At 42.9% G+C, this 72,089-nt stretch overlaps 2 protein-coding genes across 3 annotated transcripts in view; both read right to left on the bottom strand.

The window, feature by feature from the left end:
* The window catches only part of PRKG2 (protein kinase cGMP-dependent 2), a 33,474-nt gene extending 25,354 nt beyond the window's left edge, over positions 1-8,120 (bottom strand). The window contains exons 1-2 of one of the 2 annotated variants that reach the window (XM_055701318.1): positions 7,764-8,120; positions 4,176-4,700 (exon numbers count right to left, since the gene is read on the bottom strand). In XM_055701318.1, the coding sequence (XP_055557293.1) occupies positions 4,176-4,687 (512 nt within the window). In that variant the 5' untranslated portion in view covers positions 4,688-4,700; positions 7,764-8,120. The remainder of the gene's footprint in view (positions 1-4,175; positions 4,701-7,763) is intronic. The other variant, XM_055701309.1, reaches the window with a different exon arrangement.
* Positions 8,121-27,218: 19,098 nt separating this feature from the next.
* RASGEF1B (RasGEF domain family member 1B) lies at positions 27,219-57,617 on the bottom strand. The gene is made up of 14 exons (XM_055701334.1): positions 57,442-57,617; positions 44,561-44,743; positions 42,856-42,978; positions 41,730-41,867; positions 37,737-37,949; positions 37,564-37,638; positions 36,184-36,279; positions 35,498-35,600; positions 34,662-34,741; positions 33,276-33,371; positions 31,216-31,311; positions 29,852-29,975; positions 29,121-29,193; positions 27,219-27,909 (listed from the first exon to the last, which is right to left on the bottom strand). The coding sequence occupies exons 2-14, from the start codon at positions 44,735-44,737 to the stop codon at positions 27,885-27,887; spliced, it is 1,419 nt and encodes a 472-aa protein (XP_055557309.1). The 5' UTR covers positions 44,738-44,743; positions 57,442-57,617; the 3' UTR covers positions 27,219-27,884.
* Positions 57,618-72,089: the final 14,472 nt, after the last annotated feature.

Here is a 72,089-nt window from a genome sequence, read left to right on the forward strand (position 1 = left end):
ACTAGTAACACTCTGGACTCAATGCAAATTTAAGAATGTAGCATGGAGCTTCCCCTCCTTTTGAAACAGCTCTTCTCACAACTGCAGAACAACACTGTGCAATTGCCTTATGCAGAAGTGGGGCTGCACTAAGTCCTGTCTCTGTAAAGGGGAGGCAGCTACCTATACCAGTAACTCTGAGCACTGCTATGGACACTGTTAGGCTAAAGGATCGGTATTTTTTAATTACAGTAGACAGAATTCTGTAGACAGTGAAGGTGAGACATTGTCCTTACATGTATGCCAACTGTCTGAATTTGACCTGCTACAGTATTTACAGCCGAGGTAAAGAAGCGCAGTGTGTGCGCCTTCCAGCATTTGGTTGTCTCGTCAGCAAGGTGATGGTGGCTTAAACAAGTGTATGTGTATCATAGGCTTATCTAACGGAGGGGCATAGTAGTGCTATGTCTAAAACAGTTTTGTGGTGGTTTTTTTCACATCTGTTTGCTTCCAAACTGTTTCAAAATCAAACGATACTTTGGCCACTATTGCATCCAAAGATAATGTGCCCCCACCCCAGAAGTCTGAGCAAGACCTTTCACTATTACTTGATTTATTGGAGAAAGCATAAATTCTTCGCTCTGTGACTACAATATATGTTGGTCTATGAAATACATCTTCTATAAGGGTAATTTAAAAAAGCATTCTGTCCAGGTCTAAGAGTTGACACAGAGCAGAAGCTAACATTAAGCTGGCTGTGGCAGGAAAAAAATGTTAACTTGCAAATGACAAATACTTTGGTATTCTGGTTTTGACTGTGATAGAGTTAATTTTCTTCTCAGTATCTGGTGCAGCGCTGTGTTTTGGATTTGGTGTAGGAAGAATGTTGATAACATACTGATGTTTTTAGTTGTTGCTGGGTAATGTTTATACTAAGTCAAGGGCTTTTCAGTTTCTCAGGTCCAGCCAGTGAGAGGGCTGGAGGGGCACAAGAAATTGGGAGGGGACACAGCCAGGACAGCTGATCTGAACTAGCCAAAGGGGTATTCCAGGCCACAGAATGTCAGGCTCAGTATATAAAGCTGGGGGAAGAAAGAGGAAAGTGGGGCGATGTTTGGAGCGATAGTATTTGTCTTCCCAAGTAACTGTTCTGTGGGATGGAGCCCAGCTTTCCTGGAGATGGCTGAACACCTGCCTGCCCATGGGAAGTATTAAATGAATTCTTTGTTTCGCTTTGCTTGCGTGCACGGGTCTTGCTTTACTTACTAAACTGTCTTTATATCAACCCACAAGTTTTCTCACTTTTACTCTTCTGATTCTCTCCCCATCCCACTGTAGGAGGAAGTGAGCAAGTGGCTCTGTGGTACTTAGTTGCCAGTTGGGGTTAAACCATGACATTTGGGTATGAGTTCCAAGTTTTTTTAAAATTGATCACATCACAGGAACTGAGGGTTCATTAGTGTCTTGCATATGTATTAACTCATCACCCATACTTGCTGTACATAATCCAAGATGTCTAGTCTTTCAAAGCCTAAGATATTTGAACAAAGTCACTTTGATCACTGCAAAGCGGATGACATGTACCCATCAATAAGGCAGATTTGTTTCAGAACCACAGCCAAAGGTTTCAAAGACATGAACTCCTGGAGATGGTCTAAACTGTATATAAACCCAAAACTAGTCTGAACTGTCTTTTACCTAACTACTTAGGGCAAAAAGAACATTAATAGAAAGCATCACTAAAAAAAATCCCAACAACAAGAAAACCCCCACCTGCTGAAACGCCAATAACACAAGACCATATTTCACTATTTAATCGTCTTCCTGACTACTGGACCACACTTGGACCTATATGTAAAACACAGAAAGATTACCACTTCATTTCTCACCAAGAGCTAAAGCTAGAAAATGGTCACTTGCAGAAAATGAAGTTTAAAAACACTAGGTAAAATATGAAGTTGAAGTTTAACAGTCCAAGAAAATATATTTGTAATGTCTGGAATGATCTACTGAATACTTAAGATACCCTAGAAATTACTTTTTCTAATGCCTCATGTTGAATTTAGCATCCACCAGTATTCCCAAGTCCTTTCCTGCAGGGCTGCTGCAAGGTATGTTTTTATTCAGTCATAATCCTGACTCCCATGAAAGATGCTGACATGAGTTTTTTAGTCAGTTACAAGTCACATATTTATGTTAAATTAATATTTTAGTATTAAAAGTTGAAGATTTGGTTGTATGTCCAAAATGTTTTTACTTAGTTCCACACTGAAGCTTGAGAAGCAACTCCTTTTTTTGTATAGAACACATGGCAACTCTCTAATTCTAATTGCTCTGGCCAGGTTTGTACACTTCCTAGTGCTAGATAATCAAACAAATAAGGAGTTCCACTTCACTCTCAAATTACTTACTTTAAGGACAATAATTAGCAGACAAATCCAAGTTTAATGACCATCGTGGAAGACAAGAATTTAAATGAAAATTCAAGAGTGTGCAAGTACTAAAAAGAAGAAAGCAAAGCAGAATCACAGAAAAGCTGGAACGGGGAGAAGGGAGGAATGGTGTGCTCTTACTGCCAATGCAGTGCATGCTTAAGCGGTCAGTTGTTTCCGGAGGAGTATGCATCAGAATAAATTTAGGAATGGTGTGTTCTAAGTTGTTATAAATCTATGGGAGCCCTAGCAGTAACGATGACCATCTCTGAACCAGACTATAAGAGATGAAAGGAGGGGAGAGGAAGAGAACTGCTCCTTTACCCTGTTATGTTACACTAAATCTTTTAGAAAGACAAGAAAATAGAGACGGCATACAACAAAAAAGGAAATGTTTTTAGAAGTGCCGAGCCACTGAATCAAGAAGGAAAATTTCTAGGTCTGCTTCTATCACATGATCAGCATTACATTCAGATTATTTAAGCTACAATATGTGTTTTTCTTCTGAAAGGCAAAGTCTGTGCTGCACTTGGCTAATCAACTGGCTCTTCCCTTTGGTTCACTCCTCAATGCTGTTACAATTCTGCCTCTGAAAGCACTCCAGAAAAACAATCTGGTGGACTGCAGCACAAGGATCATGCCAAGAAGACAGGTAATTACAACAGAACACTTCTAAACCAAAGAATTATTTAAACTGCTCAGGTACTTGTGATAAAAAATACAGTTCCCTTACTCTGGGAAAACACTGCTAGACAAAGTTTTCAGCTCCTTATGGTGACTCAGGCAGCCTTTCTAGTTCACAAGACAGCCTCTAATGTGCAGTGCTGGACATGACGGATGAGAAATCAAGTCTGCCAGCTCTCAGGTCTACTACAGTACAGCCTCAAACGAGCCATTAATTCTTAACAGAATAATAAACCTCCTCACAAGTCTAAGACACTGAAGCTGCTGGTTGAAGTGCAGATAGATTCTGGCTACCACCGTGTTAAAACAAATACTCAGGTTATGTCTACACTGCAAGGCAACAGAGGGTCTAAGGTATGTTTAAGGATACCAGTCTCATACCCCTGTCCACAAGGTCAGCTGCGACCATGGGTATTTTTGGCTCTTGTAGAGGCCAGAAGTATAATTGGATTCAAAGAGGAACAAGTAAAATTAGGTTCCTACACCATGACCATCAGAAGCTGGAGGGCAGAAGGAAGCTGCTAAGAGAATAATTGTACCATACAAAACATTTCCTCATATTTTGCACCAGACTGAGTCGAAACTGGGCTGAAAAACTTTGTATACACTCACAGTTGGTGTCCATGCTGCATTTGGGAGAGCTAAGTTGGAGCCACCTGCTCCTTCCCAAGCCATCCATGCTATCAGAATAAGAATCCAAACCCACGTGAAGGCATCCAGCCTTCTGTTCATCAGTGCTCCAGAGTATAGCTTAAGCTGCAAGCACTAGTCAAACCTAGACCTGAGAAGAGGCTTACGTCCTGCTTAGCTGGCAGTAAAGATAAATCCCAAAGAGACTAACTAATTTCCTCAACTAAAATGCAGAGGCTACCCACCGCTCTCCATCTTCAAGTCTGCGGGACACAGATGATTCTTGGTTAAAGTTACACACAAACTCAACCAGCATCTAACACACACAGTGACAAAGTCTGTTTAAAAAAGATGAATACTTGAATCTTGATTTATCACAAGGAGAGGGTATCAGTGTGATAAAAGTGGACCCTGTAACACAAGCATATAACCCCCCTGAAATGAGCTCACCTGGAATCCTTTCGGACTCTTGCTTTTTCAAACGAAAACGTAGCTTGCCTGTTCAAATCATATAGCTGTGTTGTCGGCTCTGCAGATACACCTTCCTTGGCTCCTCTCCTCCTATCAGCAGAGGCTTGAATCCTTGAAGCCACTTTAAATGGAGAAGGCTGAAGAGAGTGCTCTCCTTGAGTGCTAACAACATCCTGCAGCTTGTTCAACTGTATACACTTGCTCTGAAGTTCCTTGGTGAGTTCTGCTATCACCTTAGTCTGCATAGCCAAGTGCTCCTGAAGCTCAGCAACATGACTTTGACGCTCTTGCAACTCTTGATCTTTTCTCTTCAGCTCCTTTTCCAGTTCAAGCACCCTGCTGTAAAGAACATCAGCCTGCCCACTGATCACATTGATGCCTAGACCTGGGTCCTTCAAAAACTTATTGTTGCCAGCACAGCCAATAGAGAGGTTTGCTACATGTCTATCTGTCCGCCTCAAACGCTTGGGTTTCACTGATCCATTCCCCATTTTGTCCAGAAACCTAGGTGAGAAAATAAATTTGTGGTTTTATTTCATTCCCCAACAAGAAGAAAAAAAAACCTGAATGCAAATTAATGAATTTAGTATTTAACTGGCAGCTGACTTTGAGATAGACAACTATAGTAAACACAGTTGATTGTTTTCATCCTTTCCAGTACTGAAAGTCAGAGGAGTAAAAGGCAATGAGAAGATGTAGGTAGGCTGGTGGAAACAAAGCAAAAGACTTGATGGCAACCAGTTCTTTTTTGTGAGTTGAAGAGATGTGTAAGCTCCTATCAGCCTTATGAAGACAAACAAACAGCAGACAGAAGACAAGCTTACGCTTTACTACTGAAGCAAGAGAACTTTTAGAAGAAAAAAAAGTTTGGGTCACTTCCCCAGTGAAGAATAATTATTGAGCACACAAACTGATTTGGCCAGTGGGGTGGGCGCATATATGCCTGGCATAAAGGATATGTGATTGTCAAGCATATGTGTTAATAATATTTTTTTTTAAATGACTTTAAGGGTTATGACCATAAAAGGACAGTCATACTGATCAGAACAGGAGTCTGGCTAGCTTGTAGACTATCTCCGGCCATGGCCATAAGCAGATGCCCGGGAAAGGGTATCAACAGGATGAGCATACAGGCTGCTTGACTGACATTTCAGATTTCCTGAGCCTGATATACTTCATTTAATCCTCAAGGGATCTCTAACCCTAGTACTTGTCCCATTTCCCTACTTAACCCCTGTAACCTTCCTATCTGCAGACCCTGGCAGGACCCTAGCAAGAGTTGCACAGGTCTGCTTCTTGCATGAAGAACTACCTCCTTTTATTTGTTTCTTCAAGTACAACCAGGGATATCAAAGTCAGGAAAAGTAGTTTCACAAAGACTTACCTCTATTAACCTTTTCCATAGTATTTTGTAAGTTTCTGTCCTACCTCTGTACCTGAACGTATGCCTGAATTCTTTCCCAGAATGACAGGTCCTAGCTTATTCAGTCCTTCCTTATACAGACATCACTCCAGCAAGTTTGACCAATCTTGCTGTCTTTTTGCTGATGACAAATTCAGGGCAGCACAAAGTTAGACCTAATTTACTCCTACCAAGAACAGGCAGTTGGCACTGTTCCTGTAGCTCTCTTAATCATTTCAAACTGGCTCACATTTGTTAGCATTAACAGCAGCTACTGCTGTCAAGGAACAATTACCTTTCACAGGAAACTCCCCCCTTCCATGGTCTACTCGTGAAACGTGACCAGAAAAAAAAAGTTTCAACTTCTGTCAGAATACCTATGCTTCAAGCACTTGCTGCAATTAGCAGCCTTCAGCAGATTTGCAGTGACCCTACCTCCTTCCCTGGACACTATCTTTGGTAAATTTTATTGTATAATTTCAAGATGAGCAAGGAAGTATGTGCTGCTTAGGTCAGGCTGTATTAACTGCATAAGCTGAGGAGGGAAATACTCATGCATTGCTTTTGGGAGTCTAGTGTTCAACAATCACTAACTCCAGAATTAGTCTTGGGGAGTAATGCCTGCCTATAAATCCCATCAGTGGGCCACAACAGTGCCAGGTTACAGTTTGGTTTATTCAAGCCTAAGGAGAGCTCCACCAGGAGAGGAGGAATGAGCTGTACTGTCCCATCGAGCTTTTCCCAAAACCCCTGCTCAGGCTCTTGATGAACTCCGTTCAACTGCATCTTGCTGTTGCAAAAGACCACAGCACAGGAAATACCTGCCTTAGAACAGCAAATTGTTTCCTTGCACTCTGATTTTTGCCTCATCAAAAAGCTATTTTAATAATTTTTATAAAAGTTCTGTTGCACTAACTAGGCAATCATGCTGCTAGTGCCAACAGTAGGCTACAAAGTAGCTGTGAGTCTGCCTCATAAATGAAGTCCAACTTTTTCAGGTTGAACCCCAAGTGATGTGGCTTAAGTGAATCTCTTTTACCATTTTATTGGACCCAGATAAGAATGTGCCCCTGACAAGGTACACTGATCAGGCAACAAGAAATAAATTGGGAAGCTTCAGCAATTTGCTATTACTAGCTAGTATAACCATAGTTTTAACAGATGCACAATTTGGTTCTGGTTTGCAGCCTTCAGTGGGTTGGAATTGAAATACTTGACAAGGTAGCTCACACTGCAAATCTAGTTTTCCTTTCTTCCCTTTCTTTTGCTTATTGTGACTTTGTATATTTTTCTTTTGCTCCCATTTCCTGGATACACTTTGACAGCTGGCGCTTCAGCTTGATAACTAACAGGGTAGTATGTCAGAAATAAATTTGTATGGCACAGGAGAATGTAAACAAATTTCTGTGCCCCAGGGCACTGAAAACCCTACTATTTAGATGGCTTCCAGAAACAGGTTTACTGCATAAAGAGATGATGATCAAAGTTCATAATATAGCAACTGCACTGGAGAGAAAACATTAGGAACTTCTGTCTTCCCATTGTATATGTGCAATTAATCGTCAACATACAATGGAACCAGCAGTCAGATCTGACAGATCCCTATTTCCACACGGTGCCCTTCGTTGGCTCCTAACATAGGAAACTCATGGCCAAGCATACAGCAGGAATCAAGGATTAAGACTGACAGGTACTCTAGCATTACAGTAGTTAATTCCAACAGAAAACTTAAAACCTTATGCCCCCAGGGTCTGACCAATCCTTAGCCATAAGTAATGAGAAAAGGCAAAACCAGAGCATGCTCTGTGTTTGCTACCGGGCACCGCACACGCTCCTTCGAGGGGTCTGCCAGAGGCAGAGCGAGGCCAGCAGCCGGGTAGCCCCAAGCCCCACCGCAGACGAAGAGGATGCCCCCGCCCTCCCGCCGGGGTCCAGCACCAGCCGCCGAGCGCCGCCCGGACACCGGGAGCCCCCCGGGGCGGCGGGGTGCCGGTACCGCCGGGCCAGCACCGCCGCCGCGCCCCGCTGGAGCCCGGCGCCACCCCGGGGAGGCCGCGGCCGCCCCCCGGCTCCCCGCCCGCTGCGGCGCGGTCCCGGCCTCCCCAAGTCCCCGCCCGCACCCGCCGGTGCCTTCTCCGCGGTGGCGGCCCCGGGGCCGCCCTCACCTGCGCGCCGGGCTGGGCCGGGGCCCCGAGCCGGGCCGGGCGGGCTGACGCTCCCGCGCTCGCTGCGGAGCCGGGGCGGGCGCCAACGCCGCTGCCCGCCGCGGGCGGCCGGGAGGTGCGGCGGGGGCGGGGGCGGCAGTGCCCGCCCGTCCCCTCCCTCGGCGGTGCGGGGCTGCGGGGGCGCCGGGCTGCGCTCCGCCTGGGGAGAGGCAGCGGCTGGCTGCGTGCGCGGAGCCGCCGGTGCGGGGTCGGGCTCGGCAGGGAGGCGGATACCCCGTCCCAGGCGGCCAGGGACGAGGCGAGCTCCTCAGCCCGTTCTGCTTCCCACGGAGGTGACTGCGGGGCCCAGCTGACAGCGAGCTTGCTCTCCCCTGCCCTTTGAAGTGGCCCCGGCGGGACCGCCTGCACAGGGAGCCTGCATCCCTGCTCTCTGGAGCTGACCCCCGGCACCACCGCCCAGCCCTCCTGCGAGGTCCCTCGCGTGTCCCGGGGTCTGTCCTCACCCAGACTGGAGAGCCCGGCTCGCCCCAGAATGCAGCACTGCCTCCGTTCAGCGGTGACTCTTGGCAGAGTACAGGCTTCACAAGGGCTGCTCTCTCCTGGCACATCTCCTTATGGTGATCCAAAACAGGTGTCTTCAAATCAAGGATTGTTAGGCCCAAGCGGCCTGCCATGAGTGAAAAGATTTTACAACAGCTGAAGATGGCATGCACACCTCTCCGACTGATGCTGTCATGCAGACTCAGTCTGACCCCAACCTGTAGCTAATGGCTTTCCAATTTTCTCCTCTACACTTGCCCTCTCCTTTTAAGACTGTCTCTACGTTCACCCCAAATTCTTTCTTGTCCCACTCACAAACTTAAAATTGCTAATCAAAAGTGCCAGTGCTGGAGGAGAAATACCAAAGGTAGTCTCTAAAGCAGGGGTCCTCAAACTTTTTAAAAAGGCAGCCGGCGCACAGATGAAGCGGCAGCCAGTCATCTGTGGCTGCTTGGTTCCCCCCCCCAACCCCCGGCGGGGGTTGGGGGGGTCTGTAAATACCGGGGGCCAGATTGAGGACCCTGGGGGGCCGTACCCAGCCTGTGGGCTGTAGTTTGAGGACCTCTGCTCTAAAGTCTGTGCTGGTATCCCTCCTACGTGCAATTCCTGGCAGCCCCACTAGTGAAAAATCTCTACAAATGATTATCTATGAAACACTCCAGGCAACTCCATCAGATGCACCGTCAGGCTGCCTAACTATAAATCCTCTCTCGGCTTCACCAGACCTCAGGGTTCAGCAGAGCTTCCACAATCGCTGCCTACAGCTGGGATGAAGCAGCTCTCTTAAACTTTAACAGGACCAGCCTGAGAAGGGCTGCACATTCTTTTACTTCCAGTGGAGTTCTCAGTGACAGTAAGTCAAAATTATAAATAAATAATGGCTACATGTATTTCACTGACTACTCAAGACCTCGAAACACAAATACTACAGTGAACAGAGGAGCATGTGATGAGAAAACACATCCCAGCAACTGCTTACTCTCTGAGAGTGAGCTGCTCTGGGAAGCAGCAATTCAGTCGGGTTCCCTTGAAGCATAAGGCTGGCTGTCAGCTCCCTCTTATCCTGTTGCAAAAGTCCATAAGAAATGCAGCTGGGAGTCGGGAGACTGCTCCCTGCTTACAGTACACCAGGGCTGTACGGGGTCTTGCTCTGTTGGCAAAGTGAAAAAGGCAATGGGTACCCTCAGTTTGCATACCAGGAGCCTTTTTTTTTTAGCAGAAATTATTCTCTCACCAGCAGCCCAACAGTCAGCAAGTACACAGCTACAGTGGATGCATCATCTCATTTAAACTTCTGGATAATAAACGTTGCAACTGAGCTATTGTTGATGCAGGTTTAAGGGCAAGTTCCATTTCCACTGAAGTCAAAGGGCAAATTTTCATTTAACTTGTTACTGATTTTTTGGTACTGTTCATGGCATGTAAGTTACATTGTTAGAAATTTTTTTAAAAAAATATTTAAAAAACTCACTGGAGATACCACTACAGATTCCAACAGCAGTTTGGAACTTAAAAGATGTGAACAGTTCACATATGAAGGATGTTACCAACTGAGATTATTCTAAGGAAGATGAAGAATGACTGAAATAGTTAAACTGAGATTTTGTGGGAAAAACAACCAACCAACAATATAATAGCACTCAGTCCTCTGCTTTCATCTCAAATGCACAAAGAAACAGCCCTGCATCAAGATTTTTAGGAGTGGCAAAAATTGAGCCCTTAATAAATTGAGACCTGTGTCATGTATCAACTGCAGTGACAGCTTCAGAGTAACCCTGAACACACCCTTGCACAGCTGCAGCTGGGGTGCTGGACACAGGCACACTGATTTCACAGTGCTGCATTGTTCCAACACTGTGGCAAAACCCACCTGAGGCAAAATGTACTGAAGTCATGGCTGTGAAAGAAATGGTCTTGGGGCTGTGTTGGGCCAGGAGGTATGTCTACTGTTTGCACAGCACATAAGCTTTTGGAGGAATCCAACCAGGAACACACTTGTGCACAGCTACTACTGCTTCATTATCAGCAGACTCAGCCAAGATGAAGGCCCTCCTATGCTTGTTGCTCACAGGCACAGCATAAACAGTTCCTATTTTAAAAGTTTGCAATTACAATAGCCAAGGTGACCAAGGAGAGTGGAAGAACAGTTCCACACGAGAAAGAAGTTGCCCAAGCTCACACAGAAGTGACTAACAGATGTCTGAAAGGTATAAGCTGCTGGGGCCCTCAGGACACTAATGAGCCTTAATGGCCCTGATTAACCCCCACTATGTGCCCTACACCTATACCTATTCACACTCATCCTGGAGGTTTTAGTTCTCAAGTACAGTGGTGTAGTAGCCTCCAGCTTAGCTACAGCTATAACCAGCTGTTAAGGTACCTGATCCAGACCTCAGCCTGGCTTGATCTTGGTCCTTACTGAGTAGAAACCTCCCAGTAGCCTGGCAATGTTGAACTTGATCTTAGCCATAACCTGTGGACTGGCTTGACCTTGGACATGTCTCATCATTCTGATGTTGCCTTATGATCTTATCGCTCTCTACAACTGAAAGGAGGTTGTAGCAAGGTGGGTGTCAAACTCTTCTCCTAAGTAACAAGCACTAGGACAAGAGGAAATGGCCTCAACTTGCGCCAGGGCAGGTTTAGATTGGACTTTAGGAAAAACTTCTTCACTGAAAGGGTTGTCAAACATTGTAACAGGCTGCCCAGGGAAGCGGTAGAGTTACCATCCATTTAGATGATGACTAAATGGCAGGTATTTAGAAGACATGTAGCCATGGCACTTAGGGACATGGTTATAGTGGTGGACATGGCAGTGCTAGGTTAACAGTTGGATTCAATCTTAAAGGTCTTCTCCAACCAAAATGATTCTATGATCTCTAAATCTGCAGTCTCACTCAGATTTTGCCTAACAGAGGGATTACTTTCCCTTCTGTACAGGAATGTCAAGCAACCTTACTAATTTAGATGTACTACAGCATTATACATTGTCTTCAGTTTTGATGTGCTCACTAAGCCACCATCTGTGCAACCTGAAGTTAGTAAAAGAGCTCATCCTGGATCCAAATAAATGTCTTATGTCTGATTTAAGAGGCTGTGATTTCTTAAAAGGCAAGGCAGAAGGTAGGCAGAGGGCTGCACCCCACCCAAAGGGGCTACTGGCTAACTGACTGGCAGTGATGCACAGGAATCAGCTGGGAGACTTGGTGAAGGAAGCTGAGAAGACAAAGAGAATGGCCACCAAGGGAAGACAGGGGCAGAAGGGATAGTGATCTAGCAGCCTCATGGAGGACCTAAAAAAAGGACTCTGAGAGCATGTACATAGCAAAGCCCTCCACTATTCCTGGTTGCCCTGGGCATTTCAGAGCTCCTCTACACTGCCTGAACACCCTCAAAGTTTCTGCAGAGGAATGTGCCAGCAGACAGCCTGGAGAAGCAGAAGGTGCAGGAGCGATGTACCTGCAGACGCAAGCAGCATTCTTATGCCCCCTCACCATAAAAGGGACAAGGAGCTGAAACCACTCTGAAGCAACTCAGTTCTTGCTTTCTGGTCTTTCCTGGACAGTATGTACTGAAAGAAAAAGCTGTACAACTGTATTACACAAGCCCTGTAGTCTGCAATTCCCACTGGCCTATCTGCAAATGGCAGGGGCAGCAATAAACCTACAAAGCACAACTGGAGTGTCCTGTTTTTAATCCTTTCCATTTGTATTGCTGGCCCTTAAGAAAAAAGGGATGAGACATTTATTGCCATGAAGTATCAAGGAGCAGAAACTTGAAAAGATGGGGCTTTAGATTGTGCCTTGCTGCTGCAGAGTTCACATTTTGAAGAACAAAATTGATGGTAAATGTCTGGGGTTTGTTATTGTAGACAAGATTCAAACAGGTAGGGATTACAAAATAACAATGCTTCTGCTTCTTTCATGCTTTGGTAAATGTTCCTGCATTCTAAGAATTTTGTTCTTAATTTTGTGGCTAGCCTGTTGAATCACTAGTCTAGACGATGTGCTCCTACCTAAAACATTCCCATTTGTCTATGGTAATCCTAGAAAGAGTGTTTTGTTTGGGGTTGGTGTCATGTCCAGTGTCGTGTCCCCCCGCATTCCCTAAGGGGTGGGGTGGGGGTGTGGGGGTGTGTGTGTGTGTGGGGGGGTGTGTGTGCGTGTGTGGGTGTGCGCGCGCGCGCGTGTGTGTGCGCGTGCGTGCGTGTGTGCATGTGTGTGGTATTTTTGTGGTTTTGGCTCATCTAGTACCTCAGGGCACTAACCATCTTTGGAGCAGACCCATAATTAACAAACAAAAAAACACTGAAACCTAAAGCACATAAACCATCTAAGCTCTATCACTGTAAAGAAAAAAAAAGATTGTAACAGTTAAACTTGTCTGTACTGCATCATCACTGATTTCAGGGCCTGTCTGGCTTGGTCTGCCTCATTTCTTTAACGATAAAAACTTTGTCAAATGAAACAGTGAAATGAAGCTTACACTTTCCTGTGTCATACCACAATAGAGTCCATTTTCCTTCTTTGCTTTTTGTCTAAGTTTGTTTTAGAAACAGAACTACTTGTCAGAGACCTGAGATCAGAATCACAGACAGCACAACTGTTCTCTCTCTTCTGGCTAGAAATAAAGGCAACCAAAAATCACCACCCCCGCTTTGAAATAATAAAAGGTCTGGTACCTGACATGTGAATAGGGACTGCAGCCACACTATTTATCAGCAGCTTCAGGATATACTTTAATCTCTCTTATCCCTCTCTATGCTTTTGAAAACAACAAATAGCCCAACTAGGCAATGGCAAGATTTGCAGTACAAAAATATCTAAGTTTTCATTTAGAAGCCCCAGTGCTGACTTTCAGCAAGGTTCCTACAAGCTGACACCACTTGGCACCAGTGATTTATCACCACAGATATACTTCAAGATGCAGCCCCTCACATACCTGGGAGCCCTCAGGCTGTGAGCCTCCCCAGGGTGTTGTACTGCAGCTGCTCCACCAGAATTCATAGGCTGAAACAGAGGGACACACAAAGAGCGGCAGGAAAGTAAGTGGAAGGGAGACACAACCTAATGCATGGGTGCTCTCTCCACTTCAACCATGTCAACCAAACATCCTTCAACCAAATCTGGCCAAGTAGGGCAAAAAAATACATTAATTCTGTGACAGGGATTGCTCTAAGTTGGAAGACATAGGCAGGGCTGGAGACCTGAAAAGGTAATTGATGCTAGTTATTAATCTATCTTATAATAGCCTCCCACAAGCCCTAGAGCATTTACAGCCTCACTTCTGCTCAGAGCTTTTTAAGTATGTCCAAAGTTTTACCTGTGTACAAAGATTCAAGAGACGCCTCCCCCCCCGGGACCCTGCAGCCTGTGCAACCAGGACACACCAGCACTGGTGGAGACAAAGGGAAGAGCAGAAAAACAGAGTCCTTTGGCCATCGCAATCCAGCAGATCAACAACAGTCCAGGTGTAGCACCCACAGCCTGCCTGCCATGCCCCCCCCACCAGAAGCCAGAAGTTTTGGCTCATAAGGAATATAACTACTACATCTGAAAAAAAGAATTTAGAGAGATTGCAGAATTTTCTCAGACTACAAGATCACAAATCTAAGCATGTTGTGCAGGCACACATTTTTCTGTCTCTAATTATGCATATAGTTCCTTCTATGGCTTCTCTATATGACTGTGTACTCACCATGTGTCCTGGTTTCAGCTGGGACAGAGTTAATTTTCTTCTTAGTAGCTAGTGCAGTGCTGTGTTTTGGATTTGGCGTGAGAATAATGTTAACAGTCATTTTCAGCTGTTCCTAAGTAATGCTTATATTAAGTCAAGGATTTTCAGTTTCTCAGGCCCTGCCAGCAAGAGGGCTGAAGGGGCACAAGAAATTGGGAGGGGGCACAGCCAGGACAGCTGGCCTGAACTAGCCAAAGGCGTATTCCAGGCCATAGAACGTCATGCTCAGTATATAAACCGGTGGGAGTTGGCCGGGGCCTGCTGATCTCTGCCTGGGGACTGGCTGGGCATTGGTCAGCAGGTGGTGAGCAATTATATTGTGCATCACTTTTCTCCCTTCCCTTTGGAGTTTATTCATCTCCCCTTCTCCCTCCTTTTCATTATAAATATTATTGTTATTATTACTATTATAGTTTTTCACCCTATTTGCTTTTATTTTAATTATTAAAATGTTCTTATCTCAACCCTCAAATTTTATATTCCTTCCTGATTCTCCTCCCTGTCCCTCTGGGGTTTGGAGAGTGAGTGAGTGGCTGCGTGGTACTTAGTTACTGGCTGGGATTAAACCACAACACCATGTCGGCTTTCTTCACTGCTGCCCAGCTCATTTCCTTTGAACTAGCAGAACTGACTCTTGCGTACAACCATGCATGGTTTTTCTTCCTCTGTGGCGTGGCAGCCTTCCGTTAGCCTAAAAGAAAAGAAAAACCAGTAAAAAGTGAAATGAATATAAGCTAAAAGTGCCTTGTTTGACCCACAGGGATACAGCCAACTATCTGTGTCCTACAGGAGGTCACGTAAGCAGAGACAGCACAAACAGAAAAAACACATTGTAACTGGAAATTTCTAAGTTACAAAGTGTGAGGGAATTGTCTGCTTCTTTAATTCATCACACCTGACAGCATTTCTTAAAACACTATAGATGGAAGAGTATTTAAAATTGTAATTAAAATACTTTTAACCTTTTCAGGCAGTTTATTTAGAAGATTTGTTAAACACATACGTGTGCACGCACAAAAGCTCTGAGGTGGAGGTTAACTCCAGAACTAGGGGAGCACAGTACCAAGACATCTGCACCAGCTGCAGCCCAGCCTGGGCACCACACTGCTGAAATGGCACAGGCTACATTTGCTGTGTGGACTTGGCAAGGCTGTGTCAGTCCAGGTCCTTAGTGGCTTCCCATCCCACCACAGAACTTGAGTGTCTCCAGGGCACCCCTCACCTCTGCACTCTGCCGAAGTAACCAGACGAGACAGGCACCCACCTCTGAGCAGCCAGGTTAAATAACCACAGCAGTGCTCCCCTAACACATCCCACAACCACATCCTACAGCAACTGAAACTGGAGGGACCTCCCTTTTTCCTCCCACTCTCCAAAGAGATCAATCTCAGTTCAGCATCGCCAGTGGTAGGAATATAGTCCTGGACTGTGAAACGAAAGCTCGACAAGAGGGGCCTGAGGTTCATCCCGCCTCATGTGTGCCCAGGCCCGGCAATAAGCCCTTGCATGTTCCTTTGCACTTCCCCTCTCTGCCGCTTAGGTCTCCTTTCCTTTTGCCAGCTGTTCTCCGGGCTACATTTCACTTTTCTGTTCAGTGCGGACATCTGGTGGTCGAGCCGGTGATGGCAGCTGAACAAGCTTTTCTTACACCTTGGCCTAAGTGAAAACAAACCTCTGCTTTACAGCAAGGATCTGTTTTCGGTTTTGTTCCCCTTCTATCTTGCCACTCAGTTTATCCCCTCTTCTAGCTTCAGGGACCTGCTGCTCCCGGGTATTTAGAGGAAAGGGCAGGCCGTTCACCCAATAGACTGCACGTTGCCTCTGCAAATGTTCCCAGAGCCAGAGAGGAGGCTGTTTCAGCTTGGGACTTGATCTGCAGAGCAAGCAACATACCCGCAAGCATCATAAATGCTCCATATTGCAAAGAACAATTTCAGTCAGTCCAGCCTAGCACAGACAACTGCATTTTACTCCCCCCTCTGAAAGCCCGGATGAGCTGGCAGCAGGCAGCATTTCCAGACAATATGTGTGACCCTCCTGGAGGACCACCTCAGGCTGCCTGCAGTCCCCTACCTCTTCTTCTTGGATACATTTTATGTTTTTCAGTACAGCCTTCATTTCTTTCTAAATGAGAAAGGAGGGAGGATGATACTTGTCCCTCCTGCATGTCTATCGCATCCTTGGCCACTGGCACCTCTAGGCTCTGCAACAACCTGTTGCTCAGGATTCCCATTGCACCAGGCAAACTGGGTCACAACCAGTGAATGACCTGACAAGGAGGAGGAACAAGGAGGTTCCTCTGCTCTACAGGCAACACACAGGCATATACTTTGCCTATTAAAAAGGAGGCAGGTGAGGGGAACGCAGATAACACAGTCAGAAAGAAAACCCAAAGAGAGATGAATATAATATTCCTAATTCTAGGGAAACACTCAGGAAGATTGCATCAACAGAGAGCACCTCTTGAGTGCTCCAAGCAAAACCCATTAAATCACCAATCAAGACGTCAATTACTCGCTGCTTCTGCAGGAAGGCTACTCCCAAGCAGGCTTTTTCTGTGACACTTACATGAGAGACCTCCTTAAATATTTTTAGAGCTGCTTTATCAGAGGACAACTGCCTTAGCACTGTGACAACAAATCTGGGTATGTCTCATCTGCAGGTGGTATCATTGTCCGATATCTTACTTAAAGAAGGAGTTTGAGTACCCCATGGAAAGCTACCATAAAAAAATGCCATGCATGACTGCATATGAAACCATCTCAGCAAAATGCCCTGTTCCCTGCTACAGAAATAATTAGTTTCAGTTCCAACCTTTGTAATCACGCCAGACTCTTGTGGGAATTCTCAAGAGAAGCAAGCTGGAGAGCTTGCTGGTGAGAGCTATTAACTTACTTTGCTTCCTATAACAGAAGCGGATATCTGGAAAACTCTTGAGATACAACTCTCCTTTAGAAACAGCATAACAGTGAATGTTTCATCATGCAGAGATGCTCCCCACACCTGAGGGACAAATCAGCTTTCCCGACTTGCTTACTCTACCATCCCCATGTCACACATGACCCATAGTGCAGCTGCGCAGCAAAACCCTGAGCAATGGGTAAACAGTAAATTTGCAATGGTAGAACTGGCTTAAACAACAGCAAATTGTGTCACTCATATGGATGCATAAGAAAACAAACTGTAGTCTGAAAAAAATACAGAAGTAGATTTTCACCAGAGCTGGCTGCTTTTCTTGGTTTTGCTTTGGTTTACAGCCACACTCTGTGTAGCAAATGCAGGATAATTCAACAGTGGTCTCAGCTTCACCTTGTTTGAAAAGCAGCACAGGCCACCAAGTATTTCATAGCTGCATTTTGCAAAGAGCTCTACATCCTGCACTTGACCCAGATCTGTGCTCTGAAATGGGTCTTAACTGGTTGTAAAATTTTTTTTTTTTTTTTTTTACTTTGCCCCTCTCCCCATGTTCCTGATATACAGCATCAATGCTAAAATGTCTGAATATCAAAAAAACCCAGTGAGGCTGGATTAACACCTAATATTTTTTCCACAATCTTTTGCATTTCAGCTCTAACCTTTTCCTAAACACGATTTCTCTTTTTCATTCAAACTTACTGTGCCAATGTCACAACAGCTCATCCTTTGAGACTGAACATTAAACCCAAACTGATTTCAGTTACTGCTACCTAGATGAACTGTCACAGTGAACAAAAATCCACCCCAGGAAACAGTAACAGCTACTGGAGAGGGAAGAAGCTGTGGTATCAGCTGTGCATAGCCCTTTGCTGAAACAATCAATCCTCTCCCAATATGCTTCCACATCAGCCTCTGGTGCTCCACTGCTGAAGTCCATTGGAGAGTTTTGCCCTTAACTTCGGAAAGCAAGGAAACTCAGGTTCTGCCTACATTTCTGTGTAGGCTCTGCTGTACAGAGGGAAAGGCAAAGACCACTTTCAGTATACTTCAGGGAGGAAAAGATTGACTGCAGATGTCTCACACCTGTGCACACCACCTTTGCTGCTCCAGCAGCTCACTGTAGATCTGTTGTTTGAGTGTACCTGTTGCAATTACTTTTAATTTAGAGATCTTTGGGGACATCTCTGTACCTGATGCTTACTTATAAACATCTTTAAGGTGGTTTGGTTTGGGTTTAAGACCCCATGCAAATCAAGGTATGAATTCTGAAACGGCAGCCACAACATAGCTCCTTCCACACAAGCCTCTTCAGAATCCCCTTTCCTGGAACATAGTTGTATTTTGTTAATTAATGCTGCAGACAGAAATAAGCAGGCCCTTCCACACAATGATGGTTTTGATCATTTGGGTGAGGTATGAAGATGATAGATAATTTGATAGATATCTATAGATAATAGATAATGATAGAAAGAGTTCTATTTCAGAATCAAGCTAGAAAACCAGAGGAAAGTACACTTTTCACGAACTGCTCCCAAGCATTGTTGTGGTCTCTCTCCTTTTGACCACACACATTTACAGGACAGAACACTTCTACAGAAACTGAATTTTCTTACAGCTGCAGTCTGACTTCGCTGGACTTTCACATAGTAATGACACACCCATCTCCTGTTATTTACAGCAGTATGTTACTCTGGGCTCAAGAAAATTTGGCTTTTATTATTGAATCACGTTTTACCAAATTCAGCTTTAGATGAGCTACTTGTTCTCCAGTGCTCTTCGTAACTCCAATCTAGTCTGCAGTTAGAACTAATAGAGTAGACAATATAAGGCAAAAATGTGACACTGTCTATTTAATAAGGAAAACAAAAGCTACACTGACTCTGGAAGGCACAAAGGCTTCCACCTGGTATACTCATTTGCCCCAGAAGATGTCTGTCCTGCTTTTCAATTCACTAAAAGTTTCTGAGCCTTTCTCATTCTGCCCGTTTCATGTTTTCCATTGGTATCATCTACCCCACATTCAGTTATGTTCAAACTGAAAATTAATTTTCCTGATACCTCCGGTTCTTCTAAGAAGAGAGTCTCACACATGAGTAAATACAGTAATATTGGGAATAAACCACCAGAACTAGAACAAAGCCCTACGTGGGTTACTTGTAAAAAAACTAATCTGAGAATGTTAACTGAGATTACTAACCTTAGGAAATCTTTATGACAGGTGAGCTATTTCCCAAAGAGGAACACAAGTTTTAGACCTATCTCCATAGAGATGAACTGGCTGGTCTTTGAAAGTATGCTCAGAGCTGTACCTCTACATAAGGAATACAGTATGTGAGCACTCAAGAGATGTGCATTATCTCAAATCCACCTTGTGCTCAGTTCCTAGAAACGCAGGAGGATCTCAGAGAACTCCCATACTTTCCCTTCTTTTCTCCAAAACATAATCAAGTTGAACAAATTCTTCAGGATTTGGATTTATTTGGACATTGGACACGGCTCCACATGCCACAAGTCTGAAACCAGCCTGTTCTCCCAAGCACTCCCCATCACTCTCCACGGGAACCAAACGATGCCCTGCCATTCACCGTTACTCTTGACGTGAGCCCCGGCGCCGCCTCACGCCGCGGGGCTCCCTCACGCCGCGGGGCTCCCTCACGCCGCGGGGCTCCCTCACGCCGCGGGCGCGGCAGCGCCGCCCCGCTCCTGGCCCCGTCGCCCCAGGGCTGGCACTCACCGCAGGCAGCCTGGGGCCGGGCCGGCGCCGATGGCGTCCTCTGAGGGCGTAGCGACAGGCGAGGTGAGGGCACCGTCCCCGCGGCCGAAGGACAGCAGCTCCCGCTGCCATGGGGGCTGAGGGGGCGGCCCCGCCGCCTGGCGCCGCTGCTAACGGCCACGAGCGGCGCTCCCGCGCGCCTGGCGCCGCGGTGGTCGCGCCCCTTCTGGCCACCCCGTGAGGAGACGCTGCGTTTCCTCACAAACTGCCCCTCACGGCCGCCCCGGGGCACCGAATCGTGCCAGCAGGGGACAGCAGCGTCTCCCCATGCCATCTCGTTCCACTCGCCTTCAGGCAGCCATCCACGGGCCGGGGGACGCGCCTGTGGCGGGGCTGCCCTGCGCGCCGCGGCCCCCCTCAGCCCCAGGCGGAGGCGCCCTGCCCCGGGACAACCGAGCTGTTCCAGTTCGCAGCCTGCCCGTACCCAGCTCAGGACTTCTCTATCCTCTGGAAAACACCCAGAAACTTGTCCTGCAGCGTGCCAGTCCTGTGCTCCTCTGTTGAAAGGAGCTGCTATGTGGGCTGCGTTAAAAAGTGTCGGCAGAAGTTGAAGAATATGTGAATAAAGCAGTTGTTGACTGGGTATAGACACAATCAAAACATTTCTTCTGTGGGCCTTCAGTCTTACTTCCTCATCCCCACCCACCCGTATGTCTGGATTTGTTTCATTTATAAACAAGAGGGCACCTTTCACCTGACCGCAGTAAGTTTCCCATTCACAGCTTGAAGGGCAACAGCTGAAACCAGCAAAGTCCTCATGCGCTTACAGGGAGAGGGGCACAGAAGTAAGAGCCACGGGGAACAGCCAGTCACACCTGCAGAGGCAGTGACTTTTCCTCACCCGGGAGTGAGAAATATTCACCCCCCTCTGCGTGATCCCTGTAGGAAGAGGGCTCCTGTAATTTTAAACAACGAATGCAAAAGTAAACTAAAAATAAGGCACATAAACAAAACAACTGCATAACACTGCACTGAGAAAATGCACTCTCAGTCATGCTGAAGCTAACTGAAATGCAACACTTTCTTTCCTTCACTGTTAACTGTTCAGACCTCCAAGCAACCCAGCTGCCAAAGCAATTTAAAACAATTTTGCTAGGTTATGTGGAGCACACCATTTTTGACATCAGTTACTTGGCTTTCTCCCCTGCTGACAAGGTCCCAGGCTCCCAGTGAGAACTGGGCCTGAAATAGTCTCCCTCCCCTTGTTTAGTTTTCTCTTTTTTGGTCTCTGAGGCCAAGCAGCTGTTTAAAAGAAGGCAAGTCCCTGATATACTAATTAATTACTAGGCAACATAGTCACAAATAATTATTGAAAACCAGTTAAATATACAACTGTACTCTTCCCAAGACATTATGCAACTAGCATTATTATTTTGCAAGGCAGTTAATAAAAAGGAAAGAGTTTTATTCTTTGCAAAGAAAAGCAGCATTTAAATAACCGAATAAAATATGCTTCCGTTATATAAATGGAAATTTTGTATAGACAGAAATACTTTGCTTCTAAAGAAGGTCACCAACTGTTTCTTAAGTATAACAAGTGTTAAATAGCACACCAAGAAAAGATGTACTGTGTCCTATAGCTCTGTATTATAAAAGCAACCTCTGGGATGAAAATATTCTATTTTCTATGGCCTGTAAGGAAAATTTTGTCTATTAAAAAATTAACACTGTGATGCACTGTTCTCATATATTTACCTTTTTCCTCAAAACCTAATTAATAATGACATACCCTGTGAATATTTCTCCAGAATATATTTTCACTACAGTCTTTTGTGAAAACAGCTCAACATGTGTTGCAGTTTCAAGTTTTCACTGTAAACCTGTTGAAACAGAGATTCGCAGATCAGATGTCCTTAATGCTCATCCCTCAGAATTCACGGTGGGTCTTCAAATGAGATCTGTTCTCTGTGATGTTGCTTGACAATATGTAATGCTGTAAACACTTTTTAATGCGGGGCAAACAGCCTCTGAATATAGTTCTGTTGATTATCCAATTGGCTGGGCTTACACAGGGATCAAGGAACACCACCTGCTATTTCCTCGAGGCCTGATTCTGAACTGCCATACAGAAATGAGTATGAAAAAAGTAATGCATTTGCTCAAACAGAAATTAAGGGGAAACGGTAACATGCTCATAGTGAGCATCAGAGTGGATTGTTACCTTGGCAGCAGCAGTAGCAACTGCTGCCGTAAAACATAATGATGTACAAACCCCAATACTTTTTTTTTCCTTGTGTTTCACATGCCAGTTTTCTAAACTATCACCTAACCACACTGGTAAGTATATTCTTTAATAATTGCTCTGAATTTATTCCAATTTCTGCTGTCATATTGTTAGGTTACTCTTGTTGGAATGTCACGTTATTTCCATTTAAGCAAAAGATTGATATTACCCAGTTTAGCAGATATAGCATATCTCTGACTCCCTTTATAAGACAGTTGCTATGGTATTTTCTAAGTGGAGCCTCTTTGCCAGCAAACCTGAAGTTCAACATATGCATGTCAAACAAACTGTTGTAACCTAAACTTGGTTTGCTTGCAGTTCTCTCTATTCAATACCACTGGCCACAATTAGGCGATGTCTCAGGAAAGGGATGCCAATTCATTTCCTGTCAGATCCTCTTTCCTATTACTCCCTAGAGATCCTCCTCTAATTTCTTACCGAAAAGCCGAAATGCAGCTGTCTGAACTGTCCAGAGAAGAGGTGGTCTAAGGAAAATGCAACTCCTTCTGAAATGACTGACTTCTCCCAGCCCTAATTATTTCTGACTTTCTACCAGTCTCTAGTAAAAAGTGTCCTCCTGTATATGTTAAGATCAGCAAGAAGCATAGTTTTTCACGTGTTCTGTCTTGTTTCCATACTTCCAATTTTGGGTAGGTTGGCAAGATTAGAAGTGTGAAAGATGGCCCTGTTCTGAAAGGCACAGCAGAGAAAATGTTAGTGTGTTTCTTTATTACTAGAGAAATAGTAAACCCTCTATTGCAGTCGCACACACAAAGAAAAAAAAAAAAAGGCTCTGCCTAGGAATGTTGGCTGTCTGAATGTGTTACTACTTCTGTGGTTAAGTAGAAAACAAAGGATTGAGGTGGCTGCTTTAATGCCTCCCACTGTAGCTTCAAAACATGCTTCTGTTAGAGACAGCATTATCAATAGATGGATTGCTTGTACAAAGGAGGTCGATCTGTCTGACTTGACAACAAGATGAGCTTCTTTGAACTTCTTTGCCCACATCATTTGCTCCATTCTGAATCACCAGCATTGAACTTTCAGCCACAGCTCTTTGTGATGGTCTTCTATATAGTTTTCTCCCAGGAAAAACACATTTAAAAAGCAGTGAGGCATCCCAAATGTAAATGCTATTGAGTTATCAGACAATAAAGAAAAGCAGTTGAAAGACCAAGGGGCTCTTCCCCACCCCTAGTATTTATTAATGCTCCCTGGACTCGTTTATAGCTTACAGGTTCTTTCTAAAGAAAGCTATTTCACCTTTTGACCACAAGACCAAGCTTGGGGGCTTACAGAGGATCCTGCTGTAACACCAACACAGATGCTTTGTTTCATTTGTCACCCTCTGGAACGGACTGGCTCCAGATGCTGCTTTCCACTGCAGCTAGAAATCCACCTAAGAACTGCTTCCCCTTCCAACCTCTGGACTTCACAGGCCAGGGAAGAAAAGCACCAACAGAAAGAAGAAAATCCTGCCCTAGTGTCATTGGCTCATTGGCACTCAGATTGCTCTGGCTACATAAATAACTGATGAAAAAACAGCTGCTTTATTCACATTATCTTTTACATTTTTCTTCTTGAAAAGTAACAGCCATGAAAGAAAGACAGTATATTTACTTGGGCTTATAAGGAGACATCCTTTTGGGTCATAGTATAGCTAAAATTTTCTAATAAAGGAGAAAGACAAAAACATACTCCAGAACAACTTAATGCAGCACAGTGTAATAATGGCAAAGTGTCTGTCGGTATCAAATGATACACTTTCTGGCACTAAACTCTTGCTTCTAAATGTACTGAACTTTAGTCAGTTTTGAGTGTGAAGCACTAGCTTAGCAAATGCCTAACAACAGTAACCTTGTAAACAGACTAGTTCCCTTGAAAATCCTTACCAGCCCTTACCAGCCCTGTTCTCAAGCTAAAAACCAGCTGATGACACAGGACCCCATGACCATAAAGCGCAGGTTAGGATACAGTTGCTTGGTAGAAGCAGGCTGTCTGGATCTGACCGACAGCAGCAGGACAGATGCAGCTGTGAGGGAATGCATCTCTAGGGATTAGCTGCTCCCTTTACATGGGAAAAATCTGCTCAGCATGACCAAGTGGAGACAGAGAGGGGCTAAGAGAAAAAACAGACACTTGCGCACTACCGAAGTACTTTTCCAAGCAGAAATACTGCAACGAGCCCACAAGGGGTCCTGCTGCACACAACTAGTACCAGAAAATCCACCCAAAGTGACAGGGAAAATTCCCCGGAAGAATGGGAATCTTGGCATTTTTTTTTTTAAATAAAAATAGGAAATTTTGTCTATTATCCAAAAGAGTTCTTTTTAGTGCTAGATCAAGTACCAGTTTCAGCTCCAACAAGAACAGGCTGTCTAGGAAGGCTGAAAAAAACCCCCAAACCCTCAAAACCCACATGGAGGTAGGTTCTTGCTTGCTCTTTTAGAGATGACATCTGTAAATAGGCTTTTGCACATTATTGCATGCAACTATCTATTCACATTTTCACGATGATCCCACAAAGCTGTATCCAAGTAGGAGAAAAGGGAAGTATTTGGATGTAAGGACAGGTATTTTTCTTGCGGGCTTAGCCAGACATCTGGACTCTTTTGAACAAGTTGGTTCATCGGGGTCCATAAGACCTACAGGTTTTGTCTCTGCACCACAAGAAGAAAGTGCACCACAAAGAAATAAGTAATGTTTGAGCCATTTATACAGGACACTTCAGTGTTGCTTCTGTCCCCATTAAGCACTGAGCATCTGTCAGCACTGAGCTGAGATTTGCAGTGCGGGCTGAACACTCAACTCATAGAGTTAATGAGTTCTTGCAACTCCTCATTTCAGAGTTTGTGATGTTTCCTTTAGGAGCTGGTTAGTGATAGAGCAGTCAGTCATTTTCTCTCTCATTTCCTAGAGACAGGTGTGAATGGCTGTTCCCAAGCCAACGGATCAACAGTCTGACAGTGGCTCAGGATGTTAAAAATTAAAGCTCAGCACTGTGGCTGCAGCAGAGTACAATGCACGATGAGACTCACACGGCTCTAACATCAAACACCGAGTTCATTAATGCCTACAGCAGTAGCCTCTGGCTTGCCAGGGGCTAGGGAATTTGCATTTCCCTTTCAAGCACCAGCCACAGGCTCCTGCACCTGCTGACCAGCTTCAGTGCCAAGGCAGACCCTGCCTCCTCCTCCATACCAATCATTCCCCTATGTGCTGCCTTTTCTTGGCAAGAAGCTGGCCCACAAGCCACCACACAGCCTGCACTTTGGACAGAGGCTGTTTAATGCTATTTTTCCTTTTATTTACAAAGGCTTCATTCCAACTGCATCAATAACAAACCCATTTCTCAACCAAGCTAGCAGTCAAACTGTGTTATGGTGCAGGAGGGACAGAGAGGTAATTTTTACAGGTAAGTTAACCCTTTGTTCAACCCTCTGGCTTTCCCTAGAACTAAAAATGTAAAACAAGTAGGTTAATGAGGAGAGAAAACATTGCATCATGGAAGCTCATTTATTACCTTATTATCATATGATCCTACTTCCAGAAGATGTGGAAGAATGTCCTGGTTTCAGCTGGGACAGAGTTCATTTTCTTCTTAGCAGCTGGTGCAGCGCTCTGTTTTGGATTTGGTGTAGGAAGAATGTTGATAGGACACTGATGTTTGTAGCTGTTGCTGGGTGATGTTTATACTAAGTCAAGGACTTTTCAGTTTCTCAGGCCCTGCCAGCGAGAGGGCTGGAGGGGCACAAGAAATTGGGAGGGGGCACAGCCAGGACAGCTGGCCTGAACTGGCCAAAGGGGTATTCCAGGCCATAGAACGTCATGTCCAGTATATAAATGGGGGGGCTTGGCCAGGGCCTGCCGATCGCTGGTTGGGGACTGGCTGGGCATTGGTCAGCAGGTGGTGAGCAACTGCATTCTGCATCACTTGGGTTTTTTTCCCTTCCCTTTGGATTTTATTCCTCTCCCCCTCTCCCTCCTTTTCATTGTAACTGTATTGCTCTTATCTCAACCCTTGAGTTTCACCTTTTTCCCTGATTCTCCTCCCTACCCCTCTGGGGCAGGGGACTGAGCAAGCAGCTGCATGGTACTTAGCTGCTGGCTGAGGTTAAACCATGACAAAGAGGTATACACCATCTTCCCCAGCTTTTTATATACACTAACTTCTACCTATAACCTTCAACAACAGGGGAAAGACACAGAGGGGAAGATGGGAATGACCTCACCTGAAAGCTGGGAGGCAAGTCCGTGAACTGCAAAAGCAGTATCCTCTTTTCAAAGAGTCACCCTCTTCTTTCTCCTTCACCCTAACTCAGTGAATGGGAGAGGCAGAGAGGAATCCTCCTCCACCATCAGGGCTCAAGGCCCTGGTGCTGGTGCTCATGGAACATGTAACTCAGTGACTTCCAGCACCTTGCACCAGCAAACAGGCTGTAGTAAAGGACAGTATGCCTGTTAACAAAGGCTATTTCAGCATGTTCTTAGAGACCTCAAAGATTAAATACTTGCCTGAAAAGGCATGGACAGACATAAAAAACAGCTTACCTGAAAACTCGAGAGATGCAGTGCAACAAATAGACATATTTATTCTTTTTTCTTCTTTTTTTTTTTTAAATAACAGTGGCAGGATAATTGCAAATTCCTTTTTTCGTGAAGTATGTGCTTTTGCTTTGTGATTTTGCATCCAGGGTGATCTACAGCTACAGTTTCTCCCCCCGCCCCCCCCCCCCCCCCCCCTTGGGTTCTTCCTAGGGTAAACAGACTAAGTATTTAGAGCTACTTCAAACTTCTTAGATGTGTAACACAGTGAACTACTTCACAGTCATAAACATAATCCATAAAGCAAACACATAGGGATACTGTTTTGTTCACAGCTGTAGTAGAGAAGAAGCCTCATCTTTTTTTTCTTTTTGGCATCTTTCTCTTTCAGTCAAAGTGGGTTGTGTTCTTCACTGTTATCCTTTCAAGAAAAGCAATTATAAAAATGACTTAATAAAAACATACTTTTGTACTTCAACGCAGTTTGTACACCAATTTCTCCAAGACTATTCTAGAAAAGTCAGCATATTCAACCTAATATAAGAAGGTCAAGTATGGAAAATTAGAGTAACAAAATTGTATAGTAAAAATAAGAATATCTGTAGTATGTAGTAGTTAGTTGTAAACAACTGAAACAAAGGAAAAACCTCCCACGAAGCTGTAAAATAGTCCAAGCTATACAGCTACTATATTTTTGTAGAAGGTGTTTTCTACCACAGCCTTGATTTTTATTACTTTTTATTTTTAAAATAACTTAGAATAATAATGAGTTTGCCTACCAGCAGCCAACTCAAAAACATAATGGAAAAAGAAAAAAAAAAACCCGCAGCCACCATTACAGTGGCGGGGAGAAACTCTTCCCAGCAGCCAATTTGTTGTTTTCAGTCCTTTCCCTTCTTAGCAATCCTGATCAGGCAAAGTTCCTGGCTATCTTCAGCTTATTAGAAATGGCAGTTCTTCAGCGTAGACTTGGGTTTCACTGAAAGGAATGGTTGATTTTTTCCCCTCCATAATCTACTACCAACTCTACAGTGTCTTTGTAGCAGCAAGCTGCAGCAAAAGGACAAGGAAAAATATTCCATCCAGGTGTGAAATGATTCATAGGTGGCATAGAGCTCTTCAAAGGATTCTGTCAGTGCTGTCCTCAATCAATACTTAAGCCTGAATCACAGCCAAGTGGGCTGTGATTTTATCTCATCTGTCAGATGTGAGAAGCTGCCTGTTTGTTCTTGAGTTAACTTGTTTCATCGTTGCTGACACAATATCCCAACTGACTGCACATTTTTCATCACTTTGAATGCCACTCAGTGTACAGAAAAACAAACCAAGCCATGCCCCCTGGTAAGCCACATAACAGCAACAGCAGAAACAGCAGCCATCTTGTGCACTAGACTCTGCCCAGAAGTGCTGACCTGAAAGGAAGAGGGAAATTGTAAATAAGTAAAGACAGTCATTAGAATGATGTAAATCTTCTCAGACAGCTTCAGAGGGCCTCAGATAAGGATTCTGTGAAACCGAGGTTTGTGTTATCACAGATTTTCAAGCTCAGAGTCTTTGACCGTCTATCTTGCGACTCTCTGTAATGCAGAGTATCTGTGCACGGATGTGAGTAACTCTCCCTTTCTGTCCTCTCCCCAAAATAACCGGGATTAATCAGATGGAACTGTTACATCTCCTTGTGGTATGCCAGGAAAAAACAACATGGACTGAGAAGAATCCTTAGGGCTATGGTGTAGGGTTGTCTCTGGTGCTGCAGAGTGGATCAGAAGAGTTGGGATTTCATATCCATGGGATCCTCTAAGTGTTAATGTGCCACTGCCTGCAACAGTGACAAGAACACCTGGCTAATGGTGAGTTCCTTGGGATATCGGTTGTTTTAATACTAAAGTGAAGGTATGGCTTAGGGGTGAAAACAGAGACTACTCATGTACCTGCTTAGTTCTGTGTCTCCATCTATGTACCCGATTAGTTTTGTCTGCTGCCATGAATTCAGCTTTTTTTTTTTTTTTTTTAGAAAAAAGTTGATAGGCAAAGCACAAGCTAAAACACTCCCATAATGGTTCATGTATCCTTCCACAATTAGTAAAATGAAAGAGGTGATGAGGCTGTTCAACCAGCAGCAGAAGAAAAGCCAAAACCAGGATTTTGTCTGATTTTTTTTTCCTAGCCTGAACTCTACATTGTTACCTGGTTTCCTCAATGCATTTGCCCCAGAGTGATCTTTGGGCAAACCTCATCCCTGTCTGAAAGGCTGGGTGCATAAAGGGATGCAATAGCTGCAGAAATGTCTGCTCGGAAACCAGAGTGCTCTGTATAGTACTGATAAGGAAGTAGAGATTTCTTTGAAGTTTAGAAAGTATTTTTTCCTACACTGACAAACACAAGAAATCAAGATACAAAATTACTTATTCTAATTCCCATCCCCTAAGGGAGAAAAGGCTTGAAAGGGTTTAAGATAAAGACTGTTCTTTTTTCCAAGAGTCCCATATTGGAGGGGGGATTTACACTGATGCTGTGCCCCATCTGTTGAAACATGTAGTGTGCCATTTGGTTTTAACTGTTTAATGCTTGCTCTGTATCCCATTCTCTTTACTTATTGATGCGGGTAACCTTTGACACAAACCTTAGTGTCTTCCATCTGTCCTTTTCAACGTGATTCTCAGGACTTTCGCTCTCATAGGAAGCCAAGTAAAGTGCTGCAATCAGAAGCAAATACAATATGTTAGGCCTACTGGCATTTTAAGATTTGTTCTCCCTGGAGAGTGGACTGAAGTTAAATGAAGCAGGCTTGTATTATCTATCTCTCAGATTAGGGCTCCAGAATCCCATTAGGAAGTATAGCATTGCTTATAATAACCTCCAGACAAGGCTAACAAACAGCGCATGAGTACAAAGACTACCCTGAGGGGGAAAAAAAACAACTAGCGAAAATGCAAAAGCACAAGGGTGAAAGTAAACACTCAAAAGAAAAAACTGAGCCCAGGGACATGGTGCTTTATAAGCAGCCAGCAAAACCCCCACTTTCTTTCTCAAGCAGCACCCTTTAGTGTAAAGCACCCGGAAAGTCCATATAAACACACTTCAGATGATATTTTGTAGGGACCACATATCCAATCAATATTTTCATTCCATTTCAGAGAAAACGATAATGTCAATTCTTACAGACCAAGTGCACATAAAAAGAAAAATTATACTTTCTCTCTCACTTGTAAGGGAAAAGCATTTTTTACTTGCCCAACAGAGATGCCTCAGGACAAAGTCTTTCTTTACTGTAAGGAAGCAACAACTTAACATGGAGAGAAACTAAGCAGCAGCCGGTGACACCAGACCTGCAGGAAGCCCATTGCTCCTTACCATCATCACTGAAGACTGGGACAGTGAGCAAGTACTGCAGAATCTTCCGATCCCTTTCAAAAGGACACTCCACTTGCTTCCACGTCATAAATTCACTGACTTGTTTCGCCAATTCCCAAAATTTCTGTCAGAATAGAACAGAAAACAGAAGAGATGCTATATATTGAACAGTACTATTTACCCTGAGAATTTTTTTTTTTTAAATATATATATATCCTGGTTTTAAGTCCAAGGCTTAGATTCTCCCCAGCTTTTAAGCTAGAATTGAATGTGATCTGACTCACAACTCGGCTTCTAACTTCTACATTTCTGTTTCAAACTGGGGTGACTCCCCACCCCTCCACCCTGGTAAAATTATTGTTATTTATGAATATAAATAGTACATCATGATCTGCACTCAGTTGCTTTTCAAGGAGCTGATACCACTCCTTATGCCCAGCTTTTCACTTCGATTATGCTCATTCATTTTTGTTTTGCAGTGAAATACTTAGGAATTTTCACATCAAAAGTGTCTAGATGCTAAATACTGAAATTTTGAAATCCAGATATTCCATTTTAGTTAGTTAATCTGAAATGCTCCATTTTCTTGCTGGAAATTCATGCCAAAAAAACACATTCCCCATGCAGGATGTTGATGTCATTAATTGATAAACTCTTTCAACTGAAGTTTAACATGCCTCAAATGCACATGGATTCCTGGAGTAAAAGGTTGTTCCAGATCATCACATAGTCTAGAGCTTTAGAAACAGGCTAATTCAGGCCAATATCTACAAATGAAACGTACTGTAATTTTGTGCGAGTGACCTAGGCTTCTTGAAAGCTGAAAGCACCAGAAAACAAATTATTGGGTAATCCACACTGTCAGATAACAAGCGTGAAATTGGAGGCAGAAGAACAATGAAAGACAAGGGGCTCCTTCACTGCTGCTCTATCACATGTCTCTTCAGAGATAATCTGTACTTACATGTACAAAAATACTGCATCTATATCTTGACAAAGGATGAACTTTTACATATGGAATTCAAAAACAAGCTCTATAATAGTAATTTGAATGATTTTGTCATTCAGTATAATAAACCTGTGCGTTGAAATATTCAGATGGATTTGAGCACTGAGAAAAAGTTGTTACTTCTTTCCCCACTACAAAATTGTGAATATCAAAAGGGTTTCTATAAACACTCCATCTTCAATAAAACTGCTTTTTCCTGACTACCTCCCAGCTCCTGTGAGAAGTGACAGACACACTCAAATTCCAGTCTAATTTTGCTCTTCCAGAATCCAGCGGAAGCTGAACCATCATCTGCTTCAGTTTTCTGTTAAAGGAGCTGACCCTGTATCAATACCCCATTCAGTGCTCTACTTACTTCAAAATTGACATGACCATTTGGAAGACGATTGGCACAACCTTCATTGAGGAAGTAAATATCTTTGATCAAGAGGCTGAAGAAAGGTATTACGATCTAAGGAAAGAACAACATTATTCTCAGTCTGGTGCTGAAATCAAAACATAATGCTCTACAAGACAAGTGGTACAAAAGGTAAGCAAAATACCAAGGACTAAGATCTGTTCATGACACAAAAATTCTGCATTCACTATGTTTTGAAACATGTGATGTTTCTCTATAAAGGAAGTCCTCCCTTGGATGGTAAGCTAATCCTTATGGTTTTATTTCCAGCTTTGTGCCAACCTGCTTCCATTACCTTGAACCCTTCTTGGCACGTAGCTCCCTCAAGGTCACAATTAAAGTACCTGTTGGTACTCCACTGCTTGTCAACTGTGGCTATGAGGCGTGTTTAGAACAACAATATGCCTAATTAATTTAATTTCTGTATCATGTCCCTCTTGTTTTCACTTTCTCATTCTTCCTTGCAGATTCCACAACATAAGAGCTCAGAGATGCCTACTTCTTACATGTAATTCCTGCAGGGTATCTCTTAGTGCAGCTTTTCCTCTTGACAGGAACTTGCTTGATGAGGGGAGATGCATGTTAAAGCACAGCACGGAAAATATGGGGCTAGCAGCACAAATGGCTTTCAAACTACTATTCCCCAAACTCATGCAAGAAATTGAACCTTGGCACTCACTGGCTCAAAATGAAGAATTTCCTGCCAACTGAACAAATCAAAGTATTTTTCTTTGGAGAATGTTGGAGCATTCTCACATTCTTAAAATGTCTGTATTTTAATCTGCATCCTATAAAAATTTTCACAGCTGCACATCCTTGTTGCAGCTGGGGCTAAAACAAATATCACTTATCGCTGTTTCCATGGAAGACTTTACTGCACCATTTCAATATCTGTAAGTTCTTTCTCTCAAATCTTAAAACTCACTTTTCTCTGAGAAGAAGCAAGCATCTTACATTTAAGCTTCTGGTGCTTTGAATGGTACATAAACAGATCCTTAGGACTCAGAAAAATAATCCTCATTTTTATTTACATGTATATAAAAACAATATAGACCAGTAGACTGCACATGGATCTGCTTCATCATTCCTGGTAGTTTATTCTATGAGCACAAAGATCAGGTTTATTAAACATAGTATGAAATTCTAATATTAAAAGCAGTTGATGAGCAACTGCTTCTAAGCAGGAACACTACAAATAGCTAGGAAGCTATTTGGCTTCTTTCCACAAGAATTACAACTGAGATTCTACATTAATGTGTGACCAAATCCAGTTTATTTCTCAAAGGCTTATTTATTTTAAAGAGTAAAGAAAGATGTCACCTCTACTAAGGCATAGCTCACAGCCAGTCTTGAAACTGGAAGGGGGATTTTAATGTACACAAACACCTGATTCATCTCACTATTTCCACTAAAAAAATGCATAGTATATTTAAAGCTTATCTAAAACTGTACACAGGAAGGGGAATCAACAGAATTTAGACAGAAGCTCTGTCTAGATTTGAGTTTTAGAATACCTTTTCTGAGTAAATTTTAAAGCTTTTCCACCCTCAACCACAAACCACTTAAAACTGAGCACAAGTAGCAGCTAGAAGGACAAATTAGTAGCAACCTCATTTCAGTCCTTAGCCTTTCTATCTGTATTACTGGTTTGTCAGATAAAGCTCTTTGTCAAAAAAGAAATGAGCTGAGGCAATGTACTTATTTTATTTAATTAATCAAAGCAATCACCTAATGTTTGCAGCTTTCAGTCAGCTCCAAGCTGAACTGGCAGACCTAAGATGGTAATTTCCATTGAGCCACCTGGTTTCCTCAAATATTCCATTTACTTTCTCTGTAGCTTACAGGTAGTATTTAGACATTCCTAGTAAAAAGGGATTAAGTTTTGAAGCTTTTTATTCTTTTTGAAAGCCCACCAGGGGTAGAGTTGATGAGATTCAGAATCCCAAGACAAAAGCTTACCATGCAACTTAAGAAGCACACTTCATTTTTGCCTGCTGCCAAGTCATTTGTAAACGTACCTTCTCTCTGTTGCTATGAGCTGTCAAGGACCTTTGAGCGGCTCCACGCAGAGCAGTTCGGTAATTATAAAAATTGCTAGAAGGGTCCATCTGATGCTACGAGGCATGAAAAAATGTAAATAATGAGCTAGTGTCATCACCGCACACAATTCTTTTTCACTTCAGCAACTATTTTAAAACGCAAGAGGTCTGCTGAACAGCACCACAAATACAGCCTTTTAGAGGACTGCAGTATCCCTTTATCTGTTCGTTCAATCAGAAGAGAACTTTGTTTTAAAAAACGTTCACTCAGCACAGCAAAGGATCCAATACAAGTGAAGGGGCAGGAAAGCAATGGCAGGCTTCATGGACCTCCTTTCTCTCTCTGCAAAGGAGGTAGCTCAGCTTTAATTCAAAAACCAAAATCATGAAGCTAAGGTAACAGTGGTCTTGGCTCTTCCTAGTATGCAGGTTTCTCAGAGCCGATTCATTTGCAATGGCAAAGTAAGATCAGACACCTAAAGCTGTTAATGCCCCCACCTCATTGCTCCAAGACTGACTGCTGCACCTCAAGGACTAGGATGACTGCATGGCTCACAAAGCACATCCTTAACCAGCAAAGTCCAGCCTGCACGATAAGGTCAAATGAAATAGGGCTGTAATTTTAAGAGCAACTTCCTGAGCTGTGCAGGCACTCTTAACACAAGGAAAGCTATTTCCCACCCAAGGGTAGGTGAAGGAAGTGTGAGGCGGCTACAGCCATCCAGTTTTCATCTGTTGTCATAACACAAGTCAACTGTCCTGATGATATTAATAAACATTTCATGCTTGCGTCAAATACAAAACATTACATTTTCTTTATCTTACTAATAAAGAAGCTGAATTAACCAATTTCCATTTACAGCAGGATAATAACTTGTTGGTAAATAATCTGTTGGGTAAATCACAAACTCATACACTGCTGCACCTACATGATCTTTGACAAAGGTCTCTGCTACCTGAAGGTAAGTGGCAATCAATTAGTTCAAGACAAATTTCTCTGAAAGGGCAAGGCAGCCACCTTACAGCTCAACTTGATTTTCAAAAGGCAGAACTCCATTAGGTCAATCCACACCATCCCTCTCAAATACATCTCCCTTTCAAAAGGTTACCTACATTTTTTAAAAAAAATAATTCTTAGGAGGTGGGTTTGGGAATTCAAAAAACCTGACACTACTTCAATTTCCTCCTTCCAAATCTAAAAAGCACAAGTCAGCTGAACAATTTTTATTACATTATCTAGAATTTCGATCAAGAGCACAAACATACTAAATTAAACATATCATAATGAAGCCAAACTCGCATGTTAGAGCAGTGAAAAGTAAAATGCTATTAATAGCCCCATGTCCAAATATTGGCCAAACTTACCTCAAGAATATCAAATTTGGCTGTCTTCACTTTTGCCCAAGTTTTCTTTAACCGAGACACAGGACTCATGTTCATGCCCGCTTGATAAAAGACAGAGAAATTGTTGGAGTATTTAAAAAAAATATATATTTCAAGTAGCTAAGGCTAGTAAGTGTTTCTAAAGCAAAGGAGCTATTAATAATAACAAGTATTTTCCACAGAGCTACTCAGAAATCAGACTCATCATTTTCTTGAAATTCCAATGTTAAAAACAACTTTGGAAACAAAATCAACATCTCTTACAGAATGGAAGCTCTAAAAAATGATATGACATTATTTAACGTGGTTTTAACAAAATATGAATATACAACAGAAAAGTGCAAATGAGTTTTCTCAACACTGTCTCTTACATATTTCATTGTAAATTACACATATTTATGAAGTTTTCACATTTCAAATTTAAAAAAAATATTCCCAATATTTTCCTATCAGATCTAAAATTGATGTGGAATTTTTACACCACTAGGACACTCATGCTGCAACAGAAACAACGGTAGACATCAATCTTCCATATTACATGAAGATTTTTTGTTCCAATCAAGCACTAAAGTTGGTTTCAAGAAGTGGGGATTCAGAACTTTGAACAGCTGCAATAAAAACTTTTTCTGTAATTTACACTACAGCAGTAAATCATTCCTTACACACATGACGCTACAATAACACTGAACAATTGTCCACCACTTCTCCTCCTAACTTCACACTGCTGAGCATGCTAAGCAGGAGACTTTTGTATAAAGCACTGTGCTTCCTTTATCCAGATTCAAACAGGGACAAAACATCTCGGGACACATACTTACAAATGATAGCCATTAAGGAGTTAAAGTTGCCAATGTTAAAACATTCCCGTGCCACATCAGTGAAATATTCTATCACCCTTGCTCTGTGCTTCTTCTTCACAGGCTGCAAGAGATGCCATCAGAGTGTTACGCTCGGCAGGAAGAACAGCACTCTGACCCACCCCCAAAAGAAACACCACCCTGGTTAAAAGTCCTTTCCACATGTACCACAACTGCATACTAGGCTTTACATGTACAGGAAGCCACACTATTGTGTTCAAAAGCCCTCAGGACAGCAAAGACAACCCAGATACCAGGCAGGTAGGGAGCAAGGACAACAAGTAAAGAGGCTCTGCCAAGAAGAGCACGAAGAACAGCAGCACAGAGGAGAGAAAAGATACCTCCATTCGTAAGGGGCATTCACAGGAAAGGACAGGCAGATGCACTTCTGTGCCAAGAAGGGCTAACCCAGCATAACATCACCACTGTGTCACATGAACAAGGCTGAGGCACAAGCATGATGCTGAAAATATGGAACTTATTTCTTCTTCAGCTCTGCACTGACTTCATCTGCATGTGAATAAGTACAGAGCTGAGAGAATGAAAAATCAAAGGGCGCACTGAAGGGGCAACAAACCTGAAAAGGCTTCACAGTTTTAGACAACTAGATTAAATAAAACCTTTTAGCAGAAAAAGCCCCAGCTCACCATACAGATTTCTGTTGCAACCAAGTAACTGAGCCTGTTAAACCATTCCACATAGGCTTCCAGATTCCGGGTCTTCTTTCGATTTCCGTAGCAGCCCTGCAGACAGAAGAATAGCAGATTTTAGTGTAATCTTAATCTTTTCCCTGAGAGAGACCTTTTGGCTTTCCATCTTGCCACCCCCAAAAACTATCAAGTAACCAGGAATAACTCAATTACCTGAAGTCATGTAAAGCTTAAAAGGAAAGTAGCAGTGATAATATTGAGCACGAGTAAGTTCTTCCTGAGCTGTTGCCTCAGTAAAGCACTCAGGCAGGCATGCTGGAATCCCACCTGCTGTAAGTCCTACAGGGATGCTTTAAGGACTTAACATAAACTTATGCAAACAATCAAAGCTAAGTATCTGCTTAAAGCTTCCTTGAATATGAGCACTGTTTCAGTCCTTGCTCCTGTCCCACTGATACAGCAGAGACAACACTACAACCTCTGCAAGAGCAGATGGGAAATAGAGGCCAGATCATTTCACTCGGCACATTATGTTCAGTTGTTGATGCCAAATTAACATCCTGCATCCTAACTGGGAGATCGGATCTACCATTTTGATTGGATTCTCCCTTTCCTAACCAGCGTTGTTTGTTCAGTAGTGTCTTGGAATGACTCTCACACATCTCAGGGTTGTCTAAAAAGGGGTAGGCAGCAGTTTTAGTGATCTCTACCTACAAAATAATTTTCAGAGACTGTCTGACTGAACATCAGATTGTAAACTTGAGTCATTCTATTCTGTTTGTCAGTTTTAGGAAGGACAGTAATTCAAGTTTTAACTGCCTGACTTTAGTACAGTTTATTTACAGAGTAAAGACGACATAAGTCATCCTGAAAGCAGCACTCAAGGAGATGACAACTCTAGAAGTTAGTTAAAAATACTGTGTCTTTGCCCTTCATCTCACATGAATCTAGAGCTCACTGCCCCCTTTTTGTGATGCGTGCTCTACCTGCAAATTGCCCCACTTGCCAGTTTGCTGCAAAGAGTTCAGTTTACTAAAAGAAAGAATGGATGTTGAAAATGAGTAACGTAAAAGCCAAAGTTAAATTCAGCTTCTTCCAGCTGCAGACCACATAGGTGGCCTGGAGAAAACATTCACAGGATTAAGTTCTCCGTTAGCTTTATTTAAATCAATTTGTTGGCTGAGCTCCAGGAATTGTCCTCCAGAAAGAGAAAGTATCAGCAAATTTTTAAAGAGGAATACTAAAGCATTTTCACTATAAAGCTTGTTTCTGCTGGTCCTCATTTATTACTGGACCTCACTTCCAGCTCATGGGGCACTTGAGCTCCAGGATGGTAAATGCTGCATTTCAGATCTGCTCCAGATCTGCTCCAATTACCTTGTCATTATCCAGACGATCCTTTTGCACAAATGCCTGGACAAATTCTTCTGGTCCAATATAGTTGAGTCTCTCCTAAATAAAGCACACAATCAGCCAAGTCATATCCTATGTTAACATGCATTTCAAAAAGAGGGGAAGGATGGAATCATGTCCAAAGTATAACAACTCACAAGCTCTATGTGTGTCAGCTGCTGAGCTAACACATAGGGATCATTGCAGACTGTGATGATGTCCCTCTGGATGGACTGGGGCTTGGTCTTCAGAACCGTGAGGCGATCTGTAGTTGTGGCATTAATTTTTGCAAGTACTTCCTCATACTGGCTAACAGTGGCGAGCTTCCGAATCAGGTTCTGGAGGAGCTGCTGTATGTTCTTCCGATACATCTGTCATGACATGAAACAATTGGGAGACATTTTCAAAACGTAAGAAGACAGTATTAAAAGTCTGCATGACACCAAACCAGTTTGATGCTGATATATGTATGTGTGGTCAACTTGAAGATATGCTCTACTGTGTGAGTTTCCAATATTGGGATTTCATCAGACCAAAGGGAATCCAGCTGAGGATTTAAACACTGACTGTCTCAGAGATTCAGTAGTGACCCAGTTAGCTCAAGGAACAGCAGAAAAGACATGCGCTATGTAGTGCATGAAAAGTAAAGTACCACCAATCACTGGACAAAATACAAGAAATGAAAATACACTATTTTCTCCTGACTAAGACCACAGAAAAACCACTATATGCTCATTCAATGATGAAAAAAAGGCCTGCTTCCCTCTGGAGTAAATCAAGAACAATTTCACTGAAGTCAGAGTTAAAACTTCCAGTAAATCTGAGAAAAAGGAGAAGATAATAAAACTATCTTGCTTTTCTTTCCACGCGGCAGTTTAAGTTAAAAGGAGTGACAAATTTAAGTAGGAGCAGGACTCAAGTCTTAAGTAGACAGATCTGTGTAACTGACCCCAACGTGGTTACTCTTCCAAATTCTAGATACCATCGTAAAGCCATTAAAGCAAACCCAAATGGCTGAAAAAAGGAGCATCCAAAACCTACCAGCAGCACAGCATAGTGGGATCAGTCCAAGGCAGGAATGTTGCCTGTATTCTAATGAATTCGTCATTCCCTCCAAAGCTGCCATTTATATGGATTTCCAAATTTACTCAAATACAACAGCACTATCTTGACTCAGACTAATTTTTGAAGTCAGTTGTGTTCAACCAAGGCTGAATTTGTTGTTACTTGGTAAAGAATTATTTTCTGTTTACATGTATTTTGATTTTCTAGACAAATACACAGAGCATAATATTTCACCAGGGTGGGTGGGGAGAGACTAGGAGGATCTCAAGCTTTTAAAGAAAAGGAACTACATTTTCCTCAGGAAGGCACAGAAGTATTACTTCAGGTGCTGCCCTTCCATAAACAGGTGTTGGGTGACGCACACCCTGACTTGCTTACTGACCCATTCCCTCCAAATTCTTTGAAATTCCTTGTAAAAGAACTTTACAAAGTGTTTTGTTGCCCAGCTGGTACATCTAAAGTTTTCAGGATGAATTCTGGCTGCTGATGGAATTCACGTAATAGTGGGGATGGAAATCATGCCAGTGGGTTAAGGTTCAAAGCAAAAAAATAAACTTTGCCTGAATTTATGGTTCATGTCGACCCAGAACTGACAGCAAGATCAGGGAGAAAATGGGTGAAGATAAAAAGTTGAACCACCTAATTCTGGTCAATCTGCTTCTGTAGCTGGAAAACCCCAGAGAAAAGGCAAACTGGCACAGATACCCTCCAAACCAGAACAAGAAATCAGGAATTAGCCCACAGTCAGTCTCACTATATGATATCATGGTGGAGGAAAATAAAAATAATAATAAAAAAATTTTTAAAAAAAGGTCAGTGCAACGCTGGGCTGCACATCAAAGGGCATCAGGATACAGCACGTGGTTTTGGTCTGACTGCATACACTCATCAAGTGTTTCATAGAAAAAGCCATTGATAAATGTTTATATGGAACTAATCAGGAGATGAGAGGCAATGGCTAATGGGAATGTTTCCAAAGATATAACTTGAAACAAAGGTCAGTTAAGTGGTAAAAGGCATCAGAACAACTGAGAAATATCTCATGTGTGTGATGCCCTATCAGGATATAGAGAGGGAAAACATGGAAGGAATAGAATTAAAATGAGGGAGAAGGGTGGGTGGGTGTGGAAATAAGCCCACCAAGGTTTTTCCAAAGACATTTTTTTGATGGAGCAATATGTTAGTGTAGTGAATGATTTTAGATGGACTCTTGCTGATAGCTCTTAATAGTACTGGAGCACAATAATTTGGGAAGTGGAATAAGAAGCTACAAGTAGAAGAACTGTAGTGAACAGGAACAGGAAATACTGCTTCTTTTGTATCCTTCAAGGCAATGACTCACAAATCTAAGCAAGGTCTATAGAAAAGCAAGGTCAAGGAAGTTGCCATTTTACTGTTACAAGCAGTTCACAATAACACAAGTCAATTTACTGCAATGCTTGCTTTCCCTTTGCCTTTCTAAAGGAAATCTCAAAGTAAAAAAAAAAAGCTCAAAGCTAGAGCTAGAAAACTTCTACAGTTGCTGCCAGAGTAGGATTGCTTCCTAGTGCTCATTTTCTAGCAGTTTGTACATCTGCTTTTCCCTTCAATAGATGATTTCACTGTTTAAACTGTCTGTATTGCCAGAAACTTCATTGTAGACAACTCTTCCCTGTTGCCATTTCACTCTTGCATCCACCAACTCAACTTCCTCCAGGATAAACAGTGTTCGCTCTCTTTTTGTGCCAATGTTTTTTTTTTCAAGTGGATGTGAGTCCTCAATCTTATTCCTTTTCCTTGAACTGAACTTCAGTTCCCTGTCTTCCTATTAAGAATACCCAGGAACAAAGCAACAGGGCAAGGTGCCTCCTGGCGTCTCCACAGTGAAGGTAAACCCACTGCCTCTCCAGACTCCAAAGTGCCCTCTAACTATCTTGGAGCAACTCTAAGCTTGCCCATCGAATTTGGTATCTTTTTCGTTTGCATTTCGCACTGCATCTCACTCTCTCGTCCCATCTTCTTTTGTCCCTCTCCTCTGTTATATCATCAAAATGTATTTCAGCTTCCCAATTTAGTTTAGATTGGTTCTCTTCCAGCATTGTTTACAGGCACTCAAGATCTTTCCAGGCCTTTGGCAGTGCTTGCAACTCCTTCTGGTAAAGCTTACCTACATGCTTCTTAACATGCCATTTGCTGCCTCGTCCATATCATTATTCAAAAGCTTACATAAGGAACGCCAGCCCCTGAGGAACATCAGAAACACGATGCCATTTAGCAATTGCTCTTTGCATTTACAGTTCTTCCAAATGCCAGCTGTTCCAGTGCCTTTTGTAATCTTAGTATTAGGCCAGCTACATATGATCTGTTTACTGAAACCTTGCTAATTGCCTTTCCTCTAAGTGAATATAAGTGTTGGCATTTGGCTGAGTTTATTTCAGTACTCATAAGACAGGCATCAGTTAAGCATCAAAATATTTCATAATACCTCTGTGAAACTTTACTTCCACCTGAGAACCAGGATTTAGAAAAAGGTCAAGTGATTTCCTTGTGTGCTCTATCCAGAGGAAGAAATATGACAGACTTCCTCTGAGTCTGTATGTGATGCTTTAAGCTCAAAACAATTCTTCCTGGTCCAATCTTCTTTCATAAACTTTTACCCAAACCTGCTATAACTCTTCCATTGACCTACAGGTCAGAGGCCCAATTCCAACACACCTTAGTCACACAAATGAAAAAAATTATCAACATTAGTAGGGTTTTCTCAGATATGCAAAGTTTCCCAGCATCTTATCCAGCTTCTTCCAAGCAGAATCACTACAATGGAAAATACCAACATCCACCAGGTTGCATCTGTCTGCACAATATGCAATTATATTAGGTGTTTAGGGATGGAGTGAACCTTGTTTATGCTTTGAAAAGGATGTGCTTATGCTGTGTGGTTTCTTCATAGGCCTAGGTACCAGAGAGAACTTTTTGCCTACCAGCACCTTCATAATAAGTTAGCTTAGCCATCCAGAGCCTTACTATGTTGTTAAAAACAAACCTGCAATATCAAAACATTAAAGGAATGCCTTTGTATCCAATAGCTTTGTGCACTGACAACTTACCTCATCACCACTAGCTATTCTTTGTGCCAACTCCTTTAAATTCCTCATCATTCTTTCATCTCGGAAATCATAAGGAAATGTCTCTGTCCATTCAGTCAACAACTGTAGGATTTTGGGTGCAATTTTTCGTATGCGGTTCTATTTGAAAATGGTAAGGAGGAAGGTTACATGTAACAGCAATACAACACATACCTAATACAAAGGAAACAGAATTCCCTTCTGAAGGATACTGTGGAGCATAAGGCTGTGAAGGTCAATATATTTTTAAGCTTAATTTAATTCAGCACTGGATTACAAGCCAGAGCCAATACCCATTGAAGCCAATGAAGAGACTCTCATTGGCTTAGCAGACCTGGAAATTAGGCCCCAGGCAGGTGGAAATATTTAGAATGATTCTCCTCACTATCTGGAGTGTCTCAGTGCAAGACATTTATCAGTATCTCCATAACTTATGGCTAACTATCAACAATGAAAGTGATAAGCTCCCGCTCTGCCAAGCCTTATGCACGCACTATACCTTACAGTGAGAAAGCAGTGCAATTATTCCAATATCTTAATTTAATTCATTCCATTTTCTACTGGAGTGGAGGTTCTATCCAAATATCCACATCCTACCCCCTCTCAACTCTAGACATGGCACACAAAGAAGCATGCATTCCCATGCAAAGGGGCCAGCAATCTAAGCCACTCCACAGACTATAGCAAGACTGTAGTTTAAGCATACGAGACAGGTCAGTGTAATTCCCATTGATGTGCTTAATTAATCATTAAGTCTTTACAGTGTTTTGGCATTATTATGGCAAGATGCTGGGAACTCTGAAACAAAAGCAACCACTGCAGGGCCAGTGCAGGATACGCCATTAAGAGCAAGCACTTTTATTTCTGGCCCATGTATTGGTAAAACAAACTGCAGAAGCAGCAACACTCTTCACAGAGGACAGGCTAAGCACTGTAGAAATTTCTCATGAATGCCAGTGAACAAAGGGTCAAATTCTAGTTGCTTGTATCAGACTTTCAATCTGTTTATTCCTACTCAAGAGTATCCTCAATAGGATTATTTTGCTGAGGGCAGGGTAGAGATATTTGACTGGCACTAAGAGGAGTTCCCCGAGAGTGAGGGTCTTACCTTGTCCAGGCCAGGCTCACTTAGTCTCTGCTGCTCAATGCACAGATGGCAGACCTTGGCCATGAGTTCATACGGATGCATGAACAGGCGTGAACTGAGAAGGAAGGTGAAGATGTATGTCCTCTGCAAACAAGACACAGAAAGGGATAAATTACCATCAGTTTTATATTTTCTCAAAATGCGCTCCTAACAGATTGGTTCCTAATACTTTACTATCTGCAGAAGAAAACTCTGCACATGGCTGTGCCAAGAGCTATTACTACAGCAGTAAGCATTTAATTTAACACTTGTCATTGCTCCAGAATCAGTGTTATAAATTCGTGTTTGAGCCAAGTTATGCAAGATTTAACCAAAGCAAGGCAGGGCTGGGCTGGTTTAGCTCTCCTATTACACACAGCCTTATTATAAGCTTACTCAGAATAAAACTTCAACTCATCTTTTCTTGCTCTACAGTAAACCTTTGCGAGAGCCATTACCAGATTACATAACTCTTTATAGCCAAACAATGGAAGTAAATTAATGCTGCAAGTCCAAGCTACTTAGAATACCAATCGAGAAATCTTGTCTGCTACCACGTTACTGGTGAAAAGGAAGAGTCTTCAGAAAAAGAACAAAATAGTTGCCAGTTGATCAGATTGTTGAGCTGACTTGATTTCACCACATATGCCATCTTTAGTAACTCATTCTGAGGTTACAAGAGGCTCCTGATTTTGCTTTAATTTTCCATATATCATGATTTGAACTCATTGTGAGATGGATATTCAGAACATCCACTCCACTCCCCATACTGCCAGTAGTTAAGAATCTACAGCACCCACAAGATTCTACAATGTTCTGGTTCTAGGGACTTGGAATAAATCATCATGTTTGACCAACTGGTATCTAAATTGCTACATGTTTAAATTTTATATTAAGAATTAACGGTAAGCACTAGCTTAAGCACAGTCCTGTGCTGCTATCAACTCTGACCCAAGTTAAAAAAGATCCCATCTTGGAAACATAAATAAATCTATGACAAGCTGAATATAAGTGGAGTTATGTCTTCAGCAGGAGCCTTTCAATGAGCTGAGATGCAGTTTCATCATCCCTCAGTCATCTCCAACTACCCCCCCTAATCTTTTGGTATTATTTGTGTTTTCTAAGAATTATAGGAAATGTCTCAATGCACGGATGCGTCTAGATAGGCCAAAAATTCTCAGATAACAAATGTCCTGTTCTCATGTCCAGTCTGTGCTGATTCTGAACAGTGTGATACTAGTTCAATGCTTCAATTGCTAATTGCAGGATACATGTGGACCTCAGATAAGCAATGGGAAATATACATAAAACCTGTTTGTTTTTAAACTAAATGCATTCATCCTGTCATGCTGGTGGTCTTACCTTTGTCCTCAGCTTACCTGACAGATTTTTAAAGGTCAATGGTACATACAATCCATCAAACAGTAAGCCACACTAGGTACTTACTTCATAAATGAGTCACCAGGGTTGCACACTTTACAACAGGAGTAATCAAGCATTAGACTTCCTAGGTTAGGTCAGTTACTGCATGTGGCACTCACATGAAGCACATGTTTATGCTATCATTCTTGAACCCCCTCCTTAGCAATTTAATGTGACACATTTTGCTTTTGCTGCACATGTGAAAGTTCCCCTTTATGAGATGCATCAGGCCTAGCCACATAGTTAGCTGGGTGTATAGACTTACGTCAGGATAGTAATCTACGTTGGGTACCAAGTGCTGGATCAGAGCTTCCAGAGACCCTGACAGGAGGTTGTTGTCGTGGTAACAGAGCCCTCCACAGTTGTCCTCTTTTGACTGATACAGATTCCTGTTGTAGCCACTGCTGTCAAACATAGCTGCAAAAGGAGGTGTCTGTGGCATCCTTTCCTGAGGAGACACACAAAAGAGATTCAGGATGATTACCAGAAGGTGCAATGTAAGATGATTCCTACACTCCAGAGCTGTCACGGGCTGATGCAGCCCCCATCAGTGCAGAGGGAGAGAGACTGAAGTGAAGCCCTAAAGAGGTTATGTGTGAGGACAGTCTCCTTATGCAACGTGACAGCCATGTAACTGCAATCAAAACCTCCAATTTCCCAACTCCACCCTAGTAAATCAGCACTGAGTTTTTCCAATTAAACTGTGACAAGTGTGACCCAGGCTAAAGCCTGACACTTCAGCACATCTGTCTCCACCTACTCTCTGAGTGGCTCCACAGAAATCTGGAAAAATATGCCTGTGTATAGTTGCTTACCAATGTTGTCCAAGTTTACCAATGATACCAAAGATGTGAGCAGAGCCAGAGATCTGTTAAACCCTCTCTCCAAGTTCTGTGAGAATGTGAAAAATCCAGCCCTGTGTTTTCCAGCTTCAGATTTTAATACTTAAGGAAAAATCAAGCAATTCTTCATCAGTCTGTGTCTCAGTGCTTGTGGAATAACAATATCTTACCAAGGAAAAGATCAGTCAGTGCTGCAAGCTGTTCAGAGTAGTGGGTGGGTGGTGAGGGGAATATGACCACCCAAGAGCTCTTTTGGTGACAGAGTACTGAAAAGACCAAAAGATAAAATCTCTCTGATTACTTGAGAGTTGAGTTATACCCTCCTCCCCCCGCCTCCCTCGCCTTCTAGGAGTAGCAGTTCTTGTCAGTTAAAGGAACCTGGGTTTTATAGCCTTGACTGCAAGCTAAGTTTGTGCCCAATTTTAACAAGCATGTGCTGGTTTTAACTCTACTACAGCAGTTACTGGGCTGTGAGTGCTAATGCACCAGTCACATTTGGGGAGCAGACAGATCAAATGCAAAAAGGTATCACATATTGCTTCCCATCCTCCCGACAACTGGAAGGCAAGGGAGATCAAATTGAGAAGACAATATCCACAGGCTGCCATGCTCGTGTGTTGACAGAGCATGTACGTGTGCCTGAGAAAAGCATTAATGCCTCTGAGCCATCATTGTAAGTGCAGATGCCATTGCTTTTCTCTCCATTGTATCAAATCCTATTTGGGAAAAGGCTCTTTAAAGCCACAGACCTCAGTGAACACCAGTCTTTGAAGGCACCCCATTTTGAGAACAAGTAGTGATGTGACAGCCTGGAGATAAATGGCGTGCGGCCATCTGTGTGCTCCACCACTCAAAACAAAGGACTTTTCAGAGGGAGTGCATTGGAGATGAGAAGCTATTAAGTTATTAGCTAGATTCCTGGGGACCTGAAGCACCACACAGAGAACCACAGACTTGCTGCTGCTGGCAGCAGGTCCGGACAATGGAGGCATTCAAACCAGCACAAAATGGAGGGATTCAGTAAGCAAACAGTAAGACAGAGCCAAAAATGGTTGCAAAGACAGAGAGGGACAGTGAAGAGAGCCTCCCGGTCTACATGACCTGGGCTTATTCCACTTTGTGAGATACCAAAAGAGATCTGCATCAAAATAGGAAAGAGTGAGGAGTCTCCATGTCTGAAAAATTACATTAGTCACTCTATGCAGCTGTTCAGCCAGCGATTCACAGAATCATCATAGAATGCTCTGGGTTGTAAAGAGACCTTAAAGATCATCTAGTTCCAACCCCCTGCCATGGGCAGGGGCACCTTCCACTAGACCAGGTTGCTCAAAGCCCCATCCAGCCTGGCCTTGAACTCTTCCAGGAATGGGGCATCCTCCACAGTTTCCCTGGACAACGTGTGCCAGTGTCTCACCACCCTCACAGTAAAGAATGTCTTCCTAATATCTAACCTAAATCTACCCTCTTTTAGTTTAAAGCCATTATCAGTTTAAAGCCATTACCCCTTGTCCTGTGACTACAAGTCCTTGTAAAAAGTCCCTCTCCAGCTTTCTTGTAGGCCCCCTTTAGGTACTGGCAGGCTGCTATAAGGTCTCCCTGGAACATTCTCTTCTCCAGGCTGAACAGCCCTGACTCTCTCAGCCTGCCTTCATTCAGTTCTATCCAGCCCAATGAACTGGAAGAGAAGAATTAAGTAAATACACATGTCACAGCATAAGAGCACAAAGTGCAGGACTGAACAAAACAAAGTTCTTGTATGAGAGAGTTCAAACCACTGGGCAGGTGAGGTGCAACCCAACCACGATCATGCTCTGCAACAATAAAGCATTCTGATACAGACTCTTGGTTTTTCAGGCTCTTTGCAAGGCTAGCAAAGTTTAAGTAACAAAACACTCCAGGAGCTGACAGGAATCTTCTGCAGCATTTCCTAGGTCTTCACACTCTGTAAAGTTTACCATGTTTTATTCACAAATGGCAGACCTGAACAAATCCAGAATGTTCTGCAGCTCACTGGCGCTGAAAGATGTTCTGTTTGCACCAAAACTCAGGACTCTTTTGAACTACTGTAGCAAAGCAGCAGTAGTGGATAGCATGTAAACACTGCCAACCACCAAACATTTGTAGTCCTGTGGCTCCCAGATAATACTCTGCAGAGAAAGTGAGCAAGGCTAGTTTGCATGAGCTAAACAAGTTGACATCAATATTGGCACTAGAAAAAAACCCAGCGACAGTAGTTGTTTCAACCCAGATCTTGCACTAACCAAAACACCCCAATTCAGGGTGAGGCTGGAATCTGCAGTGGTTTTAGCCAGCCTAGTCCGCAATTAGTTCTGATTTCATATAACCCTCATCACCCAAAGCAGACTCAGGCAGTATCTCATTTCATCAGTGATACAGTGTTTGGGGAAAAACCTCCACTTCCACCATTCCACTAATTTCTAGCACAGTGAGAACTGGAACAGGTGTGAATCACAGAATGATTTTTCTTCAACATATTTTAAACATTCCCACTATATATTACTGCCCATTAAAATACAAGACTTTTCAGGTCAGCAGGCAATACTTAAATTCTAATAACTAACTCCCAAAGGGAATGAGACCTGTTTGAAGCTTGCAGTCCCCTAACTCTGAGCACAACAGTTACTCCCAGGACCACACGGATCTTTCTTCAGACAAAACTAAATTTGAGACACACAGAGCCTCCCAGTGCCTCAACAAGAGGAAACACAAATAAATCATTAGGTCATTAGTAGACATACTGATTTATAACAATAAAATAAAATTCCCCAGAGTCTAGCCCCAAAAGGTACGTATTGGCTCACTTGTTTGCTATTTCTGGAAGCTGCTTGACAGAGGTGGTTCAATTCTGCATCAGTGAGACATCAAGTTGTACCAGCTAAGAGATTTTCTGTATGCTCCCTGTTCAGACACTGAGGATTTCGCTTGTAAGAGAACAAGACACAGGACACATTCTCCATGCGATGAAAAGGGATGATATCAAAGTGTGACAGAGATAAATATAGCATAGCCAACAGGATGATTCATACAACACGTGCTTTTCCAGCAGGACTCCTTTATTACCTTGACCTTGACTCTTTTGCTGTATTTTATAAGGAGGTGGAGACACAATGCAGCATGCTTAGTTAACACCAAACCCTGCCTTCAGAATAACCTGAGCGGAACTGAAATTTGGTCACAGAGCAAAATCTGGTCCACAAAGCCTTGACATATAGAGCAGAAGTGACTTGGGATGTAAAAATATTGATGAACCACAGCAACACAATGTCTGACAAGCAGCAATCAGAAAAAAAGACAGGAAATACGATTCTAGTGAAAAACATCCTCAGAGTTAAAATGGAACTTTTTAACTGGGCTCTGGAAATGTTTGGCTATCACTAACACAGAAAACTCGTCTCTCTCCTCTCTCTTTTTTTTTTTAAAGAAGGAAAAGAGTGGCTTTTTTTTTTTTTTTTTTTTTTGGTTAAAGAACCAATTTGAAGGAAAGAGCAATGCAATAATTTCCTGGCTCTACCAGTGATGTTCTCCTGTGACAAAGAGAAGTTGATAACTCTCAGCATTGTGGAAAGAGGAAGAAAAGATTTTTTTATGCATTTAGTATCATTATGGAAAACGTGACATCTTGGGCATTAAGGTCCAAATTCTGACTTTAACTAGCCTCTGACAAAAAAGAAGTCTCAACCTTCCAAATAACAGTAGTGTAAATAGAAAGCGCCAGAGCCAAAGACAATGTGCTCAAAACCCCACCACTTCCTTGCAGGAGCTGAGTTCCAGTTTGGCAAAACTAAAGGAATCAGATGTAGCTTCCTGGCTGCCAAGTGCTTGTCCAAACCTTTACGTTCAGCAACAGGGAAAAAAAAGGTAAGTTTTCAAGTAGCAACAGTGGAAAATTGCATTGGTTTGTTTTAATTTACATTAAAGAGCTCAGTCTGCACGTCAGGTGTATAAAACAAAAGCAACCATATGGATAGTCATATCCTTTATAGGAACACACCCACTGAGGGGCTCAGTAGTAGCCACAAAAGGTGTCTTTAAAGCCACTGGCAAACACTTTCAGCTCCTCTGCTATGTACAGGTATCTTCCATACTACACCCCTAAACCAGAGGAACGGTGACTGTATTTGTTGAGTCCCAAGGCACACCTTCTCATAGAAGATACAAGCCTCAGGTGTGCAATTACATCCCCTCAGAGCTGCTTCACCATACAGTCAGAAACCCCAAATCACATTTAGCAGGTGATTACCACCCCCCATGGTTCTTAAGGCCACTGTTAGAAAATTGAGGTATGGCAAAACAAAAGACTGCCGGGGAAAGGACTAAGAATCTTTAACAGCTTGCACCAACTTCGGAAAGTCTGAGCAAGTCAGAACAAGCTTCGGTTTTAACATCTTGAAAGAAAGGATGGACTAGGTGCTTGCCAGCAACATCCAGCTTTAAGTGTTTCTGAAAACTGTGGAGTATTTTACACAGTGACCTAGGCTACCCAAAACAAATGCACACCACACAAGAGGCCACCGGTCGCATTCCATACACCTGTGCCTGTTTACTTCGCTCACAAAGCATTTGTTTTTTGCACTGAAAAGTGAAATTCTACCGCTTAAGCTATTGAGAAGAAATCTGAAAAACTCCCACACTGGTGTTGCGTACACCTTACTTGCAGAAACAAAGATCACAGAACTATCCCAGTTCAAGTCTTCTTGTTTCCATTCTTCCATGAAGAATTTGCCATGCAATTACGGCCATGTGACTTCAGCACCAACTTTGACTTACAGTTCCTTCCCATAAGTTGTCCTCCTTAGAAATACTTATTAACTGTAGCCTGTAAGAGGCCGAGTACAGAATGGTATTTCATACTCACATAGGAGATGGAAAGAGGAGTGACATGGGCTTTTTCCTGACTGAAATCCAGAGCAACGTTAAGAGCACTTCAGAAGGAATCCACCACAGAGTAACAGAGACTAAAACTATCCATAGGTGATACTGCTGGACAGCAACATAACAGCAGAAATACATCGGCACGCAGCAGAGACCAGTGAATTGCAGACTCTGGCAGGGCAAGCAAAGACCTCAGGAACGCATAACAAACCTGACTGAGCCTTGAGATACTTCATTTTCACTAAAACAGCAGAGGATGAACAATTTCTTAAAGTTCTGAAAAAATTACCCAGGCAACAATAGACTGCAAAGGAAAAAGAATAACCCCAGTAAGCAAAGAACAAACCTGAAAGTGAATTTCAATGAAAGGCATTTTCCTCCTGAACATGCAAAGGAACTCTTTCTTAGTTCTAAAAATAGATCCAGCTGATGATGTGGGAAGGTCACATGCAGCACTGCTGACTGATCACTCACATATGAGGACTTTGGCACTTACTAGTGGATCCTGAATCACTCAAAGTCCTTGAATACTGAACTGCAAAAGTGTGATGGATACATTTGTGCATATGCTTGGGAGCATTAGGAAAAGTGCAGGAGTTTAAGAATGCCTTGAATTTCTCAAAATCTGCAAGGGTGGAAAAAGGGAACAAAACAAACAAGTCCCTCTTGATGCTGATGTGTTGTCAATCCATGTACCCTTGGCTTAAGCCCCAAGAATCAACTCCCCTTCTTCCCTATGCTCTTCTTCTGTGGGGCAGGAATAACAATGCGAGTCTAACGATGCTGAGCGTGGCCATGCCACAGCAATGCTGCAGTGCCAAGCAAGTACATGCAGGCAAACTGCATCAAGGCAAAAATCCCAACTGCAGGAAAATTACCCGGGCCAAGGTATTCCAGCTTTCCTACCAAAACATATAAAGCAATCTGTCTGTATTGCTGGACACACAAAGGCAGCAACCTTGAAGCATGGAATATGAAAAGACCACCACACATACTAGCTTTCTCAACACACTTGTACCTTACCATGATCACAATGCAGCTGAGACTTCCATCTGTAGGTTAAAACTGAGGAGGCCACAATTATTAAAAAATATGCTATATGAAGTACGCTCCATCACTGACTGATTAATCTTCTTATTCAGTTCACTTCTAAGTTATCTTTTAATTTATGGTATATTTCTTCATCTGGATGATGTCCTTTTAACATTTAAATTCAATTTTTCGTTCAAAATAAGGCTGTTCTATAAATGTGGGGTTTTTTAACCTTATAAATCTTTTTGATAGTCCCATATCTTGGGTTTTTGTCCTGGTTTTAGAGGAGAAGTTTAAAACATGAGCCATAGAGGATAAGTATCTTTTATAAGTGACATGATGGATTAGCACAGCAGTAATTATATGTCACAAGCCACTAGAAATTCTAGAAAAGTTCAGTTCATGCTCCATAGTGACTCCTGTAAAGCTTGAGTGATTTACAGAATGAATGAAATGGAAAAGGATGCACAAAGGCCTCAGATGAGCCAAAGCCAGCAATGAAATACCATCCACCTGAAAAAACAGACAACACATGTAAGCTGCTTTTTTTCTACCAAAATTTATGGGCAGACAGCTGAACTGAAAGCAAAGAAATTTTGATAGACAACTAATACTGGGACCGTATTAAGAAACAAATTCCCTCCACCCTTTAGGAAAATTTGTAAATAGACTGACTTCCAAGCACTTTGTTTAAACCCACACCAATGCACAAGCTGAGTATGATCTCCACAGTCCTACGTGTTAAATTTTGTTCAAAATCAAATAGCATCAGGAGAGGCAGACAGCCTATGAGCTAGCCAGCACAAAGTGTTAAGAAGCTGGCTGGAACTGCTGACGGCAAAATTGAGAGCTTTGAAATAAGAGTACAACTATATCAAATGCAAAGAAAACACAAGCACACTATCAAAGCCTTATGCTTTTTAACTTACTGAAGCAGAGGGGGTTTTTAGAAGTACACAGCATTCCCCTAATTGCACTCAGTGAAGTACAGAGGAGTTTTGCCATTTGTTCTCTTGGGAACAGAGGGCTCTTAAATATTACAGTGATAAAAGATTAAAATCCCACCTCTCTATTCAGCCAGCTGCAGACTGGCTCCGTCAGGGCTCCCATCCACCAGCAAGGTGCAGAGCTCTACAGACCTGAGGAGGTTACCATCCCAACCTCCCGCACTGCTGAGCGGACAGCTGAGCGGCTGCTCATCAGTCAGCTGATGAATTGCTGCAGTTTTCAGTCAGGAGTTTTAAGGCAAGCAAGCAGCAGGGATGATTTACTTCAAAACATCACGCTGTAAATGGAGTGATTCAGCAGCTGATTCATGGTGGCTCAGCTGTCCAGGAACGGGGTATGGGGTGGGGTGGACAGCTGGGACCTGTGATGTCATCCATGCTATGCCAACCCCACTACTGAATCAGAATCCTGACACTCCATCATTCTCACAGCATGCTTTTTGCCTCCTGTGTACCTCAAACAGAAGAAATAGAAAATTGATGATGTTAATAGAGATGGAGGCAGTTTCCCCTGCACTATCATCAAAGAGTATCACTGATTTCAATGTGGTATTAGACTCCCACTAACCCTGGGGAATATTATTCATTTTATGTGACAGGGATGCGAACCTCTGTAATCCTAATCCACCTCAGGTGCCCAAGGCCAAAACATAAACTTTCTGCATCTGCACGGCCAGTAGCTAAGTGTGGATCCGAACTAGTTCACAGTGATAACCAGGTTCATCAAGAACTGTTCACACATCTGTCTACAGTCAACAGAAAAAGAATCATTTCAGTACTTAGACCTGGGAGCCTGGATCTGCTTCTGACTGCCACAAGCTCCTCACGTGGCTTTAGTCAAGTCACTCAGTTTCTCATTACTGCATTCCTCTGCTTGACAGTACAAAGAGGGATTAGTGTGGGGTTATTTCCTTTCATTAAGTTCCAAGACCTTTTTTCAAAAGGGGTGCAGAAGGTGTATCACACTGTATTAATGCCAGAAGCACAGTACTAGCCTTAAGCATGAAGCTCTCTTGACACGGTTCCCTCTCCAACCTCATCAAAGCAAGACACCTTCTGAATCCAAAAGCTGTTGCTTTTTGCAGGCATCCATGCTTGGCCTTTTGGTGAAACCTACAATACCTTCAGAAGAGAACACCATTCCCTTTTATAATCATAATGGACAGCCAACTTATAATTCACAACAGCAAGCTGTAATAGTGTTAAGTAACAGTACTAATTTAATTTAATTCATTCTACCTAAATACTCATCACTAAATGCCTCTTTTTCCATCTAGATGATGCAGAAAAAATGCTGGTTTAAGGCGAACAGTTCACATAATCTCTATTTTTCCATTTGCTAAGACCTTATGTTTTAATGAACAGTACAGAATTTTACTGATGTTTACAGAGATATTTAGTAACTGAAAGGCTTCAGTTAAAATTACACAACAACAACCACAAAAGGCACCTTCCAGTGTTTAGGCTGAAGATAAAAAGGGATGGTCCCACTTTGGCAGTTAAGCAAGCAAATACAGCTCTGTATCCAGATCACTTATACTTGTCTCACACCCATTTATACCTGGGCTGAATATCAGCCAGTGGTTTCTAGACTAGAGCTGGGTCTGAGGTATGAGGGACCTGTAAAACAGTTGGCTCCAATCAGATTGACTGGCTCCTTGGGAAATCAAGGAGAAGACAAGTCTAGCTAAACTGACTGAAAAGAGGTTTTTTTCCCCTAGTCTAGCCAGGGCCATAGCAGAAATCTGTTCCCCTCACACGCTGCATCTAATGGTTTGTGTCAGGCTTTAAGACCCGGCAGCAGTTCCCACGCTCGACTGAAGGTGGCGCCTTGGGCTCTGCAATCGATGGGTCAACGTCTCCTCGCCTCGAAACAATTACGCCTGTTAAGTCAACTCACAGTAGGTAAGGTGTTGAGCAAACGTGTACCAGCTTGGGTTGTGAAAGGACCATTGTAAACACGGGCTAATAGCGTCTGAACCCCTGCAGGATGTTTAAGCAAGGATCAACTCCCAGCCCTGATGGGCAGGTACTGTCAGGTCAGCGTGGAAAAGCACCAGGCTCTCTATCAACGACAGCAATTACCTCAGAAAATACCCCTCCCCAATCTGACTCAAGCATATTTATCCTCTGTCCTATTGCTTATGAATCTAAATGTCTCATTGTGCTGGCTGATGCAGAGTCACAACTTCCCAGGCTCACCTCTCTACTGGCATGTAACCTGGTATTTCTGCCCATTTCCAGATGCGACAAGACGCAAGCAGAGTATCTGACCCCATGGGAGGGGCAGGTGATCTGAGGAACATTTTACTCCGGGGAGAAGACGCATTTTAATGAACCAAAACCAAAATAGCCATAATACGTGGATCTGAGTCATGCACTGCTATTCTAGAGCTGCGTAGGAAGACTGAGCTGTATTCTTTCCACGATCCTGCTCATTTTCTAATTAAAAATACAGCCATACTGAATACCATCCATTCACGTTTGTCACTGTAGTGATACAGGTTTTTTTTAATACTACTACTCACAGCAGCTATAATAGAGGAGAAATTAGCCATAGCTTTTGGCTAGAGGTAGAGTCTTTGCCTCCTGATTGTAAATTATGTATTGTCCTCACTGCGGCTGCAAAACACACTCTGGAACTTTTGTTTGCAAGCTTATTTTCTAATGAAGTGTTTATTAGATGATGTGGCTCAATCCCAGTCCCACAAACCCACGCCAAGCAAAGGGCACTTGTCAGTGCTTGCAGAGTACACCTGTGTATCTACTAACATTTGGGAAAAGATGGTTAAGTACGAGCAATCACAAATTCTGCCTCCTTCAGTGAACCACAGGCATCCTCTCCCAACTGACAGCTTCTTCCCCTACTGCCCAACCAGCTACCGAACAGCAGAACAGCACTCAAATGAGGACATGTTGAGACAAAGGCAAAATTAGCTTTTCATTTAGAAACACTGCATAAAGATAAAAGGAAATAAATGGTTTGGATCATCTCTATCTCCAAAAGTCAAGGGCTGTCTTCTGAAGACTGCGCTTTAAATTAAATCTCCTATGACAGCTAACCTGCTCAGCGCTGGAGCTTTGACACTAATCTCTCCAAATGGGCGAGAAGGATCACAGTTAATGGAAGGAACTCTACAAACTGCGCAGGGACACAGTTGCTAAGAACGACACACCCACATCAAGGATGTGCAAGAGTCAAGTGAGCACCACAAGCCTGATTGGACTGAGCTCCCATCACAATGACACTCCAATTAAAATCAGTACTAGCTGACTGACTGCCACCTTGTGCAGAAAGAAAAGTTTCTAAACCCTCTGATTTAGATAGGAAATCTCTGGAGTGTGAATCACCCAATACTTCTCACATCACCTCTCTCTTCACAAGACACCTAGAGCTTGATATTCAGAAAAGTTTAGAGCCACAATGCACCTCTGTTATCAAAAGAGTTCAGCACCTTTGGTCCCAAACATCACTTAACCCTTTCACATATGATCCATCTCAGACGTGCTTGAGAGTACCAGTTCTACTAAGTTTTAACCACGGAGCTTTGCAGCACTTTTTCAAGGGTAACACCAATGCCCAAGTAGCCATGTAGTCAAAGGTAGCCAAGAAAGATACCACCCACACAATTCCGTCAGCTCTAGAGTCATCATAACACCAGACCCTTACAGTGATGTAGCAGAAACTGTCAATATGATCCACACACAGCTCCTTCTTATCTTCACCCCAGGAAAACATCACTTTTTAAGTACTCCAAGTTACAAAAATAAACTCCCATGTTTTCAGCTTTTTCATTTCACATTCCTTCACTGATAGGGCTCCAGTGTTGAACTGTGCCTGTCATTTCTGACATGGTGTGACAGCAGCTCACCCTGCAGACCATGAACAGGTACGGTGAATCACTGCATTCCCCGAAGACTGTTTAGATAACTCATACAACTGGAGCACAGGTCACAAAATACTGTGCTGTCCCCAAAAACCTCAGCAGAAAGAAAGCATGAAGAACATGAACCAAAAAGGATTCATTGTACCATATAAAAAACCATTTCACTCAGTGTGTGGCACCGCTGTGAGCTTAACACTTTCATAAACCAGTACTTTCTTTCCTCTTTTACAAAGAGTTAACAAAACCTACAGCGGCTTGTTTCAGTCCTGCCTGTTTAAAGGAGTGATATCCCTATCACTAATCCAAAATCAGAGCTAGGTCTTACCTACGAAGTCTCTCCAGCACAGCTCACCAGTTAGCTACTTGTCCTGAGTACACTTAGCACTGATTTTCTGTTGATTACCAGCTTCTCTCCAAGACATCTCATTTGGAAGCTGCAAGATAAGCCCGAGGGACCAATCCCTCCAATGCTGCTCTTGGCTTTCAAAATAAAGAGACAGACTAGAGACCCAGTCCTGCCTGCCCAAGTCCCCATTTCCCAGAGACGGCACATTATCTCAGCACGCTGCGGCTGCAATCTCACTGAAAGCAACCCCCTCAACTCTCCTTGTTTAGATGGATAGCTGACTGAGGCACAGAGTACCTCTTTGTTCATGGCTCTCTTGATTTTTCAGGCCATTCTTCCCCTTTGAGAAGTCAGCCCTCCTCTGCTCTATTCAGGGGAACTCTGCTGAAAGAATTTTCCTCATCCCCCAGTGCTGTATTTAGCTTTACACACAGAGCAGACAGGGAGGCACTGCTTGTTATTAGGGCTGCCTTTGTTTACAGTCTGGCCTAAGCACAACCTAGCTGACTTAGCTGACAAGCAACACATTGGTCTTGGGTCGTTTAACAGCCATTACTCTCCTTCTGCCCCTGTACTGCTCCTATCTCACTCAGCACAGGCGTCTGAAGTTCTACAACAGTCACACGCAGCAGATGCCCAGCGAAAGAGCTCGTAAACACACTTGGGTGACACCACACACACACACACCTGTCCCACCCACACACCCATTTTACGCAGTCCTACAATCACGATCTGGCAAATGAATGCTTCTTCCCTCCTCCCATCCAAAAAAGCTGCCATCAATTGAACCCACGGGCATAAGGAAAAATGGGGAAAGCTTCTCCCAGGATTACAGCCACAGCAAGATCACACCGCACGGTTTTAGGACCCTGTTCCATCTTAATACGTGGAAGGGGACAGGGAGAGGGACCTGCACTGCCAAGCACCTTTTCTGCTGGGCTGAAGTCTCTCTCTCTGCCCGGCATTCTGATCCCCCTGAAACGAGCAGCTCTGCCAGCACAGAACTGGGTAGCTAGTAAGGAGATAAACACCAGGAGGGCAGAGACCATCCTGCCGGGGCCACCAAGCAGACGGACGGACGGACGGACGGACGGTCGGACGGACGCACATCCGAGTACCGCAGCCTCCCCGGACCGTACCTGGAAGTGGGCGCAGGCGTCCCCGGCCCCAGCCGCTGCTTCACCACCCGCAGACACGCATCGTCCGCGGCACGGCGCGGCTCGGGACGGCTCCGCTCCCGCACCGCCGCTTCCCTCGGTGGGACTCGGCGGGCGGCGGGCGGAGCGCCGGGAGGCGCCGCTCCCCCGGCCCGCCCCGGCCCGCCCCGCCACCTCCCCCGGGCCGCGGGAAGGGCGGGGGGCGGCGGGGGAGGCGCAGGGCGGGCTCCCGGCACGGCTCGGCCCAGCCGCCGCGGGGGCACACCAGCGCGGAGGCGTCGCAGCACCGCTGTCCAAACCGGCACCGCCCGCGCGTGTGGCCGGGGGCCGCTGCCCCTGCCCCGCCGGCCCTGCGCCTTGCCGCCGGCCGCGGCCGTACGCCCGGGCGGGCAGGGGCTGCGCACGCCTCCCCCGGCAGGCTGCCGGCTGGTGGTCTCAGCGCAGGGGAGCTTCTGCCCCGGCGCTGCTGGGCTCTTCAGTGGCCCGCAGGTCTCTCCTTCCAGTACTTGTCCAGTCTCCCCTGCAGCCCATCCACGACGGTCTTCGAAAAGGACTTGCGCAGATCCACACAGCTCCTCAGAGAGCCACCGTCCGCTGCTTCTCATACCAGCTTCCATCCGATGTCCCCCTGCTCTTGCGGGGAGCGACGCTCACTTTGCTGCTACATGCTCTCTCCAGCACATTCTGAGCTTCCTCCATGTCTTGCGCAGCATTCTCACTTGCCACTTTTCCAGGCTGAAAAGTCCAGGTCTGCCCAGTCACTCCATGAACAGGGTCCAAATCGCTGACGATCCTTATTACCCTTCACCGGCCTTCCGCGGTACTTCTCAACCTTCTGAGATGAAGGAAAGAGAGCTGCACACACACACTTCAAGGTGCAGCTGAACCTCAGGTTTGGAGAGCAGTGTGCCAGCCTTCCCTGCTCTCCATCCCCTCCTAGCAATTCCCCATCCGTGCTCAATTTCCCTTTTTGACTGCCACCCGGCACCAGTCCTGGAGCCACCCCTCGGAACACCCAACCGAGATCTTCAAACAGAGTGGCAGCAGCCAGGTCAGAGCCTGTACTTTCTTTACACGTGAAGCTAGCTACATGCCTCAGATCTTTCTCTAACTGAAGAAAACTGTCCCTGGTAGTTAAATGCTTGAAAGACAGGTGCCTCTGGATGCTATTTCTGCACATAAGCATAGAAGGAGCACATAAACCTGAGTTCCTTTGGCCAGGAGGATTTTGGAGGCATCACTAAATCCTGCCTACCTGCATTTACATTTCTTTAAATTCAGTCTCCAGAAAGAAATGCTTTAAAAATGTGTTTTTAAAATAATTGTGCTGGCAAGATAACTAATGATAAAGGGACCCCTGCACAAAGGGCCTTTGCTCACAAAACTCCCTTTCTGGAATTGGGGCTTAAATGCGCATGTGATTTCACTGTGGGTTCTAGAAAATACTTGCAAGTCTTCCAGTTCTGGATTCACACAAAAGCCCACTTTGTCCCTTTGTACAGTGTCACATAGAACGTCAAATATAACAAAAGAACATTCCAATGTTATTTCTGAAGGAAGATGACACAGTTACAAGTCAGAGGTCACAGCACTTACACACGTATCCTGGTCCTTCTCCCATTTTGGTATGTCAGAGGATGGTGTTACATATCTTCCTCATGCTCTGCTCTGTGATGTTTCTAACTCCATTTCCTCTCTGTGACAGGTTTCCCAATGCAATAACTATTTAACTTTCTTGATTCCTGTTTACCCCTACCATTCTCTTCATCAGACAACTCTTGTTGACGTACCTACCAGAAAACAACCAGGAAAAGATTTAAACTTCATCCAGATAAAGGGTTTTCCCTTTTTTCTTTCACTCCTCTCAGATTTGAGGACAAACATTTGTTCCCCCTCCTCCCTCCCCTTGTCTCTGGTATTCTCAGACATGATCTCTGATTAAAGCAGAAATATTTTATGGCAGTAACAGCATGTACAGACACATTTACCCTGGTTTGTTTTGGTGCAAGCCAACAAGAGTGAAGGCAGCCTGTGGGCTCCCTGACAGAGAGGAGTGATGGGTGGTGCGGCGAACAGGGTGTGTGAATCAGCAGTGCTGTGTAGCTGCAAGACTGGGAAATGCTACAGCTCAGTGGGCTGTAGTCAAGTATCAGTGTTAAGCAAGAGAGGTAATTTGTCTGCTGTGCTTGGCCTTGCTCAGGCCTCATTTACAGTAGTGCAAGCAGTTATGAGTAACTTGGCAAGAGCTGAGAGGAGATGAAAAATTCTAAGGATATAAGAGGTACAGTTATGAGTCAATGTTTCAAATGCAGAACATGCCCAGTCTGCATTGCTCAGATGCTTTGCTTATTTATTCTTCCCATTTTCTATATGGTTGTGCTCACAACAGCAATGCAGATTAAAGGAATTAAGCACAAACAAAACCTAAAAAACCTAGATTAAACCAATTAGACCAATGCTCGCTAAACAAGTTCTGTGCAGGCAATGTTCTCCTAAAAACCAGGCCTGGGTCCCATGGCTCAATCTGCTGACATGAAACCCAGCACCTAGGCTTTAACATGCAGCCCTCCACTGTGGTAGAAATATAGACCACAGGCTTGGACTGCAAACCAGGCCTCTGCTTTGCCTAGGTATTCAACTTGTGGAAAATTTCATCCACAGCTCCATCTTATCTCTGTTATTACTATAAAACTGTATTTTTCATCTGAGTATGAAAACTGAACGTGTTACTTCAAACTGGATTTTAGGAGAGAAGAGATTTTTGTATCTAGTAGACACTGGAAATCTCTGGACCCATGTATGCAAACAAACTACAGTTCTGGCTAGTTGTAAGCAAGCTCCTGGGCTTTCAGACCCTCTCCAGAAAAGGGGGGTTGGAACAGCAATGCCAATATCAGCTGCTGAAGAAGCAGGAGTTTAACTCCCAAAATTTCAATACTTGCATAGAATGAAAATGTATTTTTCGAAGATATTTCTGTTTACTTTTCTGGTGACTAGCAGCTGAGCTGATAAGGTTCAAATCAACATATCATACTATCCAGTGTTTCTCCAAGACATAAAAATTAAAAGTTATAAATAATAGGGAGAAAAAGTGTATTTAATGGCATCAGACAACTTGAGGAAATGAAGCTTTAGAAAAAGCACCAAGCCAGGGAATACTGAGAATAGAGTTGTTAACTCTATGCAACTTCTGTTGTGGACTAACTTTTGTTGTGTGGTTGAAAAATCTGCCTACTGATAAAACAACCCACCCCCCTGCCTGTCTCTGTCCTGATCCCATGCAGTGGTGCTTGTGCTATGTGCCCCAGCCAAATACACGTAACTTCCAAGTGATAAACCGGAAACCACTTTCCTCAGTTTACCCAGTAATCTTTTACTGGTTAGGTCATGCAAGAACGGTCTGTAAAACAGTTAAGTGATGCTGAATTTTAAACATAAAGAGAGAACATTTGTTCTTGTTTCAGCAAGTAATGGTCTGGACAGTTCTCGGTCAGAGTAAAGTGAAACCATTGGCTAAACTAGCCGCCCCTGCCTCCAGTAACTCCAAACGATCATCAAATAATTAGTAGAAAAAAGCCAATACACATCCTTTTTTCATTTTAATACTTATTGCTGTGCAAATACATCAACCCTTACCCTGTGGTTTGTAGCACTTCCCCACATAAAGCAGAAAGACATCAGGTTTCATTTAAGCACTATGTTTATTAATTTTGAACTCAAACTAGGATCATATTAAAAACACATTACAAATCACTTAAGAGCTATTAATGCCTGCCAAAACTAACCTGTGGTTTTAAATAAGAGGAAAGTCAAAGTAAATGAAAAGTAGCATTTAACTCGCTGTAATGTTACATAAAAAACGCACAACATATGTAGTGTTTCAAAAAGTACTCAGCAGAATCCCATACACAAAGAGCACTCTTGATACAACCGAAGGGAAAGGAAGGACTTAGAGTTTGAAGTCAATTGTCTGAAACGCGAAAGCAAGCATCAGTCTGGCAATATTAGCAGACATTTAAAGCTGTGCACAGAACTCCCAGTGAAATCACTGAGACACCCTGCACAGGCAGAATTATTTGCAGAACTAGATACCAAACTCTTGACCACTTTGAATTTTCAAAAACCTGCTTCTAATTCTATTCACACTGTAAACATTTAGATTAGAGGTATCTGTCCAGCAGATCACTTACACCTTGCCTTGGCTTCAAGTCTGAAATTATGCGCATACTTCAGTGATTTGACAGAGGGATTCAAGCACAGTTTTCAACGTTTAGATGGCGTGGTGTGACAGTGAAACTGTTGTGTGTGGAGATTAGGATGTACAAGCACTCAGGGCACTTGACTGGTAAGCAGACACTACTTCCTGTAACATTTTTTGTGATGAGACTTTGATTTTAGCTCTTTACAACTTTGTCAGAATTTAAGCAATAGGAGAAAAAAGTGTTGATGGCAGGTGCCTACTTCAGGCTAGGGCAAAATTCAGATAAGATAATTTATGTGCTTCTGAAAAGGTGGTAGACAAAAATCTGCTGTTATTGTTCATGTTCCTGTGTTGACTACAGCTTTTTTATTTGTTACTGATACCTATTGAAGGAAAACATTCTGTGACAAACCCTCAGACAGGGACTTGAAAACTGAAATATGCTCCCTGTAATTTGCTTTTCATGTCTTGCCTTTAATGCAAGAACTGCTCGAATTCAGCCAAGCTCTTCATTTCTGAAACATATCTGCCCTACAAGCACATGTGAGAATTTGTCAGCATAATTTTTACAGACCTCATGACCAACATGGTCAGTCCCAAGCTTCAATGGCTTAGCTGGACTCGTACTGAAGTGACCCCCTTCTGTGCAGTGGGTGCCACAGCTGTCTTCCATATTCTCTGTGCCCTTCCTGTTAGCACCAAGACAGTGTGAAAAGAAGGGAAAAAACAGACAAAAATGTGGAAGGATCAAATATTGTATGTTGAAGAGAAAGAAGATTGGATGAGGAAATTGAGTATTGGGATAATATAGTTAAGGAGGAATCTTACAGAAGAAATTAAAAAGTGTAGGTGATCTCTCTCAAACGGAGGCATCTCCATTGGAGCTCAATGCCATTTGCAAAGGAGGTCAGCACTGCCCAGATGAGCAAAGCAAGGCATGAAAGTATCAAATCCTGTATCATATGGCAGGCCAGCAAGAGGAACATGCAACTCCTGAATCCCAGTCCAGGAGCCAGTGCTTCAGAGACAGAGAACTCTGTCTTTAGTCATTTCACACACCTGAGCCTGACATGGTACTTCCATTGTTTAAATGGGTGACAATCACTGTGTGAAACTGGACATAGATCTTTAAAGCCGTTCACCTTTGAGAATGACAAGGCTAAGCCTGACTGACTGGGTGGGGGAACAGAAAGGAACAACAGACATCCTTGAAGAGTTTATTTTCTCTCCCAAATTACAAAGAAAGTCTATCTGAAGCACTGCTCACCTGTCCTGAGGCAGTCCATTGTAAGTCCTGCTTTATTTCCTGTGAAACCCCCACATGAGGCAAGCAGTGAAGAAAATACCAATGGCTTATCACAGTATTGGTCTAAGGAGGGCAAACAGCTTCACTTTCTCTTTCATCGCATCTAACTGGGTTATCTTGACCTTTCCCCAGGTCTGGCCCAGTATGACAGTGAGGTATCTGTAAATTAAGCCAGATAAGGCTGAAATTAGGTTGAAAAAGCATCTTCAAGCTCTAAAGGACAAGCAGCAACTCTTTCATTTAGGACAGTTTATAGGCTCCTTCTTACTTGAGTCTCACTGAATCCTTCGATGTTGATGCAGTGTGGAACCACTAGCCATGATGGAAACTGTCAGGATTACCTTAAGTATTTATACAAGGAGCAAATGGCTCTGTTTTCTTTTGAGTGAACATAACTTTGCCAGTACTATCGGGGCACTTTACAAGTTCAAAAACGTCAAAAGGAGTGTAGCTTGATGCATGATGTCCTTTACAATCTGTGAGATATAGAATGCAGGTAAAGTCAATACCAACTCAGCATGCCTTAATCCCGATTTTTATCTCTAAGAGAACTTACTGATTCATTGCAATCACTTGCATTATTGATGGCCTCTCTTTAAATGTCCCCAAAGGAATAAACTGTCAAGAGTGAAATAACTGTTTCCTGAATATTTACATAAATATTCCCCAAAGTATTTTAATTAATAAACCTTTACAGCTACCTGCAAATTTGAACAATATTCCACCTTGTCTTCAAGACAAAGAAACTGAGGCATTTTCAAAGGCAGATGATGTAGCACATTAACACCTAACACCAAGAGCAGATCCTGATCCCAAGTCCTCTGTGGCTTGGGAGATCAGAACCTCATAGACTGGCAAGTATGCCTAACTGCAAGGCAGAGTATCCAGAAGAAACAACATACCTTGCACAACTACTGTCCTTATCTAAAGGTGAAAGCTCTCATTTAGGATGCTGTCTGATGATAGACACGTGATGTATGAATACAGGAAAAATGGGAGCACTGATGAACGTGATCTGGGTTCTGCTCCTTGTGGATAACTGCAAATGCTTTGGACTCTCAGTGCCACATGCCTTAAGCTTTAACAGCCCTGAACCCCTCCTTTAGTAGCATTATTCCAAAGCTGGATGCTGGGATCTTTATTTGTTTAGTTACTGATTAATGGTTGCTGTTGCTGGAGGCTTCTCCCTCACCCCCTCAAGACAAGGAAACATTTACAACTTCTGCCTCCTCACCCTTTCTCCTTTCAGCCTGAAATCCTCTCTAAGGCTACCTGACAGACTGCAGCAATCACCCTGTGAATGGTAAGTAATTTCCCTATTGACAGCCTCCCACTTATGCTGACACCTGCCAGCACTCCCTGACACTTGAATAAGCATTAAGACATTAACAGAGCGGCACAGGTTTAAGGGTTTGAATAACAATGTTCTGTAGACTCACTACATTCACACAGGCAGCCAAAAAAACCCTTGTGCACTAAATTTTGCCATCCTTGGGGCCCGGGAAGGCTGCTGGAAGAAGGGTGGCTGCAGCAACAGATTACCTACGTGGATGAACTGACACCTTTTGCTATTCCAGACAGTGAGGTCTGATCTCTGGCCAGTGAAGCTTTGAACGTCTTTCTGTGTACCGCAGTACAGCTGGGATTGGGGCTACAAGAAACGGACTCACTGGTTTGGGAAAATAATAGTAAAGAGCAAACAGAAACAAAAACAGTCTTCAGAAAACAAAACCAAACCAACCAACCAAACAAAAAAAACCCCCACAAAAAACAAAGCCCCAAATTAAAATAAATAAACCACCTCCTCCCAAAGCCAAGGCTAATCCTTCTGAATTTTGTAATGTTCATAAACCGTCCTTGAACTGTTGAACTGGAACTGCAGAGCTTTGAACTGCTTTTGGAGTGCATAGTCTTGTACTGCAAGTATCACAAGGACAAAACAGTCTCCATTTTAATAAGAAAATGATCCCACTATGCTTGCTTAAAGTTTATACTAGCACTTGGTTTATTTCTCTTGTGTGTTCGCCTAGCATGTAGCCAGTCTGGGACTCTGGTATAATGGATGATCTATTAGCTTGAAAGACATTCTCTCCTGTCACTTCCAACCATACCAATCATGCCAGACTATGTCATGGAGGAAAATGATCCTTTTAACCTGCAGCAGTGATGGCTCTTAAGAGAAACCTCAAAGTGCTGGTTACAGTAAGAAGCTTCTGTACCAGATGACTTGCAGGAAACCTGGTATGCCTCCCAGATGTTTAATAAACTTGACAGTGCTCTCTCAAAATCTTTGGCTAGAGTTCAGTCATCTCTACCCACAACCAGTGCACAAAGGATTCAGAGAGTTCACAAACCACAACTTTTGTTTTGAAGTATGGATAAAGTATGCACACAAATTTCACTGTGTTTGCTATTTTGTGAAGGGAGCTGGTGTATTTTCCACCATTATGTGCTGCAAATAGGCTTATAGTTCAACAGAAAAGACAAGAAAAATGAAGAGATGTCCTGAAAACTAAGAAAACAATGCCTTTATGACTTTTAAGGTGTTAGTTCAGTTGCAGGTCAGTGAAGTAAAAGGAAGATTTATTACAAATAAAAGCTGTTTGACAGCCTATGTAAAGAAATTTGGTGGGTGACCTCCGTTCCAGAGAACAGATCCACATTTTCAAAACTTTTACTACAGCACCTAGGCAGCTGCATGAGGAATGGCTTTCCTATTCTGCAAGTATTTGTATGTCAAAAATCCCTCCCAAGCCATAACACAAATTTGAGATCACCCCAGAACATGCATGTTCATGAACCAAGAATCCCAAACATATTTTATACCGTTTTTAGAAGCATAAATTTAAAATTAAAAATCTTGAATTATTTAAAAAATTAACCAACATGTGAAAACAAAGGTTGGCTTGAAAAAAAAACCAACACAACTTTTAACATTCAGAAATAACTAAGTAGAAAATCTCAAGTCTTTTTCAATTCTCCCCCCAGAAGAAGATTATCAGATTGTTTTTGCAAAAGCTACTCTTTTTCCTAACATTTTTGAGTTTTGCGAATTGTCTGGTCAATAGGGGAAAAAAGTGTCATTGGAAGATTTCCTGCTCTCTCTGCTTAATTGAAAGGTTGCCTGCTGTGTCCTCAGCTGTCCCCTTCCAGCTTCCACTGGAGAGGAGGATTACAAAGCTCTGCAGAATAAAACCCTCCTGGAGCTGTCCCCCACGTACACACACACATAACGGAGTATTTACTACACCCAAACAGAGAAAAATAGCTGGTGCTCAGCCTCGAACCCCTTTATTAGCATGGGGTATGTCTCCCAGAAAGCTTGGAACAACAGCCCCTGGGCTCATAGATTGCAGGAGGTACTGCTCACCACGGAAGACATACATACAAGGCAGAACACAAAACTAAGCAAAACCAACTTCTGTAGTGACAGGTAAAAGCCCTGGCTACGTATATTTCGATAGGCACAAAGATCTGCTAAGACCTTCCTGAAAAAAAAAAAAAAAAGTGGAGTAGAGGAGTATTTATGTTTTTTCTGCTGCTATTCTCTGTAACTGCAAAGACTTGCCATTAAGTTAATACTTTTGATGGGTAGAAAATAAACACAAGTCTCAAAGGAAACCATGCAGGCTGAGTAGCTTATACTGATACCATTTGACTCTTCAGTATTTCTTTCTATTAAGTAAGTAACAGTCATTTGAAAACCGTTTAAATGTTACTTCATGCAACAGAAATGGCTCAAAACAGCCGTTCTTGAAACAGAATACACAGTGAACACTTCAATTCTTGTCTAAATATGGTTTAGCAGCTGTACTTATACACACATGATGGACTGCAACTCTCATCTGCCGTGTCAGTTCACTGGCTTTCAATGGCAGTTTGCTTTTTCCCCCTCTTATGGCATAATAGAAAGGAAAGGCACCTTGCCAGAAACCAAGATTCAGATTCTGCAAACTGTTACTGCACATGGTCAACATCAACAGGAGCTGACCTGAGAGACAGTCTTATTAAACATTAACACAGTACTTCAGACAGAGCACATGAGTACGGGTATGTAGGACACAGGCTGAAAGGAAGGACGTTTAGTCTGAAGAGTGCAGTATCTTCCACAGATTTACAATACTGTTTAAATATTATTGCTTTATTGTTGTCTACTTAGCAGAGCTGTAGTACTTTATCAGAGCATAACCTCAGCCAAGTAAGATGTTTCTCATCACCTCTGACTTTAACCCTGGGATAAACACCACTGCACAACAGGCAATTAGGAGAAATTAATCAGAAGGCTAATTTTAAAAAAAAGAAGGGCTTTGACTCTAATATCATTGGGGTTTTTTTAATTAATTCTTGCCTCTTTCTTGTACCTAAGCAATGACACAGCCACAGTGCCAGAATTCAGAAACACAACAACAATTAAATGCAGAAGTTATTATAAAAGAAATCTGAAAACATGTCTCTGGAAATCAGCAGTGCCACAATTTTCAGTCTTCTGGGTTATTTGGGTAAAATTCTACTCACCTTTCATATTGCAACAAAAGACAGAATTGTCCTGCCATTTTTCAGCAATTCAGTTCAATTTGCCAGCTCCAAAGATTTTGTCAGAAATGTTATAGCATGAAAATATTTGTTTCCTTGCAATGAAATAAATTTTATAAAGCAAAAAATCAAAGGTTTCCTTCATTTGGTTTTATCCAAGTTTCATGGCTATAAGAAGCAGCATATATGTATGACCCACATGTATTTTTAAGGCTCAAAAGGCATGTAAAAGTAAACCTATTTTTACATCAAGGTATTTCAGCTCATCTGTCAATTGTTTGGGAGAAAGAAGAGGCAGAGGTGGAGATGTTACCCCTGGCACCCTCACACCTCTCACAACCTATGTAGTAGGCCTTGTTATAGGCACAAGAAAGCGCACCTGGCAAAATACATCTATTCTGGTTTGTTTAGGACCATGTAGGAAAAAGATTTTGTTATTTTTTTTAAAGTGATTTCTATTTCATATTTCAAAGTAAATAAAATATTTTCACAAATTAATTTTCACTTGCTTCCACCTAGAGAAGTTCAATACAACATTGATTTTAGCCGTTAGTGGAATGGGCAACTATATATCAGCATAGCTCTCTATTTCTGAAGAATAACCATAAATTATTCTATTGATCAAAAGGCCTATACTTTCCTTTTTCCAGCATAGGGGAGAATTTCCCTAAATTCAGATTAAGAAATAAGAAATTAAGAAACAGGTACAGACTGCTGAGGATAATCTATGTAAGAGAGAACTTCCTCCTGCAAAATTAATAACATTCTTTGAGGACAGGATTAATTTAGCAGTAGGCTTAGATGCAATTCACAATGCCAAATGAGCAGGTGGCATTCTACATAGTCATACAGAAGTTTCTGCCTCTCTTGGCAAACACAAATGTTTGATGTGATCAAAGCCAAAAGGGTTTTGGCCTTTGCTGAGCAGTCAACACTGTTTTCAAGTTCTCATAGCCTTTTCTTCCTCTGTCTGCATATGGGCAGGGACATATGGGCCTTGTTTCATGTTACTCGTTCACACAGATTAGAGGTTATTGTTAAAAGTACTCTGACTAAGGCAGCACAAAGCTCTAAGAAGGTTCCCTCTTCTTAAGAAATGCCCTCAAATATTATGCTTTGGAAAAGGGAAGGAGGGCATTTGGATAAACAAGGACGGACTGGCTAGAAAAGAAGTCCAACCACAAAAGCAACAACAAAATTCCAGGCTGCAGAATATAATTAAGGGGGACTGCTTAAGTTCCTAAGAGGAAATCAGAAGTCACTATGTACAGTTTTCATTAAACCTTTTTATTGCAGTTTAAGCTCTGCACAGCCGTGCTGCAATCAAACAGGAAGAACGCCAGCAAGGAACAGTGTGAAATCCATGTGTATGAAAGTCTGCTAAAAGTCTCTGGGTTACTCACATAGGAAAACCCCAAGCCTGCACTGAGCAGCTTCAAAAGCAAAGGCAGGTAGGTGATTACATATGTTTTCCTAGAGTATGTGACAGACTAGTGGACTGCAGTTTTATAAACATCATAGGCCTTGTCCACCCTGCAGAGGATATAAATCAGAACTGCAGAAAACCACAGCTGAATGGTTGTGGACATTGGAGGGGGTGAAGGAAGAGATGTTTAGTGAAACCTTGGAGATAATGTTGCCAATGGGTATTGATACCTCTAATGAACTAGAGAGCAAGGAGCAAAGTTCTTTTCCTGGTTCTGTCACCAGTGCTTTATGTAGCTGTATGTGCATCATTTTCCTTCTAGGCCCCCATTTCCCTTTTTCTGTTTCCTACAGGATAAGCCCTTCAGTGCAAATTCAGCTTATTTCTATGCAGCTGTCAGATGATCCACAGCTCCAAAGGGTGTCTCACACACGCAGAGTTCCGTGTGCTTTCAAAACATAGAAGCAGAAAAGAAAAACTCTTCCCAAACCAGTTTCTAACAGGAGAATGTTTATGAGCATCCTCTACAACTGTATCCACCAGACTTCACAGCACCAAGACAAGCTGCAGAGTATCATTAGGACATAGCCTCTTGAAATAAAAGCAATGGCAGCAAAGTGGGTGGTGGTTATATCATCATCAGTGAATGATCACCCCAATAGTTTTACGTATTTAACTTGATTAGAGAATGAAGTTACTCTGGATTCTGGTATTCTACAGTGCCATGGAGTTTGAGGTGAAACCCACAAAATTCATATTTCAATAAACATCATGGAGAAGAATATAACATGCCTATAATAAAATGAACCTACTGGCTTGAGTGCTATGGGATTTCTTTCCAGAAGTTTTTGCCAACAGACCTCCCCTGCACTCTACAGAATATATTCAGCTTTCATTTACAGGCACACAACCTCTGCTACAACACTTAGAGCTTTCCCATCGTGAGTCCTGAAGGCATGCAGGTGGTGCACATAAAGGGAACAGCATTTGTCCTTCTGTATTGCTGAATGACATCATATGGGCCCATTTGGACTGAGGTATCAGTCACTGAAGGGTGAACTCTTGGTGACACTCATTTTTAGAGGCCATTTCAAAGAAGCCACAAGTATGATGAACTCTGATAGCCTGGACTCTAGAACTAGTAGTAAGAAGTAAAGAAATTCAACTTGTGCTAAAACAGATATTATAACTGAGTTCTGGAAGGTAAAATAATATTCCCTTCTCTCCCTTTCATAATTCTTCTATGTACTAGCATCACCCTGAGTGGAAGAGAAACTGTAAACTCAAAAACATTGACAAGAAGAGCCTTTTGTTGTAGGAGACCATGACTTTAAATGGCAGCCAGTGCTGCAACAAATCACCCGTCTGCATCGTTGATGATATAAAAATTACTTCAGAGAGCTGATATGTGGACTACAGACATTATTTAATGTGGCTGCCAGAAAGCCCTTCATAAAAATTCGTTACTCCAGCAGCTGGTCCTCATTACCATGAGACTTCTTGTGTGTTCTTCTATGGAAGGCAGAAAAACCAAAACCATATTCCACGTTTCATCAGAAGAGCTGGGCCTGATTTTAACTAAATTGAACAAAGAAAGGCTCCCATCACCACCTATTACAGAGACAGCTTCTTCATCACCTACAGCTCAGAAGCATCATTCTGATGTGCCCTACTCTCCATAGGATCTGGCAGCAATGGGCTTTAAACATTATGATCAGACCCAGCAGAAGCAACCCAGAAAGCTTTAGGGGGTTTGCTTCATTCATCCAAAGGAACAAAATCCTCAAAGGGGCACTGCTACTAGTATTGATGTCTTTAAAATTGTTCAAAATTTTTACTCAACAGTAAGCACAGCTCTTTACTGGGGAATATAAAAATCATATCATATGGTGGTACACAAATAGTTCCTTTCTGGACAAGGCCTTACAAACATTTCTTTTTATATGCCTCTGAAGCTGTCAAATTGATCTGCTTTAAAGGGGAGAGAAAAATACTCACGTGAAGCAGAGTGACATGATTTCCCAAATTGCCCTACTCAAACAATAAGAAATAGGTGATGAAGATTAATTAAAGTTTAATCCAGCACATTAGCCATCCCATCTCTCCAAATAAAGTTTAATCCAGCACGTTACCCAGCCCACCTCTCCAAATACTCTTTAGAGATTACATATCACTATTAACAGTCAGAAACTAATAATCCATAGGGAGAACGAAACCCATGGCTCCCACATCCTTCTCTTTCAGGTGTAGATGGCCAGGTCCTGGCAGCAGCAGACACTGAGGGTGCTCAGTTGCTTCCTCAGAAACACACTGCTCAAGAGAACGTTGCTCAGTTAAGACACTCTCTTAACTGGAGCTCTCTGTACTAGGTATCTGTATCAGGAAAACACCTACTTGCAAATCATTTAAGCATTTTTAAGCTCTGGCCTTCTGACACAGAGACTGACTTGCTAATGACAAGGTCATCTTTCCTTCCAGAGACAATGAGGGTCCCAGACCAAGAGCTGCTGAACACAATAGCCTAGCTCAAGACAAGGACCATGAATTTCTACACCACCTCCTGATAATGCGTAACTTACTACTCACAGAAGGCAGGCAAAACTCCTGGGAGTTTTCCTTCTGCCTCGTGCACATTTCCAAATCTGGCTCATGTCCACTATGTGAGTTTACCAAACTGCCTTGGATAACCTGTTCTCTCCATACACTTCCCTGTCCCTCCTTCCCTCACTGCTATGTGTTGTTAATGCACGTCTGTGGAATAGCTACCAGTTTGTTTTTGAAAATCATTTTCTTGCCATTTCATTGTTTTATTGGAAAGTGCAACTAAAGCAGAGGGAAAAAGGATGCAACACAACAGGAGAGCTCTTAATTTTCAGTTCATTGGCTGGCAGGCCAAACAAGTTGCTTGCATCAGTAGGGGTTTCCTAGCTGAGAACTGGCTTCTGCCTGGAAGCTGTGTTGCTGGAGTACAGAAGGTCTGGAAGACCAAAATGGTTTTGTTTTGCTCTCCCAAACCACCATTTCCTCCTTGGTTCTCATGTGCCTTTTTAATAGGAGAGATCTGTAACCCAAGGAGAACAACTTACTCCTGTTTATGCCAGCATTCAAGTTCCAGAAGACAGACAGTTTCAGAGAAGGCTTGCTGTAATTACAAGATTCATTTC

This window comes from Falco cherrug, chromosome 1 (genome assembly GCF_023634085.1).
Source record: "Falco cherrug isolate bFalChe1 chromosome 1, bFalChe1.pri, whole genome shotgun sequence".
NCBI classification, from domain to species: Eukaryota; Metazoa; Chordata; class Aves; order Falconiformes; family Falconidae; genus Falco; species Falco cherrug.

What these genes read in the sequence shown, in the direction of transcription:
- RASGEF1B (XM_055701334.1), bottom strand. Translation starts at nt 44,737, where the DNA reads ATGCCACAGACACCTCCTTTTGCAGCTATGTTTGACAGCAGTGGCTAC. An exon ending in GAATAGCTAGTGGTGATGAG is followed by an intron (nt 37,950 to 41,729) that starts GTAAGTTGTCAG and finishes ATGTCATGACAG; the next exon opens with ATGTATCGGAAGAACATACA. An exon ending in CCAAATTTGATATTCTTGAG is followed by an intron (nt 33,372 to 34,661) that starts GTAAGTTTGGCC and finishes CATGCCTCGTAG; the next exon opens with CATCAGATGGACCCTTCTAG.